General features: G+C 38.9%; 1 protein-coding gene across 1 annotated transcript; it reads left to right on the forward strand.

The window, feature by feature from the left end:
* The first annotated feature begins 9072 nt into the window (after positions 1-9072).
* On the forward strand, positions 9073-16522 carry LOC136009036 (uncharacterized). Its single transcript, XM_065669122.1, is given in 4 exon segments — positions 9073-9162; positions 11914-11995; positions 15446-15904; positions 16479-16522. Coding segments are annotated over 4 exon segments (675 nt in total).
* Positions 16523-72089: the final 55567 nt, after the last annotated feature.

A 72089-nucleotide genomic window follows, 5' to 3' on the forward strand; every position in this document is an offset into this window, starting at 1 on the left:
CAGAGTGCTAAACTTCCCCGTTACACCCCCTGAAACACTCAAGTTCACTGAGGGGTTGCTGTTCACTGACAGAACTGCCTTGCCATCCAACAAGGAGACATAGTAGAGCTTCAGAGCCTGGCTGGTACCGGGGCAGCTCCAACAGGAAGTCATCTGCTCCATCACTGGCTCTTACTGAAGCACTGGAGACCTCTGCGAAAGAAGTCCCAGAAACACTTTTTGACTGCCATTTTCAGGTACCAGAGATGGAGGCAGCACTGCCTTGCCCCTATGACAGTCACCTGGTACGTATCTCTTCCATGCAGGCCACGCAGAGGTAGCTCTCAACAGAAGTAATCTGGATGGTGTGTTTGATGCATAAGGGATGTGGCTGACCAGAGACTGCAGAGAGAGACTGCAGTAGTATCACCCGCCAGAGAATACTGCGGCATCCTAGGTCATCTATTACATCCCTGCCCCAAGGAACGATTGAGAGTATCTGTTTTTATTCTTGATCAATGTTTGTCTAATGTGTCCTCAAAATTCTCCAGCGCTGGCAATTCTCTGAGGGCAATCTAGTCCAGTGGCATTCTGTCCCTGCTGCTACAAAATAATTTTTACTTGTTTGCCGATTTTTTGCCGCTGTCATTTAAGACTCTGAATTATCATTCTCCTCCTTCTCCTATTTTACCCCTTTTTGCTGCAGCCTTTCGCCTGTCTGGAGGCTGTTTTCATGCTATTCCTCCAATTTTCTCTTTAGGCTGAATAACTCCAATTTGCTCAATTTTTATTCACAGGTCATGTTTTCTAGACTGCTGAATAATCTGGGCTCTGCTCAACTGACCCACATCTTTCTTGAAGGAGCAGAGATCTCAGCGGAGCCTGTAAGAGAGCTGAGCAGAGTCAGAAGGGTTGCTTCGTATGTTCCATAGGCAAGACTTCACAACTTGCCTTACTATGACTTTTTTCCTTTCACAGGAACATCTCAGCACAATCAGGTTAGAGACATGACAACTCCAGATGCCTTCTGCAGAACAGCTACCCAGCCAGATGCTCCTCACCCTGTACTTGTGCAGCTGGCTATTCCTGTCTGAGGGTGGTATCCTCAATGCAGGAAATCATGCCCCAGGACGCTTGCCAAAGCAAAACTGGATGCACGCTATACTCATTTGTATATCATTATCTAGAATGGGTTGTTTCACAGACACATTTAATTCTGAGCTCTGGGAGTGATCCAAAGGCTTGGTTGGCTTTGGCTTGTGTGTCAAAGTGATCTTTTTAATCTGTGTTCTAGCAGGAACTACCTTGAAGGGTGCTTTTGCAAGAGCTGGTTCTCTGTAAAATTATACTGAAAATTATTCTTTTGTACTTGGATCTGTTAATGAGTCTGCATAGCTTTACCAGTGGGATCAAAGAACATAAAATAGTCTGTAGATCCTGTCAAGTCAGCCAGAAAGTCAGGCATTTTCTTTCAGGGAAAAAAAAAAAAAAAAGGAAAAAAGAAAATAAATAGGAGTTTCCTGAAACCTCTGGCGTAAGTTTTCTTTACTTAAAAAAAAACCCAACCTGCTGTGGATATGCTGAACGACTGATTCCTGCTCCTCTGAGTAGACACAAGATCCCTTTCTGTAACATCCTACAGTTGTTCATATTTCTGTGTTTAGTGACTAAAGGGAGACAAAAAGATTATTTTGGGGAGGTTACATTGCAGTGGCTTCATTCACTGTTTGTATCTTTTGCTTTTAATAAGAAAATCGATTGCTTCAGAAGAATAGAAAGGATGCTGGTAGAAAGGTTACTACAGCAGAAAAAAATGGAAAATAACAGAATGAAAGAGATCTACTTTTTTTCCTGTCTCTTTTTGTTGTTTGGAGCTGAGCTGTTTTATCAGTAGGGGGAAAAAAAAGGTATCAGTAGCTTTTCATTCAGATATTTTCTTACCATGGCTTTGATAATGCTGGAACAGGATAATGGGAAACTCTGACCTTTGACTGAGAGCAGGATTGTAATAAAAAGCATTAAAAAACAATATTCATATGACATATTGTCTCAGCCTTTCAGCCCCGAGACAGATTTCCTCTCCTCCCTTCTCTCTCTGGTCCAAAGCCCATTTCCCAGAGCGTCGAATGCAACATGAAAGGCAGTAATGACAACTTTGCCCCTGAGCAAAGAAGCCCCAGTTGATACAGGCCATAATGAAGCACTTTGTGTAACATCACTCTGCTTCGTCTCAGGGTAGGCATAGTGTGTTAAGGACAGGGGGTCCTGGTGGTAGCCACATGCTGCTTATTTGTACTTTGGCAGGTGTAAAGAGGTAGCCATTTTGCTGTTTACATGTGTCGCTCCAGCAGGCACAACCATTGTAGCTGCAATAAGCTTTCCCCTCACTCTACAAGTAGCGAGCGTGTTTTTGTAAGAGAAGACCTTTTCTTTCTCACAGGCAGGGGTGGAGGGAAAGAGGACATTATATCCTTCCTGTTCTTCCCATGTGGACTTTTTTTTTTTGTTCCATGGGTTGTACTAAATTTGTAGTTATTTCCCATGTGAGTAATACCTGGATAATTTATGGCTTACATAGGCTCAACACTTGAAATGAAAAGCATATTGCCATAAAGATTTGAATTATCCTCCAATATTTCATGACATATATCTCATCTTCATGGGTTAGTATTGTTATATATATCATAGTTATGATTTCCATGGTATCAAAGTTCTCGTTATCAGCCAGTACTACCCAACTATAAATGCCAAATCTCTCCAGCAGCCACTGTGTCCTTTTTCAGACTTCTAGTTCTGTATTCCGTGGATATTCAGCATTTAATGGTGTTGAATAAAACAGAACTGCCATCACGCTGTCGCAGAAACCCCAGCTAGGCTGTTGATAGTATAAGTTTCATTTCACTCCTTGATTCAACAGCCATTTCTAGATGTTTCTGAGCAATGCAATAAACACAAAATGCAGTGCTCAAATTGAATATTTAAAAGTCAATCAGGCTTGAAATTTAATTTTATCTAATTGGTTTGCTACATTCACACACAAATGAATGACATTTAGAAAAACCCAACCATCCTATATAATTTCATGTTTACTCCAATCACAAGATGGATTTTTTTTTTTAACTTCTTTTAATCTCATTATAATGCTCTAGCTAATTGACTACTCCCTCTGCCACAGGTTTAATAGAGTGGTTTGGAATCCGTCTTTGTTCTACTGATACACAGTGCTACCAAAGCAATCTCAAGCCTTGTTTAGCATGCAGTGCTTGATGCCTAAAGGAAAATCATATATGCTCTTGTGGATCACATTTTTCAAGGTGGAGAAGGGGTTTGGTAATTCAGTGACATTTACAGATAAGTGTTGATTAAGGAATTACACACAACACAGTGTTAAGTTTATTGGACCTACAGTAATCCAAGGGCTGGTACTTTGTGTTCTTTAATTTTTATTTTTTTTTGCAGTTTCTTTGTTAATCAATTATATACACACACTAAGAAATACATCAGTCCCATTTATAGCTAGTGGGTAGCATTACGGCAGGTTTCCAAGATTCTCCTCTGAAAAAGGAGTTATGCCATAAGCTAAGTCAGTGATGCAGCCTTGTGCAAAAAAATGGATACACTGTTTGTCACCTCAACACAAACAAAAAATTGAGAAGGGTCTTTGAAAAGCACAAGGAAAATTATAAAGGAGTGGCAGATAACATATCCAGCAAGTTTGCCAAGAAAACTTGACTATGAGATACCACTGTGATACACAAGGTTGAATATAAAGGCACAAGCGAATGACATAGATGAAGAGCTCCTATTACATCTCTTATAACACCGAATTCCAGACGACCTTCAGCAGTGGAAACCTGAAATCCCAAGAGGATGCTGCAGAATTCACTGCCACAGTACAAGTGTGCACATACAAATGCACAGGGCAGGGCCACTGGGGAGCATGTCTATGTGAATGCCTCCATGAATGGGAGGTCAGAGTGGTCAGACACAGTGCTTTGCTGTCCTCATCACATCCTATTTGGAGCTACCAAGGGTGTTCTGTACAGCACCACTCTGACCTGCACAGCCACATCGAAGGTCAACCAACATCATGGTGTCTTTTAATGAGGAGTAATGCACTCCTATCGATAATAAGATTATACATAGCTACATTAGTTAAAGCTTTAAAAGGTGCACAAAAAGGTATATAGGTGTAGTGTCCTTCTCTAACAGCTGGAGAAGATATTTATAGGAAGACATTTATTTGGAGAGGACATTTATAGGGCCACAACTGCCCACTGGAAAAGGCTAAGCCAGGGGTTTCTTGCTTCTTCCCCACAACAACTGTCATCAGTCACTTCTGCAAATAGGGCACTAAACAATGCAAATGGCAGTTTGGATCCCACGTTATTTATTCTATCCCTTAAAGCACTACCAATCTTTGTGGATGTCTTACATGATACCATTCTAATTTAAGGCAAGATCTCACTTTAGTGAGTATCTGCTTTTCATTTCTCATACGTAAACCTGAGAACCCGGCAGCATGGAATTATTTTACTTTTATTTGGGCATTATTTTTCTTGATTCCCCTTTCCTTCATGCTAACAGCTATACAAAAGAGATTAACCCCTGCTGAAAACCTACCTAGGGCACAAATGTTGCTGCTGAACATAAATATTACTTTTTGTCATATATCATCAGAGGAGATGTTTAGTTTACCCTCAAACTTAGTAAGAGCTATTATGTCACCTTGATGTGTGAAGCTTTATGCTTTTAACTCCCAATATAATGAGGTGAAAACACAGCCCTCTGTTCCTTGAAGCTTTGCCAGTTTGTCTTTTTGTATGAAGATGGACAGTGCCTCTTTCTTTAAGAAATAACTTATGGGTAGCAAAGTGATTGAGTAAGAATACAGCTATGCACAAAATACAGAGTATCTGAAAATAGAGAGTGTTTATAAAATCTGTACAGCATTTGTACTCAGAACCTTAATATTCATTTCAGTAGTGACTAACTCGTGCCTCGTTGGCTTGTGATGAACCAGGACACAGACAATCTGAACAGCATTTCAAATGTTTCTTGCGTTGTCTCCACCTTCAGCAAAATTTATGCTTTCATTTTTGTAAAATGGAAGGTTTTTAAACCATTAAAATGCCAAGACAACTCTCGTGGAGGGAAGAGAGGCGGTGGTGTTTGACGGAGTCAGCAGGCAGTCGGGAGCAATACTTTCTGGAGAACTGTGAACAAGTTCATTTGTCTCAGAAGAACATTGGCTCTGACACATGATGATGACAATTTAAATATCACCATTAACTGTTCCAGGCTAAGTAATTTGAACAGAAGCATGCAACTTTGCCTTCAACCTAGTGTTGATGTCTATAACAAAAATGAGAGATGGCAAATACGTCATCTTTTCCATTTCCTGAAAGCCCAGCCTAAAGTGGTTTCCTAATGTACTTACCCTCGAGTATTACCGCACTAGTTTTAGTTCAAAGCCTTCTCTTCCACAGGTTTTCCCACCAGCACAACTCCTGAAAATAATAAAAATATAAATTAAAATAAAAAGGGGAAAAAAAAAAAAGCAAAAGCTATATCTGCTGGAGGACTTCAAAGTTATGCCAGGGCAGCGGCAGCACTTTTGAGTTCCACAGGTGCAGGCTGCACCTTCCCCTTTTAGGACAGATCCAGCCCACCCAGGATGGGGCTTTGGGACTGGAGAAGCTGCGGTTAAGGAAAGGAAAGAGGAACAGTGTGTCCTTAAACACAGATGGCTCATGTCTGGGTGCTTTGTGTGATTACCCTAAGCATAAATAGCATAGAAGAAAAGACTGGCCAGACCCCCAAGGCAGCAATGTGCATAGAACACTGCGCTTGCAAACCTCCCCTGGTTGCTGTAACATGTCCTGCCTTTCTACAGCATGGTGTGTATCAAATATCCAGTCGAGGTACAGCAGCATTCTATGTACTTTGAAATGCAGTCCAGAGTCAGTCTCTCAGAAACCTGATATGCTTTTAAACTCCCCGGGTCACCCATTAGTAAACTCAAGAGATATAAGTAATGACTTTCCTTAATCAATTAGCTTGTCTGGAGAATGTTTAAGTCTACACCTGCACTATATGTTGAACCCATGATCTACTGGCTTGTTTAAAATTGTCTTTTAGTTGTTTTAAAAAAAAAAAGCTTTTTCTGTGTTTGACTGCCAAATCCTGGGGGTAAAATGGCTTTCTTGACACTGCTTCTGTGTTGTCTCACATCTGTGTGTCTGGCTCTTTAACACCTAATAAAGTAAAAACCTTGCCTCAGCCTCTTATGTGTAATTCTAAATGTCAGTTGATTATGGCTCTGGCTGTTTGAGCATCTGCACTTTGGTGGATATTGCTCTTTGGCTTATTGACTTCATACTTTGAGTGTAGCCTGCATGAGCAGAAGCACAGTTTTCAGACAGTAACATTCTCTACAGCCTCTGAAGAATAAAGACCCACGCTTGATTTGGACATGGATAATTTATAAGGAAAGTTAATCCTGAGAAAGTGTAAGAGCAGCTTATGATTTCAGTCGAACTCCCCTAGGGCATGCCATGCATTTTTGAGTAATTTTTCACTAATGCTTGTCAGTAAAAGGTCCAGATCCTGAAGCAATTGCTGTGAGGTAAATTAATATGAATGTAGCCATTACATTAGAAGCTTCTTCCCTGACTTTTTGTGGGTGCTATTTTGGGCCCTGTGTCCATTTTCTTGGGGAGAAACATGGAGGGACCCCCACTTTTTCCCATTTGAAAGAACCAGTCTTGGCTCATCTGGAAAAATCAAAGTTGTTCAGTGGTACAAATTTCCGCTGTGCTCGTAGGCTGGAAAGAGTTCTCCCAAAGCAGTGCCAATGGGATGGCCTTCCAGCAAAAGCAAGGACCACACTGAGGGAAAGCAGCCCCTATCTCTTGATGCTGTCAACATAATTCAGGACCACATGCAACTGCTTCTTTTGGAAAGAGCAACGTCAAAAGTAGCCTGACTATTCTGCAGTGTGACACAAGACACCACATGGATTGCAAACTCTAACTAAGCTTCTATCATATGGTTTGAGAAAATTAGCTACATATCTTACACATAATAAGAAACGAAGCAGAAACTCAAACTCTTTGTTACCTTTTATCCTTAGGTTCTAAGGATGAAAACCTTTTTTTGCCAGTTTCCTTAATTTACACTAGTATGCCTGTCTACAGGGAAAGACAGGAATTAATTATTGGATTAATTACTTAATTTGGGGTTAAATTTGTTTAAGAGTGTCTAGATATACCACCGATAAACAAAATGGAAGACTGAATTATTCATCAGGAAATGACTGAGGAATAAAATAAACTAAGAACACATCATAAAGACATCAGAAGAGACAATGGTTAAAATGGAAGGCTCTATGAGCTGTTGTAATTGCTATATCTTTTCTGAGCTGAGTCAAAAAAACCCAGATATTGTTTGCTTGAGTGATTTAATCTGACTAGGTTTAGGATGAGAATGGACATTTAGATCCTATGAGTGTTTCCATCCTATAGATGTGAGTGCTCTTCATCAGAGACCAGTCAACTGTAATGATGACTCTGCATGTTGAAGACTCTTCCTTCTCTGTCAACTAGACTACCCTTTACAGTTCACTCTGTATAATGTGAAAACACAGTTATTTCTCCTAGGCACTGACTTGTAAAGGGCATAATTACCTGTGTTTAACTTGATGATAGATCCTGTTTGCTCAAAGATTTATTTTTCAGGTATGATCTCAGGTTAGTAAAATTATGATACATTAAGCAATATATTTGCTGTGTATATGTTGCTTAGCTTATTTTTTTTTAATAAAGTCCATAAAAATTATACAGAATATGTTTATTCCATTAAGCAGTAGCACAGCCCATGAACTTTGAAGGCACAAATATCCTTAGGTTAGAAATCTTCAAGATATTGGATTCTGCTTCCAAATTAGTACCAAGGTCCTTCACAGAATGTTAGTGTCACTCATGGCATAGCTACGACTCAGCCATTTGATGGATTATGGATATGGGAAACTAATTTAGTGCTTTGTGACAGCGCCCTCAAAGTGTAATATATTATTTGTTTTTTTTTCTTCTTTAACACAAAAAAATTGGAAGCAATCAGACTCAATAATTCTGATATACAAACAATCTGAGTAAAAGCACTGAGCAGAAAAAAAAAAGGCATATGAAAAAATCATAGGCCTGAGTTTAAAATTATAGAGACATTTGAAAATTAGCAAAACCAAAATACCATTTTGTTATTAGAAAGAATGAAGAAAACCTATCCACATAGTATAACTAACTCTTGGGGTACCATCTGAGATGTCTTGAAGGCCATTTGGAATAAATATATGGGTATTTCAAGAGCTCCTAAGATTTACAGTGAACTCTAGGATGCACTCCTGAGTGACCTGTACTGTGCATTGCTATTATTTGGCATGTCGCATATCTGCCAACATACTTATCAAAGTTGTGGCATGGCCCTTGCTGTTACCTTCCAACCCCTACATGGTACAATGAAAATTTTCCAGTAACAGTAATCTTGTGATCACAGTGAATGCTGGATGGGTCAATAGCAAAAATGAGCATTCTGTGTGCATCCTGAATGCTGCTGCAATTCCCCTCTAGCTTCATTGCATCATGGTCTTCACCATAGAAAACAGTGAACTTGTGTTAACCAGTCACCCTGTGGGTTTCTGGCATGAAAACTTTCTGAAGTCTGACAGATTCATAAGGAAAAGCTATGCATATGATGTCTGAAAGCACAGAGGTTTCACACAGTTTTAAGAAGAATGGTTTTAGAAGGGCGAGGTAGGCACTTAGGACTGTAACAAGAATGACACTGCCAGCTGAAGTAAGTTTTGTTAGACAAGAGGACTCCCCGAACAGCTAGTATCCTCCTGTGGTGTCGCAGAAGATTGTTCTTGCTGTTACTTCATGAGAAAGTTATATTTTAGAGTTACAGAATGAGAAAGGAAGCAAAAACTGAAGAGGCACTTTAAGAAACCAGTCTATCCAGATCCCTGCTGAGTTCCTTCTTAGATTGTTCTCTGCTTTTCTAGCTTTGAGAGATGGTTTGGAGTGAAAGTGAATGATGAGGGATAAAGGGTCTGACAAATACAGAGTAAAGGAGATGATTGATGATAGCAAAACCAATAGGAGATACCAGAAAGTTCAGATTCAGGTTTGAATTTTGGCCTTGTTAAATGTATTGAAGCACTACATTATTACCTTCATACTGTACTGAAATCCTAGTATGTTTCTCCATTACCCCATTTTCCTTCTTTCTCCACTTCAGCCTCTTATTTTTGCACCTTTTTGCTCTAGTGTAAACTACTAGCTTCACAAACTACAATTCAAATAATTTCATGACGCACATTGTGACTGAAGATACCTTACTAAATTGCAAGAGATCTGCTTTATCCTAACTTCAGATTGAGCAGACAGCGGTTAACAACACAGAGGAGTTTCGGAGCTTTCTACTCAGTCTTTGCATCTCAGTCATTTGATTGACTCAATCCTCTCCAATATACAATTTGCATTGTACACTATATGTAGTGCAACAGGGAACTGATAATTATAGATGATGATAATAAGTTCCTGGAATGAATTTTTACAGTACCAGCCTTGCTGCAATTCTGTTTTGGCTCAAGTAAGTCTCAGTGCTGTAGGAAAAGGTGTTCCTTACCAGTTGGAAAAAAATGAAGAGGTGATGCAGCTATCTGCTATCTGTGTGAATGACTTTAGATTCAGACAGTAGATTGTCACACCCTCAGGACAAGTTCCATAACATTTCACACTTTACACCTAGTCCTTCGTTTTCATCATTGCATGTTCAAAGGCAACGTGTTCAGAGGGATAGTTAAGAATAGAAACATTGTCAACATAAAACAAAAAGCAGTGTCAACATCCAAAAGAGGTAAAAAAAGAATCCACAACTGCAAAACAAACCTACTTGAAAGTATGTGTTTAATTTTTTCCTCTATCTGCAATAGTCCAGAAGGATGATAATGTAGGAAAGGAATTTCAGTATTTGATATGAAGAAGCATATGAAGCCAGATGTGAGTACTATGGCTGAGTAGTTTGTATTATCCCCAGTCAAATCCTCCATGAAGACATTACTCCCAGTGAAGTCTTAGATATAGACTTATTCTTTGGATTTGGCCATAATTCAAAGCACTCTTGTGCTCTCATGTACACACACTTAGTTTGTATGATCAATGGCTTTTTTGCATGTCTGATGTTGTCCCATTGATTCATTTCTTAGCTCACATGCATATTGTATCACGCTGGCTCATCATGCTGTGCAGAGAATAATGGTGGAAAGCAACATAACAGATGTAACACAATGCAGTAACCAAAAAAAGACAAGTAATTTTCTGATCAATAAGCAAATCCATTTGGTGAGATAGAAGGGATCAGTTTGGAGACATGATTTATTTTTCCTTTACACAATGCATGAAGGCCCTTAAAATTATGAGTCTCATATATTTGACTTACCAGAACTCTCCTGTGTGTAGGTCATGTAGCACGGCTGAGTGATGGTTGATGGCTTTCCACAGTGCTCTCTGTAGGCATGTTCTGCAGAATGCAAGAGGTTAAGAGGCCTGTAAACGTGGTAGGTTTCTAGATGCTAGAAGTGTCCCCTTTTTCTCTTTTTACTGCAGAGACTAGTTTTCCATCTACAGAGGACCTGGCCCCATCAATATGGTCCTGCCTCTCTGATGTCAGTCTGCACTTAGGGAGCCCTGGACTGCAAGACAGAGTGAACACATCAGATATAGCTCCCTCACACCTTTTTGGCCAAAAGCAAAATAAATCTGGGAAGTGTAACATGCAGGCATTAGCCACAGCTACTCAACTAAAATCTAGTACTTACAAGCAAAACATTAGGATCAAAAGAGCCAAACAAAAGAGCCCTGCCCACCTTAACCTCCTTTCTTGTTCCCCTTTTATGGGCTTGGCCATATCACCATCTGTATGCATATGTCTTGTCTCTACGAGACAACAGTTTCCATCAGCCTGCACAGCCAGAGGATCTCTCCTCTGCCTGTAGTGCCTGTGTGCTTTTCCATGCAATACCTGGGATTGTCCCTGATTGTCCTTGGCCTTGGTAATATCACCAGTCCCCGTACACTGACCAGTACTTCTAAGGCACTCCTGTGCTTGAGAAATGGTTTCATAGGCAGCAGGCAAATAGTTTTCAATATACATCAAGGGAAAGCAGCTTACTACATGTGTCAATGACACTTGTGCTTACTTTCTGCAATGAGTGAAGGGGTGTGTATAATAGGAAAAAGCCTCCTTCCTCCTCTCTCTTTGCTCTACAGGAGCCTGAGTTCATCCTGTCCCTTCCTCCAAAGATTTATTGACATTCATTACATTAAAAGAGGGGTGGGTTCTCTAAGGTGTTTTTGATGAGCTTCAGAGATTATACCTGATGCGAGAAGTGATCAACACCAGAGATGAGGAACTCACCCCAAGTTTTCACTCATGTTTGCTGTCAGAGTATTACCAGGAGCTCTGAGAACCCCGTGTTAGCGCATCACTGGTTTTATGTCTGTCAGGTGGGAGCCTTGGTCTGATTATTTGTCTGGGAGACTTTAAATTCCTCATTTCAAATTTCAAAAGGATGGCCAGCAATCTGTTTCAGCACCTTTGTTCTTTCTTCTTCACAGCCACATGTTAAAACTGGGATGTTTTACTATCAGCTATTAGTACTTGGCATAAGATTCTCCAAGCCTTTCCTCTTCCGCTCTCTTTTGCTTTGTCTGAGATTGTATAGCTGACATAAACCAAGATAGTTCAGTGCCTCAAAAGAAAGCCAGACATCACTGTCATGAGACACAGCTTGACTACATATTAGCAAATACTCAAGCAGTTTGCAAATCTCTTAGGTCTGATCCTCTTTAAATTTTCTGATGGTTTAACAAGTCAAGATTTAAAAAGAGAAATGAGCAATTAAAAAAAAAAAAAAAAAAAAAGAGAGAACAAAACCTGCCATCATAAAAATCTGGTAATGACTTATCCTAAGGGGTGGATGCTAACTATTGCCCTTAGGATCCTACACACAGGCTTTCATCTCTTCTCTCCCGAAAGCTGCTGTGACCCTTCCTGGTATCCAGATGTTCCCTCCATTTTTCTTTGGTAGCTCATCACTCTCTGAGGCATTTGTCTTTCAAGAGGCATTTTTTCAATGTTGCCCCCTGTTTACAGTTGATTTTTAATTTTTTTTACTTTGTCAAGAAAAAAGAAGTCATAAAAAGTGTAGTTAAGAAAAATGTACTTTCCCTATTGAAAAAAAATCCAGGTTACATTTTAATAATTTCAGAATCCTAAAGGGATAATGGAAATAGTCAGTATCGAAATAACACAGGGGGAAAGGTGCTATTAAATCTTCTGTTGAAAGTCTCACTGAGTAGAGAATTTATCAGAAATAGTGGTAAGTATGTGAACAATTATGGCTATGCAGTTAATGTAATTGTGAAAGGTAAGGTTTAACATGGAATGGACAAGAGAAGAGCTGTAAAGGTGACCCTTATTGTTTCACTGTATTATTGGTTAAGTCAGAGCTCCTCCAATTCCTCTGTAGGCTTAGAGCTGGCAAGACAGGGACTTGTTTCTATGCACCCAATGATTGCAAGCTGGTTTAGAGAGAGAATCTTTCCTTCACAGTCTCCTTTTCTCACTTGTACCCACACTCTTGAATCAAGCTTGCAAGCCCTCTTCCTGTTTTGAAACCCACAGCTGCAGCATCTCTTACTCTTCATGCTTCTGATGCCTCCTTGCTTGCTTGACTTTGACTGCCTACCTAACCATTCTCTTCCCTCCAAGACCTCTCCAGAGAAGGTGGTTCCACTGCTATTCCTTCTTGAACATACCTAGTTATCCCCACTTCCTGGAGAGCAAGGGAGAAAAACCAATCAATGTTTTCGGCTTTTGTACCTTGCCTCAAACATTGAAGTGTTATAGATGTGAATATCGCCCACTGGGAATCTCAGGGAATACTGCACTCTGGAGGCACCTTCTTAAAGGTGGGGAAAAATGCCATATAGAGGAGCTACTGTTGCTGTTTTCAGTATTAAGAAACTGATCCCCCCCCCCCCAAAAAAAAAAACAACCAAAACAAACAAACAAACAAAAAAAAGCTAACAAAACCCACCAAAAATTGCTGATGTTATTAGTCAGAGTCTGCCCATTAGAAATCCCTTGTTTACAGCAAGGAGGCTTGGTGACACTCCTAGTCATGCCTATAGAGCTGGAGCTGTCACTACCCAATTTCGGCTCCAGGAAATCTGGCAAGTGCAGCCTGATCTCAACATTAGACCTATATTAGGCTTTTTAGTTAATTACATATTAATGGCTACTTCAAAGTTAAAGTTTAGAACTGGTAAGTTCTGGCATTGGTTACACAAACTCTGTTTTCTCAGAGAAAACATTTGCAGAGAGGACAGAAGCATCGATACTTGCGTGTTATTTTGCATCCATACATCTCCACCATCTTTCTCTTTGAAGAACTTATTGTTCTTACTGGGGCTTTTAACAAGATGCTGTTAAAAGTATAACAAGTCCTGTGGCTTCACCTCCCTTGTGGAAAACTGGAGTACAAGGGCATAGCGAAGGCACATGTTGAGGCAGTGAGCTAGCTACTGCCAGAAATGCTTTGCAATCCACGACCTTCACTTTTGGGCTTTTCACAGACATCAGGTGGTGGTTAGAGCAATTAATTATCTAGTTTACTTCCTTCCTCATCACCTGTTTTTACAAGTATGGCTCAAGTGCCATAGATATTTTAATGGAAACATACCACACCACTGTAACCTCTTTTATTTCTTCAGCTGCCCCTGGTTGTTGCCCTGCCTATTCCTGTGCCCTGTACCCTCAGTGTCAGTAAATAAAAGAGGACAGATGTGGTTTTTCTTCACAAAGGCCGCACGCATGGTCATTTCAGACTGTTTACACAACAGAAGCCTCTGGAAAGAGAATAATCATATAAGCATAGAATAGTTTATTTTTGACAGGACCTTAAAGCTCATCTAGTTCTAAACCCCCTGCCATAGGCAAGGACACCTTCCACTAGACCTGGTTGTTCAAAGCCCATTCAACTTGGCAATGAACACTGTGAGGGATGGGGCAGCCACAGGTTCTCTGGGAAACCTGTGCCAGTGTCTCACAATAAAGAATTTCTTCAAAACACCTAATACAAATCTCCCTCTTTAAGTTTAAAGCCATTCCACTTGTTCTATTACTACATGTCCTTGTAAAAAGTCCCTCTCCAGTTTTTTTGCAGGATCCCTTTAGGTAGCGGAAGACTGCTAATATACTTTAAGGAGCCAGAACTTTGCTCAGATGAGACTTATCCTGCACCTTGCCATATCATTAAGTGACATCTGTTACCTGCTTAGGACAGGGCCCTTTGCAAAATCATGAAGTATTTGAAAGAAGTTGTTTCTAGCACACAAGGATAACAAGTGCAGTAGTCCTAGAGCAGCAGTGTAATCATGACTAGTCTTTCCTGGTACACAGGTTCTTTAACTATTCACAAAGTACTGAAAAAAGCAGGTTGCATATAAAAAACAGATTGCACTCATTTTCTCCTTGCTGGAGGTGCAAGCCACAATCCCCTTGTCCGTGGGGTGAGAAATCTACAACGGCCATGATGATATGCTCAGGCTTATGAAAGGTGTACTGCAAGCCTCACTGACAGGAGGGATGAAATGGTACTGTTCAAAGCAACTGGTGTTTGGAGGCAGGAAAGATCCATGGGAAGAGAGGGAAAGAAATGCAGCCATACTGATGAGGTTATAGTACAGTAACCAGCAGCTGGATCATGCAAATATGCTGAAAGAAGCTGAATACCTGAGGCAGGGCATGGATAGCAAATCCATATCACAATCCCATGTGACTATCTGGGGTGATAAACCTAACCAGTCAAAATGGCATGGCTTAAAACAGAGAGCAGAAATCTTTTTCATAGCGAAGGTTTGCAGCTGTGTCACTCTTCCCCTTGCTGGCGTTTCCAGTGGTAAGTGCATGTAAAGTGGCAGCGGGGCTGTTCAGTCCAATTTTAAATGAATGCTGTAAATTGGGATTTTGACAGCTTATTAAAAATTTAAGTATAATTCCAAACACTTGGGTTACTTGATTTTATAGTTAACATTTTTTTATTGGAATAGTAACACATGCTGTCTGTCAGCAAGCTAGCCACAATAGCCCTAGGCTGATTTAACAAAAATAGTAGTCTGTATCTGTCAGGCCTGTGCCATGTTGTACACGGGCACTTCTTTAACCTGATAATTCACACAGCTGAATATGTCTAAGAATCAGCTGATGTGTTCTTGCATTCTGAAGCAAACTCTGTTCTCTTCCCCAGTGTGGCATAATCGAAGCAGCTACTGGCAACAGGCTTTGAAAAGAGTTCAAAGGTTGTATCAGAAGAGCACTGAGGAGTCACAACTTACCAAAGTTAGACAGGAACATCAGGAAAAAAAAAAAAAAAAAAGAAAAGAAAAAGAAAAAGAAAACGAAAAAGAGAAAGAAAAGGAAAAAGAAAAACAGAAAGAGAAAGAGAAAGAGAAAAAGGAAAAAAGGAAAAAGAGAAAAAGGAAAAAGAAAAAAGAAAAAAGAAAAAAGAAAAAAGAAAAAAGAAAAAAGAAAAAAGAAAAAAGAAAAAGAAAGAAAAGGAAAAATGAAAAGAAAAAAGAAAAAGAAAAAGAAAAAGGAAAAGAAAGAAAGGAAAAGAAAAAGAAAGAAAAAAGGAAAAATAAAAAAGAAAGAAAAAGGAAAAGAAAAAAGAAACAGAAGGAAAAAAGATAAAAAGAAAAAGAAAAAAAGAAAGGAAAAGGAAAAAGGAAAAGGAAAAGGAAAAGGAAAAAGAAAAAAGGAAAAAGAAAAAGAATAAGAAAAAGAGAGAAAAGGGAGGTTGGTTCATTTTAAAATGGAAAGACAAGTGATTTTTTTGTTTAAGGGAAGAAGGACCAAGGAAACAATGTTCTTCAACATATATCACTGACCCCAGTTGCAAGAGAGACCTAAATATGACCAAGGTCATGAATTATTTGGTATTTGACAGCTGGCACAAATGTAAACTTGACTGGGTTTGTTTTCTCCATTTATAAAAAGGGAAGTAAAGCCCCAAATGCAGTTTTTCTTGGCAATTGCAGTTATGTGCATACAAGCACCCGTACAAAATCTGCATAAAATGCAAATCTTTTTACTGAAAATATAGTTATTGAAAATTATTTATAGTTTTGTTTCAGTATAGACTAAAAGCTGAAACATTTTAATGAAACAGTCATGCCACTTCAGAGAGCCTAATCGATTTGGAGACCAACAAGAGACCCACATACAAGCTCCTATGTTGACTGACTTACAGTGGCAACTTGTGCCTTCTTTTTCCTAAACTGATATCTCAACCAAACAGGCAGGGAATCAAGCTCTCTGGAAACTAGTTTCTACAAGAGGAAATAACTTCATCTGGTAAGACTGGCAACTAGAAGAAGAGAAGCAGCAAGAGTTCAGATGCAGAAAAAGACGGGCTTAGCATGTGACATCAAAGTGCTTACTCTTCTGCAGTAACGGACCATGCAATACTTTCCACACAAGTGAAAAAGCAATTTTGCTAACTCCATTTACTACATATAATTTTGTTATTTGGGCAAGCTGGCATTTTCTGTCCCTCCCAGTTAAAAATTGCCCAAATCATATATACGTGTGTACAGTATTAGAATATTTAATAATGTTCATATGTCTCTACATATTTCAGCACATGCACATGACTTCCAATTTTACAGTAGGACTGAGGTGGACTGGGGGATCTTCTTTGGAAAAGAGAAAGAGCAGAACTAAGTAGCATTCACTTTGTGAGTACTTCCATTTTTTTCAATTTGAGGCCTCTTTTAATCTATCATATTGGATGTTCGCAGTACTTATATTTGCGAGTATTATAAGGGCATCACAGAGAAGGATTAATATATACTCTTTTTTTCTATTTGCAACAGTAATGAATTGTGACACAGTTACAGAGTTATTGTAGTTTAAACATGGGAAATGACATGGAATATTCCCATTTCACTGCCAAAGTGATTGCTTAATACTCTTATTTTCCTTACAGAATGGAGATCCACAACGATGCTAATGTCTGCATTTCAACTAAGAGAATACATGAAAATACAAAGCATGAGGCTATGGAATACAGCCTCTTTTTAGAAAGCTGAGGTGATGGTTCAATTTGTCATTGCATTGAATGTAGCTGACCATTTAGGAAAATAGATCCTCTGTCTACATTGGTCACATTCTGAAATGAATCCTTTCACTGTGTCACACTGTTAATAAGATTTATGCATCCTGTGAAAAGCAAGGCGTTCCCATCAGAACAAATAAAATTTAATGTAATGCAAGTTATATTTTTTGCCCATATTTGTGGTAATAAGATTCTACTCCAGAATTTCATCCTTTGCATGGGACTTTCATTTTCAGTTTCAACCCAAATTTATTCCTAAGCAGTCTGTATTTACTTACTCTTGTGCCACGACTACATGTCTTTGCTTAGCTCTCATTTTGCTAGCCCAAAACAAGCTAAGAGGGTTTAGCTTTCTAACCATTGCTCTATTCATTCTGTCAGATCTTTTTCTGTATCTATTTCTTTTATTTTAGTACATCTGTCCTCATTGTGGAGATCCAAATTGTACATGATGTCTCATGTGGAGTCTTCCCATATTGTCTAGAAAGCCAGTAACAATACTCGGGTAAATGCTCTCAATTCAACACTTGTTTTTGTAAGAAAAAGTTGGTTTTCTTCTCAATAGCCTTATCTTACTGAGCCTAAGGTGCTGGGCCTTTGTTGCCTCTCATTTAAGTCAGATTGAAGAGTCAGCAAGGCTATTATTACTGCACAACAATACAGATGGCTATAATTGCAAATGGATTTACTGGATTAAAAAAAAAAAAAAAAAGAGGTACGAAACTTTATCTACAGGATAGGACAGAAGAAAAATAGTGGGCATCAAATGTTTCTTACATTCCTTTAGGGAATTGCTGAGTATTTTACTTATTGCTACATCACATAGAAGTTATGTATGTCATTAAAAAATTTTAGAAAACAAACTAGGTTAAAATACAAGTGCAAGCATGAGATGTACAGATACTGACAGTACGCTTAAGGGTTTGGTGCAATAACATCTGCCATCCACAATGAACACTTTCAGCCTTTCAAATGCTGCGCAAAGAGTATGTATATTCATTTTCACTTCCCTTTATTGAGTCATTTCACCTCTCTGCTGTCACTGTCAAAGCATTGAGAAACACTACATTGACAACGCAAGACAATATCCACAATGTTGTTCAAAAGTATTAAGGCTTTTGCTATTTTTCTAGAGATGGTAGAAATACCTGTTTATCTCAGGACAGAGCGACCTTCAGATCCAACAGCTGAAAATGTACTGGGACTGCCATGATAACTCACATAACTGAGTTTGGGATAGCCAAAGACCCTGACGTCCAGGAATGAAATACTGCCTTCACTGAGCACAGAATCAGGCATCGATCTCCCTGTGACTGATTTTAACAGTGATTTTAGAAATGTCTGTCATGGCTCATGAGCCTAATTGGTGTAAACATTTTTATGAATGTCAAATTTTAAAATGCCATTTTTACCCCAAGTACATTCTTTGCTTCTATACTGATTTTACATACAGGTTTTTACAACACAGTGTAGGCCATACTACACTTTGATTTTTATGCACACAGCTCTGATACAGGGATCCTCAATAGCTGGAGTTATTGCTAGGATGTGGAATAGCATTAACGAGCTCCAGTTTTGTACCTGCATAGTTATACTATTGACAATACTGAGCTCTGCAACAGTAATTTCAAATTGTTACCTGGGAAAAACAAACAAACAAACAAACAAAACTTTTATGTGATTAAGACTTCTGATTGAGTACCCAGAATTTCTGCAGTGCATATACAGCAGTTTGGAGAAATCAGACTTAAATCAGCTCTTCTACTGCATCTCCATTTCCTTCCACTACTCTCATAGAGGTCCAACAAAACCAGCTGCAAGTCAAGTACTCATATGGGAGAGCAATGTGACTTCTTCTTCTTCTGGTCTTCACCATGTGTTTTGCTATCAAACAATGCCAAAGCTGGAATATAAATGAGGCTAGAAAATATCTATATAAAATATACATATACATATATACATACACACACATGCTGCATACATTCGCCAGGTACATATAACGTACTGAACTGCTAAACATCTCTCTGCATGAGCTTCACAGGAACAGAAACCCTGTTATGAATGACTTCTCTCCATTTTTTTTTTCATACACTTGGGCTATTGTACCATCTTCTCCCCCAGCAGTGCTTCCTTTCTTTTAACCTTTTACTCTCTCTGCTTCAGCCCTTCTATGAATGGCAATGAAATAAAAGGAGAGAAAAATCAAGAGAAGAGTAATTAACAAGAAGATGACTGCTCCAGCTCCTCAGAGGTATCCTTACAAAGTGACTCTCTGAGGTCATCACTGCAAGAGAACATACCAGTGTCAGGGATAATGACCAAAACTGAGGAAAAAAAGAACCCAACAAACAAAACTAAACAGATAAGCTAGAGACAGCCTCGGGTTTTTTTGAGCTCCATTTTATTAAAAGAAATTAACAACAGTGAAATTAAGACATTACACAATTCAGGCTGACATCTTGTTTTTAAGCCATAGCTGTTTAAGTGGACTATGTGTTTATAACTTCAGCTCCTTGAAATCTTATGTCATGTGTATTTGGACAGTTTCAGATTATAACTGGGAGAAAAGTCTGTTAATACTCAGTTATTCAATACAGTATTGCCAAATTACCTGGAGAGATGCTGTAGATTGATAGACTGATGAATGTTAAATAGCTACTCAGCTTATCCATTTCATCTAGTTGTACCTTGAGCAGTACAAGAGCTAATGCAGACTAGTGAATTTCAAATGTATGCCCCAAGCATGCACATATATTACACAGTAAAACCCAATAGTAAAACTATTCCTTAGGCATTATTAAGAGGATTTGGATAATCACAGGAAAAGCCCTTGGTGCTGAAATGATATTCTTTTTGTTGACAACATTACCTAATGGGACTATGTGAAGCTCAAAAGAAAACACACTGGCTGACATGAATATTAGAGTAGAAAAAACAACAACTTCAGTGAGGCCTCCCTGCAAGTTAATAATTTGTTTTACTTTATTCCCTCTTGCTTGTCTCAAGGAATATTTTCAAATGAAAATCACATGCTCATGCCTTCTAGCTGGAGTGAAGTACTAAGATAGCAGGTTTGAATGTGTGTTGTGGGGATTAGAAGAACTCCTGCCAGGAAGCCATGCCTGGTAAACACTTCACACAGGGGCCACTGGGAGGCCCTGCTCTGAGAACACTTTACTAGGTCATTTCTTCATCACAAAATCTATCAGTGGCAATTCCCATGTCCTTTGATGCTGGAAGCTTTCCTATTGTGGCCCTTGCCCAATAAGGTGAAATTGTTTTGCATTTTTTTAATTGAATTGCATAAAACTACTGAATATTGCATTTCTAGTTCCAGCATCTCTTGATGCGATTGCTCCTGCCTGCTTAGGAAAGACAAACCACATTAGGTAAGAAGAAGTTGCAGCCAAATAACAGCAGTTACTTAGTAAATGGGAAGATTAAAAAAGAGGTATCTCACGGGGGGTTGTCCCTTGGCTGTCCAACATGTCCTTCTACCCGTCATCCCTGTGCTTCTCCTTATGTGCAGTCCAAACCCTTCTTCTTCCATGCAATAAAGTGGAAGGAAAAGAAGATTGTGCTGCTTTTTCCCCTAGTCTTGGTTTCTGCCTTTGGCCAGTCAGGACACAGAGAAAAGCCTGCATGGCAGAAGTCACTTTCAAGGGACATTTTACTGGTGCCAGCCTGCTGTGCCACGAGCACTTATTGGTTACAGACTACAAACTTTTATTTCCCTGCTTGCTGGCCACATGGTACCAAAACTCTATGCTGGCTACAGAAGGCAGGTGCCTGCTGCTATATGACCAAAGGAAAAAGGTTATGAGACTTCTTGGGCTATTATATGGCTGTTTTCCTAAGCAATCTTTGGCTGCTGGAGCTCTGTACTCTCTCATATCAAGTGTCATGTGGTGGGGACAGAGGTAGGGGGTTGATTCCTTATTTCTATGGTTTGTAAAAAGGTAAATGTTTATCTCAGTTTTGGCACTGAGAGGAAGAGCAGAAAGGGTTTTAAAGGCACTCTGCATGTAAATGCTCATGAAACAAAACTGTTATTCTCATGCAGCAGGCGGTAAGCAGCAGAAACAGAGACATAACTTAGCAATGCAAAATGAGCTCCAGGCATCTTGTAATTACACCTTTTTTTCCCTTTAAAATTCATCACAACACTGAATTGCATGTGGTCAATTTGACCTGTTCTTGGTGGTATTCACAGTGGTAGGAAGTCTTTGTGACTCACACTTTCCATCAGAAGGACATTTAGATTATTTGGGTATGAAGAAAAAAAAATCACAACATTTTTGCACCCATTTTATGACCCCAAAGGTTTTTCATGATTTGTGTTGAATTTATCATGTTTTTAAATTATTTATCCAAAATATATTTTCATCATATAGTTTCCAACCTAAATTTATTTAGTTCCATTATATGTGACCTATCTTTCTTCCTTTCTTTTAAGACATGTTACATTATGGATCTGTGGAAGCATGTGATTCAGAGAAGCAATGAAACATGACAAATGTTTGAAATTCAAAGATACTGGCAGTTCCCTGGGGCAGGTACTTCAGTATTGTGACAGCCAGGACCCTGTGTAATGAAAACTGTGGCTCTAGATGGCTCAGATTCAGCTTCTCAGAGTTTTTGTCAACTGGCTTTTCATGCAGCATCTAAAAGCATGTGCTCCATACCTGGTGCTCCTGTGGGAAGGGTGGAAAGACAGAGGCAATTCTAAATCCAAAAACCAAGAATGCAGGCAACAGGAATGGGCATCCTTCCTGACTCTACCTGAGGTGAGTATAGCTGAGCACCTGCAGAAACAAGCCATGCTTCCACCACCAGGAAGGTGAGCAGTGGCACTGGCCTTCAGGTTCTTCTCTGGTCCATCAACACCAGGTCCCAGTCAGTGCACAATGAAGACAGGTTCTGCACACACCTATGACTAATGCCCAGAGAACAGCATTAGCCAAGAGGCCCTGTGATAATACAGCCACCAAGTGGTGCAGCTCTATCAATAGAGATACACTGCCAGGACTCAAGAGCCACAGGCCAGTCCTTAAGGCTAACCTCAGCGTGGTACTATGCCCAGACAAGCATGTCCTGGGAAGAAGCTTATTAGCCATGCACCGTCCTAGTGGCTGCATGGCTTCCTGATCCCAGCTGGGCTGTGACCACCAGTTGGAAGCAGCAAAAAAGCATCCCTGGTCCCCAGCAAGTCATCATGTTCTCACTACCTGCCATCTTTGGGAATTTGGTGCATGTTGTGCTTTGGTCAAAATCAGGGATCTGAATCTTGCACCCTTCCTCAAATTGAGTAATATGTATTCTTCATTCACATGAGCTAAGTGTGCAGGCCCCATGCAGTAAATAAATGTTTAGAATTCAGACAAAAAGGTTTTGATGAAAAGTGGATGTAAGATAACTGCAGATGCCTATAAAAAGCTTTTCTATTTATAAACCACCTTGTAGTTAACAATACAAACAATATTAAAAAATGGGGAAAAGAAAAGTTTAGTTCTCATCACTAGTTCTACTGCTTGCAATTAAGTGTAATCCATAAATACCACACAATTGTCCATTCCTACTGTGTTACGTTTCAATTGTTAGAACAAGAAAAGGTATTACTTTTCTGCCACGCATTAAATTTAATAATAGTCACCATGTTGAAAAGAATAATTGGAAAAACCTTTCCTTGGGTTATCAGAGGGTGAGAGTTAATATCTCAAGTTAATCCCGTTATGATTATTGTATATGACTCTAGATTGGATTAATTCATAGATAGTACAGTTATTACTAAATAAGACTTCAGGCAACCATACATGAATTTCTGTAAATTGTGATCAGGCCTCAGCGCAGTGGTCGCCAGGTAATAGATTAATGAGCTGCCAGTATTAAATTCATTTATTTCTCCTTATCATTCACAGAGCAGGTGGTCTCTAACTCCACCAGTCTGCACAAACAGCTCTGAAAGACTGGTAGCTTTTTGCAGAGAAATGGAAAGAGCAGCAGCAGATTTCATTTATCAGGAATAACATTCTGTTTGTGACCTTTCATCTCCAGCAACTCAGCAGACTCAATCTGCTGGTGCTATTGACCCTGCGCATTTTGTGCAGACTGGGGTGAAATGATGATAAATATACTGAAATAGGATAGACTTGCTGTAACTTGAAATTAAGCAAGGCCTTAAAAAAATCTTCAAAGGATTAAATATGTGTGCATGCATGCATGCATTTGTTCAAAGAAAGCATGTAGTGATTGATTGGACTGTGTTCTGCAGATATGCACATATATTGGTTTCAGTGGAACTGCAAGATGTGTAAATCAGTTCAGTTTCTCTTACCCTTCTACAAAGTCAAATCAGTCCTGGCTGCCTCTGTCACACTAACAGTGTAAATTCAGATACAATTAAAATATGTGTATTAATTTGGTAAACTTATTTTTTTATATATATAAATATATATATAAGTTTGACAATTTTTACATATATATATATATAAAAGTAAAACTAAAAATGCTGGAAAGGTTTCACAGTTATTTAAAAATAAGAAGGATAGCCCTTAGTCTAATCAGGATATATTGTCCCTTCTTTCCCTCACTTTTCTCTGTACTAGAGCCAATAAAATATTCGTCTTGGAAAAAGCAAAAAGGGTGGGAAAGAGTTCCATTTTGACCTTTAACTGAACAGCTTGTCTGATTGAATCTCCATATGCTGAAAAAATGAAGGCAAAAGAGCAGGAGAGTTTCCTTTCACTAGGCAGGGCTTCAGTGGGGCTACATTTCCTATCATCTCACTTGTTTACACAGTGCATTTATAAGAATTACTGCAGCTCCCCATCCACTAGTGCAGTATTCCCATTACAAGCTAAAAAGGTACAGAGGACTTGATTGAGGAGGAATAGTGATCAGGAAACAAACTGAAATGTCCATCCATTTTCTACTAGCAGGCAGCTTTTCCGCAGGGTAAGATAAAGAAGAGTAACACAAGATTTGTTGAAGGAGTTTTGTAATGCTTCTCATCTTGTTGTACTATGTCAGTAAGTATTGTCAAGGAGTGCTTTCACCAAGAAGTTAAATTACAGTCATCATGAAGAACAAGGCCATGCTACTGTCATCAGGACTACTGATGGCATAATACAATGCTGCATGCAATGAAAATTTGAAAGACAGGATAGATCTGCCATCAAAGGATGCTTTTTCTTGTATGGATAACATTTTTCCTCTCACTTTTCTTATAAAAAGAATTTTTATTTGAAAACAAAACAACAAACCCCAAGCATAGCAAGTAAAGGAATTATTAAAGTAGCCCATAAGAAAATTTATCCTGAAAACACTTGTCATTTGGGGGGGGGGGGGGTGTAACTTGAAGGTATGAATTATGGTGGATATCTCCAAGAAAAGTAGCAGCCAAATCTTTGCTCAAGGAACTATGTATGTTTAGGTTTCTCAGCCCTAGATGTGTGCTAAACACACCTCTATTTTCATTGCTGAAAAACTGCCGCTCTGAACAGTACTTGGTAGGATTTCAGAAATGCTGTACTTGAGCAGAGCGGCATTTAGGAGGCAGGTATAATGTAAAACCATTTCGTTAAAAGCAGGTTACATCAGGACCCAAACAGATAGTTTATCCTGCAATGACTGAAAATCGATACGTATGATCTGTTTTGCCATCTGCTTCTACAAACAATGTGGCTCAACCAGACCTTGAAACTGTGCCCCAAATAGTATTCGGACACCCACACTCCTCAGATAAGTGCGAAATCAGCTGATGTTCATTCCTAATCCTCAGTCAATAACACTGTAAAGAAGTCTACTTTTACAATTTTTTTAATAGAAAATTTCTTCTTTTATGCACTGTCATGGATGAGCATTCATTAATGCTTACCTCACTCCATTTATATATAATTGAAATTATATGTAACTTTAAATGGTATTAAAAAATAGAAGGAAGTGCTGCTGCTTTAAGAAAGTTACTTACAGTAGACAATAAATCCATTTTCAGCCTTCTGGCATACTCATGTCCTTTCTTCCTGAAAACATGAATATTATGCTTTCATAGGACAAATCACCTGATTGTTTCCCCAATGAATCAGAAAGTAGATGTTTCTCTTGTGCCAAAAAAAAAAAAAAAAAAAAAAAGAGCACTTGAAATGGCACACATCAGACATAATTATTTCTTCTTGACTTTTTTTCTCCCTTTTTCCTCATTATTCCATCAGGTTAATATTCCTCACGTGAAATTTTGAAGAAATTGAAGAAAAATAAAACTGGTGAGGTTAACTTGGTTTTATCTGACTCGCTACATATTATGCATAATAGGTATGTATAAATAATTATATATAATATATATAAAAATACATGTTTAAAAACAAAACCAGTTTTCCCATCAGTTTTTTTTTTTTTTATTTTCTTTCCATGGGCAGCATTGACCTTTGTCCCCTGCTTCTAAAAAAACTCTTTGCTCCAAAAAATATGTTAACCATCCAGTGTTTTGTTTGCACTCTATTCAGGAACTTGCATAAATATTCAAGATATACAGAGAAAGAAGGGAGCAAAATGCCTGATATTCTACTTTACATTACTGGGATTCCTGGCAGGTCTGAAAAAAAACCTTAGTCAAGCTTGGTTCACACATTATGGACAACTGTTGGCAAACCACGTGAATCCTGGAGGCTGGATCTTTTCTTCTTTCATTTGCCCTCTTTCAGTATATGGGTTTTCCTTATTGTATACCACCTCCCTAAGCAGTGTTCTGCCCTTCAGCTACCCTTACTCCATAGGCTTTCCCTGACTGCTTGTTATAACTCCCCAGCCAACTACTCTTTCCTAGCCCTTATATATGAAAGGGCAATATATGTAAAATGCTTTCAGTTTGCCAGCTTAACAGTGCTATGCAAGTGAGAACACTTACTCCATTATTTATCAGATTAATGAATATTTAGATAAATAAGACTTTCTCCAGGCAGCCAGCTTCGGTGTGTGCAAGAATGCTAATTGCTAGGTGGGTGAGATAAAGACTAGGTACTTTGAGCATCCAAGCAGGTACCAAGGAGGAACACCAACCTCTGAGCTGATGACCTTCACATCTCACTGCTGATGGAGACCCACAAGTCGCAGCACATAGCAAACTACCTATACCTATACAAATCACTTGAGGTTTCTCTTGGTTTTCTGAAGAAACAATGCTTACACAGTCACACTCTCTGTTTTTACCAAGCATGTAATAGCTGCTTTGGCATTTACTTTTGGTAATGGACTGTCACATTTCACACGCTACTAGCTATCAGCCAGGACTCAGGCCAAAAGTCCTGCAAAATGGGGATAGCTTAGAGGTTTAATTTCATGTAATATAACTCATTCCTAGGCACTGCAAGTGCAGAAACAGAAGAAACTGTACATGTCAGGGAAGAAATCCACTGAAGTTTGCAGGAATGTCTTCATTATCTTTAAAGACCCTTCGTATCAGTTCTTGGAGTTGTACAGCAAGTTTCTCATTGTTTTCCCATTTACATTACACCCTAGTCCAAATGAGTACCAAAGCTGAGATCTTCAAATGACACAAAGATATTGAGGAACATAAATGTCCCTGAAAGTTGATGTCATTTTCCTAATGGTCTCAAGCTACTTCTAAAAATGCCTGTTCAACTTCTGTGAGATTGTTTTTTTCTTAATTGCATGCCCTTGCTTTTTGTTCTCTTTTCGGCTGTAAATCAAAAGAAGCCAATTTTCTACTCTTGCAGCTTGCAGCAAACTTATTCAGCCTAAACTATATGCAAAATTTAACCACAATTCAGCATGGAATTTAAATACTATTATAAAAATAATAGGGAGCAATAATCTATCACTAACATTAAAAAGCATTAGCTTTATCAGACTTTGAATATAGAAAATCTTCCAGGATTAGTTAATACTAATACACTTTTTTTACACTCAGCCAGAAGTACTTGATCCCCTCTCTAGACACTTTTTCTCAGAAAGCAATAGACAATTTGTAATACTTACTGAATTTAAAAGTTAATTGCCATCTAACTGAAGTAGCTTATTATACAAGTACTGGGACTATGCCTGTCTGCCAATCAAATACACTAAAGCATTCCATTTAAGCAATTTAAATTAAAATATCATATTATAAAGTTGTTTTGATTGTGATTGCATATTGAGATTTTAAATAATTTTGACTTAATTTCAAGGGAGATGGATTCATTTTGTATATTATCAAATTGTAATCATTTTCTGTGTGATTAACATTTAATTTATGTCTACACTCTTAGTACTTTCCTTCCCTATAGCCGCAGTTGTATTATTCTTTCTTAAAAAGCTAAGTGTTCTGTGCAATGCACTGTGGAGATGAAGCAGCAATAAGCACAATGAAAAAAAAAAACTACATCTGGAGCTCTACAAGCAACTCCCAGTAGGATGCAACTATCACATTTCATTGTAAAGCCAAAAAGACATCTCTATAATGGTAAGAAGATTTTGTCATAGAGGCAGTTAAAAATATAAATGTGTGTTTTACAGTGTGATATGGTCACTTTCTAACCAAAAACAAGATGACCAAACAGCAGCTCTAGATTAACCTTCAGCCCAAATTTTAGGTTCAGAAGACAGTAATACAGACACAATGAACGTAGCATTATACTCACTGCAGCGCAGACAGGTGCTTTCTCCTGTATCCTTCTTCAATGTCCACGTCAGGACTCATATATGCATTTTGAGAAGTGATGAGATAGATAGATAGTTCACAGTCCACTGCAAATGCATTATTCATGAGTGGAAGTGGGCATTTATTTTCACTTTGGTAGCTGGTATATTTGTTTTTTTGGAGGGGAAGGTATGAAAAGTAGTTGAATTATCAAAGAAGTGAATGCTCTAGGTTGACTTTGGTGAAGAGTCTAGCCAAATTCAATAAAGCAGGAAAAACAAATGTCAGGAGCCGAAAGACAAAGCATTCTGACATTTTTTAAATTAACTATCCTTTCTGATTTTTCAGCTAAGTTCACCAGGGGACAGATTTTCTAGTCCTTAAGCAGCATTTGGGGTGAATTACCTGGAAATAGTCCAGTTCAAATAACTTGTATTGCTTAAGGAAGGATGTGAGAAAATATATGTCTCCGAATACGCTTTTAAAGTTAAGGAGTACTCTAAATTCCCTGAGCTGTTAGCAACCTGGTGAAGAGCAAACATGGGCTAAGAATTTAGCTATTGACTTACACTGAATTTCATCCAGGCTAATATTTTATAATGTACACAATCACAGTTGTGGTCAGTACCACTTTAAACTGAAGTGTCCTAGGTGATTGCACAACTCCCCATATCTTTTCTGAAGGAAATGCAGTTAGCAGCAATCTGACTGAGCTCATCGGAAACAAGTACCAAGCAGGAATTTACATCCTGTCTTTGTCTGGGGACTTGATCTTGAGTTTACAGATTTGTTTTCCCTGCTAGGGTTTATAAATGAACCCATGGATGTTTTGTCAACATGCACCATGTATTATTGTTTTTTTCCATTGTCATCTCTCTGCTTTGGAAGGAGCTACTAGTTCTTTTGAGTATTCAAGTAATGTGCTGTAAACCAAAATATACACACAAAATAGAAAAAGAAAAAAGAAAATCTATGAGGCAACGGCACCGATGTCTTCAGACAGCAGCTGAAGACATTCAGAAATTGGTCTTTGTAATGATGCAGTAAAAGCAGAAACAATACAATCCATAGGGGCCATTTCATTGGGTTTTTTTTTTTGGGGGGGGGGGGAGGAGACGATTGGTTGTTATGTTTGCTTGGGGGTTTTTAATGAAGGAAATAATGTCATCAACAAGCAAGTCATAGAAGAGCTAGTTTTCAGGATATTATTTAACAAGATTTTAGAGGTTTTAATATCAAAGTCAGGAATATCAAGGAATTTCCTGGTAAGTTTACCCAGAATAAAAGGAGGTTGGCTTGCCGTGAAATTCGATACTTTATCTGAGCCTTTCTTAAGTGCACAGGGTTAAACTAACTGTCACTTACATAGTTTTGAACATATTTGTTCTCTCAGAGAAAGGACTGCAAAGGCAGTCATGGGTCCTCTCCCAGTTAAGGGGGGAAACACTCCAGAAGAGGCTTCAACAGACAGTGCTGGAGCATGTACTGTAAGTAATTCATCAGACATCTCAATGCCAGCTTCTCTGTTTAATTGCCCGACCAGCTGATGCACGTCTGTAACTCTAATCCCAGCAGAGGTGTAATACTTCTGCTCAGGGCACAGACAGAGGTAAAGAGGAGATAATGACACTGAGAACTTGTCCTGTTCCTTAACTGTGTATGGATAATACCATGTTACACTGGGTGTTGGTCTAGGGAGTTTAAATTATTTTGCTACAGCTTTGTTTTCTTATTTCCATAGTGAAAATGTAGCAGAATGCTGCAATATACAAAGTTGAAAATATTTAGATGTTTTCTTTTTGCAGTGTATAGAGCATACAGATAAGCTCACTTAGCTTTAAATTAAGAAGTACTGAAACTAGAAAAATTGCACCTGGACCTCTTTGAATCTTCCAAAGAAAGCAGCCTTGAATTTCAGCCATGGATAAATGTTGCCCTCACCAGTTTTGCAGATCTGCATCTGCCAAATCTGCTAGATACTCATCAGATCAACATTTACACCCTCCTCCCTTCTCTGTATAAGTTCAGTTTCTTCAGATGTTTCTTTATCATATCTTGATACTTATATCTTAAGTATAAAATCCTTCAGAATATTGTGTAAATTCTAACAATGAAGAAGGAAATAGAAACTGCTTAATTCCATTACAGAAACAGTCAGTCTGCTTCCCTTAGTCCAGGCTGCAGAACCTCAAATTAAAAAAAAAAAAAAAAAAAAAGAGGAAATCTGAAGAAATCTATTTTAACAGGTAACTTTAAACAAAAGTTCTATCTTACCAACCTCAGACTTTGATTTGACCTAAAAAGGCAAACCCCAAGGATTAGATTTTTCAGCCTTCTCTAATTTCAAAAAAATTTTACTTAAAAAACCCTGTTGACCAGTCCTAACCAACTAACAATTTTCTTTATCTTTTTAATTGACTTCGGGGCACTTCCCAATGAAATTTCAATTGCTTAAATGACTATGCATTGAAAACAAGAGGTTAGTTTAACTTATTTCCACGAACAAGCTTCACCCAAGGCTTCTGATGTGTAAATGTAGACAATTCAGCCAACGTGGTCTGGGAGAAGGAAAATCCACCACCTCCACACTGCATAAAAAAACCAATAAAGTACAAAAAAGAATTGGTTGCACAGAGCCAAATCCTGAGGGACTTGAAGCATCCACAGTGTCACTAAATTGGCTGAAGATGCTGCATTTAGCAGCTCTGAAAATTTGTATCTAACAGAAAATCTACCAGTTTTCATGTTGCATTTATTTAATCACATGAAATACTTTCATATTCTGTGCTCCACAGTTTTGCTGTCTCTGTTACAATAAGGATTCTAGTCCAGTACAAGGTCTTCTAAATGGCTCCATATTCAAAATGGATGGAAGAACCCACAGATCATTTGGGTTTTGTGTAACACCTAGCATTTGTTATATCTACAGAAATTGCAGCCCTGAAACATCTTAAAAAATATCAAATGGGGGAAAAAAACGAACTAATAATCTTCACTCCTCCACCTCTTTCACATTAACACATGAATTACTGAAGAGCTCCTTACAAGGTGGTAATACTTAGGCTTTGCATCCTGCAAGGCTGTTATACATAACAGAGTTTAGTGTTTCACATGACAAGATTATGTCTTGATTTCCATGTCCTTTATAAGGCTGTCTGAATTACTCAACAAACAGGACACCTCAAGGTATGATAGTAGAAACGTAGGAGGTCACCTGTTTCACTTCAGGGACCACCTAAAGGTGCCTGAAGAACTTACAGTTAGACGGACTTTTGGAAAAGAGCTGAGAGTACAGATACCTAGGCCAGTACATCAGGCTGTTAAGCAGAAAAAGTTCTACATCTTCTTCCATTAAAGACAACAGAAAAATCCTACAGCACTATTCCATGCAGGCAATTTCTGAGAAGGTGGTATTACATTATCAGCCATTCTTGAACAGTGATGTTGATCTTATAGTTGTGTATTACTCTTACTGCTTTACCACTTTCATCTTTGACATTTATTCTCTTTTTTAAGAGAGCAGTTTGCTACCACCATTTATGTATAGTCAGAGATTAAAACCTTATGTAAAGGATTTGGGTCAAAATTAATGCTTTCTTCCTATCTTTGTGTCTTCCTGACGTACTGTGAGGAGAGTTGCCTGAAGAACATATCCTCCACATAAAATATTTTTTCAATCCCAAACCCCAAATCTTTTGAAATTAATATATACTTTTTTCCCTCTAGTTACACATGCTAAATTTTCCAGAAATCCCTCTAATACAAATATTTGTCTGCGTACACACACCCCCTTGTTATCTTGGCAAGGAAGCAAAGACTTTTAAGCAACAGATTCAGATAAGAGCTAAAAATCCATAAAAGACTGAAAAGCTATCTTGCTGTTGTGTTCCTTTTTCCTCCTTAAAACATTGCTATTCAAGTGAAGTGTGAAAAGATCTTTGGGAAATTAAGCCCTTCCTACAATGGCTGCACAGGATCAGAATGGGTTAGCAGTGTCATCAGCATGTATCTCAATCCTGCCGTTTCATCCTTGTGTGACAAGCTCATTACGTGTGACTTTCCTAACCTACTGCCAGCAAAGTTAGCTGAAGTAGCAAGAATGAACATAACACACCCTTCATAAATGAGGAGGGAAGGCAAAGAGCCCCTTTTCAGGCAGGCCAAAGAAGAGAGATCAGATGATCGCCGTCAGCCTCTGCAGACCAGGCTCAAGAGCAGTGAAAGGTCTCCTGTTGACAAGCTCCCTCACACAACCAATGCTGCAAAAAGCAGAAAAGAAGCTGAGGTCCAATAAGCTGACTGTAATTAACTGCATTATGTGAAAGGACTGAGGAATGCAGGGGGAGAAGGAGGGAAAATGAAACCTGTAGTCTGTCTCCTGGGTGAAGGTCAGCACGCTGGGGTCTATCTGGTGGTAGGTGCACACACACAGCCTCTGGAAGGAAGGCAGCTCAGAAAGCCTGCCCTGCGCCTGGCTTACTGCCCATGGAGACTGTGACATTTTCTGTCTTGAGTATCTCCTAAACATAACTTTCAGGATATGCCCCAGCTGGTGAGCCAGCAATTAGAGTAAGGGCTAATCGCCATGGTGGTGGCCCTAAGCTAGAGACATACGTGACTGGGTTAGGCAGAGGACCTGTTGATCCGACAGGAATCAAGGTCAGCCTGAAAGGCAGTGAGGATAAACACAGGTGCAAGGAAAAACATCAGGTGTCTAGGTGAGGCAGGCATGCACACTTGCCCTCGCCTCCCCACCTCCGGCCGTGCCACCTGCACTGGCATTGCCCAGCTTCTCCCTTGTTTCCCCAAAGGGGAGGGGAAAATATATCAGGTTTCCCTATTTTCAAAACACTGCTATAACAATGAGCTGCTGCTGCACCTGCTTCCTTAGAGCCGAGCGAGTGGCCGCAGCTCACCTCCCGCTGTAAAGGCGAGCCTGGCCTGCGATGATTAACTCCAGAACACAATGGTCAACATCTGAGCCGCCTGTGTGCCAAGGAGCGTGTTTTCCTTGTTTATCTTGCACAGCGAGTTTTGTAGCACCGCTTTTCTACAAAGGCCATGCCTACCCCGGATTCCCAGACGGTGAGTCAGCCGTGGTCCCTGGTGAACCTGAGGAGCCACGTGATGGTGGGTGAGGAAACTTTACCCCGTGGAGGGGTCAGCGGGCTTGATGTCCGGATTCTCATAAACAAACCTGTTTCCTACTGCCACGCTCTAGTCTCAGCCAGCAAGTAAACAACTCGCAGAGGCTGGCATTCAGTGAGCCATGCTTCTCCTGCTCCCTGCCTATCTTTCCAGCCTGAGGCAGCACAGCAGCAAAGCATCTGCTCTTTGCCAATGCTTGGCATTTTATCCTTGTGGTATAGAAGCATGATTACCTTATTTTCTATCAAGGCTGAGTAATCTGTGTACATTACAGAGCTGTCATCTTAATTCATAAGCCACCCAAGCTTGCAGTCTGAAGTACAGGGTGTGGATGTGCTTTCTCCAGCAAAACCAGACATCAAGAAGAGGCCTTTAAGGTCATGAGCAGCCAGTTGGAAATTAGAGCAGCCCTGAGGCTAAGGGAATTCAGAAGCAGTAGAAAGTTTCAGATAAGTAAGGAAAAACTCCAACGTGCAGAGGGTGTGTCACAAGGGCATTCACATCCCACAGCATTTGCCACCTCAATAAACAGCTTGCTAGAAGTGAAAAGTATGGAGGTGATGATATTTTGCACCACCTTCCCACTTTTGTAGCAAATAGCAATGACATATGCAATTAGGTTTTGTTATAACATTATGGATAATACTGTGTAAGGGTATCACATCCTGCTATGAAGTGGGGAGTAGTTGTCATGAAGAGGGAATTTATTATCACTGCTAAAGATGGTCACGAAGTGCCTAGAATTATCTTTGTAAGATACAAGGTAGATCAGAAAGTGCAAGTAGTCTTTTCTTTTTCTCTGTTTATGCTGTAGAAGAATTTTGCTCTATCCTTTAGCCTGGGTATGTTATCTTCATAGCCCTGTTATGTTATGAATCAGCGCTACTTGGACTCAATGTGCTTCTACCTTTGTACTCTGACACCTTGTTTATCTTTTCAGAGCTTGGCCTGTGTTGTGAGTTGGGGTGAGTGAAGTGGTGGTGGTAGTGTGGTGTGAATAGGCCCCAGGATGGGTTTTTATGCATGGTTAGAGGGCTTGGGAGAAGGATAATGAAAAGCAGTCAACCTCCCCTGGGCACTGCATACTCCAACCACTCAGTTTGTCTGACCCTGTCTTACCACCTCCTCTCCCAAGCTATCCAGACTTTGTGCTGTCCTCCACACCAGAACAACACTGGTTGCTTTGTGGGTCTGGCCACAGTTTGAATTTCACTGAAATTGAGGTGGCAGGAGAAATGTTCCTCGTTTAAGTTCTATGGACCTTGAAGCATGTGCAGTTTAGAGAGGATCTTTGGGAATCAAGTGAGTGTGCTGTTTAAACTACTGTTTGTTGATTAACCCTCCTTGCAATTCTGCATTAGTTTTATTATTGCTCTTTATGAAAGATCTAATTATAATGAAAGCTTTTTCTTTAAACTGAGTGAAATTTTGTTTGGTTCCTTCCCACAAAGCACCGCTTTCCACCATCTCCTCTCACAGGCAGAGTTAGTGTGGACCTTGGTGAAAGGTGTGAGCTGCAGGCTGGGAATGCCCGAGATTTTCTGCACAATGCCCACAAACTTTCTGAGTCTGATTAGGTCATAGCTTGTTTTTAACAAATGTCAAAATGGAAAAAATCAAACCATCAGTCTGCGTGCTGAGCCCTTCTTTGCAAAACAGAGGACCTTTACGAAGAGGCCAGCATTCACAGGACAGTATCATAGGCGCCCAGCTGCCGGTATGATTGGTGTTACAGATTACCACAAGGTTTCCCCCTGAGAAAATCATGCTGAAAATCATGATTTCCATCTCCCAGGTTCATTCAAACCAGAAGTTTTTCATCTTATAAACTGAACATATGGTTTAATTTGAAGTCATGGTATGGATCCTAGCTTGCTCAATGGCCATTTTTAGAAAACATTGGTAACATATGTGGGATACTAGAGTTTTGTTTTGGTTAGAGGTTTTATGGAGGGTTGTTTTTTTCTTGACAAGCACAGCAACACAAGCTGGGTGAATTAGAGCACCTCAGTCATGTTATCATTTATATTGTCATGGACTGTCAAAATGATTGGTGTTCAGAAAGGATGTGATGAAATGTTTATGTGGAAAACTAATCATTGTTTTGTGTCTTTAATTGACACTTTGCATGGTATATCCTATGCTGTTTTGTGGGGGAAGGTTATTTTGCTTTTAGCTGTCTAGCTCTTACAGCTGGTCTGATCCTGCTCCTGCTGAAATCTTTGGGCATTTTACCACCCTTGTGAGCAGGCCTGGAGCCAATATGTCTACGAATACAATAACAGAAGCCCCAAGTCTATGATGAGGTCTGAGCAGGAGGAATTCCATCTCCATATATGAGACCTTGTCAGCTGCAAAACATGTCAGCATTAAGCCAGATTTTGTGCAGAACAGCTAAATAAGAGCAAAGCTGCTTTAATTTTGAGGTACTGTTTTAATTCTGCAGTGTCAGCTGCTGTTTATCAGCGTCTGGAAAGCACAACTGGGCTGTTGGTACAGTTCACCCTGCTAAACAGTGGCATCAGGATCTAGCTCTGCTTCCTTTCCTTGGAAAAAAAACAAGTTTTTACACTGTCCTCTATCGATGCAAAGGTTAAGGGCCAGCAGACCTCTGGGCCTATACTGAACTCAAGGAAAATATAAAGGAGGTATATTTTTATTCATAATAAAAACTGTGGCTACATTTTTTCCCACATGCCAATCTGACTCTGAATTGGGTATGTTCCATTTTAAAGAAAGACAAGGGGTGTTTTGAAAATAGCTAATGACATTTACCCTAGACAGAGAGCCCTCATACTCCTTGAAAAGGCAAACCATTTTCCCAGTGTTGGTCCTTCAACCTTCTCACCGGCTTAACCATGCCAGCAAATTCACTCAGCCCTTGGAAGGTGAATTTCCTTTACAACACTTAGCTGGAGAGGACGATGTTTTCTCTATAGACTTTTTCACAGAAGGCTGTTAAGGCATTTCCTGGGGTGTAAGAAAACAGGAGGTGTAACTCTAGCATAAAGGAACAATAACAACCACACACAGCTTCTGCCTTCTTTCACAGAGTGGAGGGAGAAAAGTGTGCTTGACTTCACATAGCTTCTCCCTCTTGGCTTTCCCTCAGCAGCAGAGAAGGCTGAATTTAAAATGGAGGTTAAGAGATGCCCTGAAGCATATTTAGGCCTTGTTACTTGTCCCTGTGAAGACCTAACATAAGATGTAAAAGGCAGTGGACATCCTATTGACCTCTCTCTTCCCAATCTCATCCTACATTAAGAGGATACAAATTCAGAAGCATGTCATTTTATACCTGGAAAAGAAATTATGCCTTTATCAAGCACAGAGACATCAGACTATCCAGAGAGTTAATGTCCAGGATTAGTGGAAGCATTACCTAAAATAATAGTTTTCAAAAACCCACTTATCAAAGGATAGGTGCCTGCAGCTGAGGCATTGACAGAGATTAGACTCCAACACTGATGCATCCTGCTGTGAGAGATCAGTGGGACAACAATCATGAAAGTGACAGAGCTAGCAGTGAGGATGAGCCATGTCACAGACAAGTTCCTGCAGGCTGTTTTCTCCAGCCAGACTGAAGCCTTAGCCAAAGCAGCCTTCTTTGGCAGAACAAGAGTCAAGTCAGTGTACATCATAAATTCAGAAGTATTCCTTCATAAAAGCTTCCTTATCTAAATGAAGGTTATTTTTTCATAGGTATGGTTTGTCACTAGCCATCTTGGTAGTGAGTAGTTCTTTATGTCCACGAAGTTTTGATATTATTTTTCATATCTGGGCTGTAGATTTTTGTATGTATGTGTATAGAAATTATGCTAAAGAGCCTAGACTGATATTCAGCACCCAAGAAACAGGAAAAGTAGTGTTCTGACTACAGCCTGCCCCCTACCCTACCTCTTCAGAGGATCATGTAGGTCAGAACCCTCCCTCCAGCACTGGACACAGAGAGGTACATAGAAAAGATAAGAAGAAACTGAGCACATATGATGCTCCCCATGATTACTCATCTCATCTGCCAAACATTTTAGACTCAGATTTGTACTAAGGTGTTACTAAGGTAAGTTTCTTTGTGTTTGATAAGCCTCAATAGATATATGCTGCACAAACTTATCTATTCTTCCCTCCCCTTTAAACTTGGCTCTCAGTTGCATGTCTGCAGTGTGGTGTGGGCCACCTCCTTTTCCTTTATTCCCAGAGTCCTTTATTGTCACTTCTTGTAGTGAATATCTTCATGTTACAAGACTATCAACGAGCAGAAAGTAGAGTGGAAGGAACTAAGTTTTGACTTTTCGGTATGCTCTGAAGAAACTCCCCAGCTGAAGAACGATGTAGAGTGCAGTACATAGCCTTTATCTAGAAATAGTGACACAGGATACATATCAGCTATACACAAAAATCAGATGACAAAGAGCTTAGAGCTGCCAAAAATTCAGTAGCTAAAATTCACTTACTAGAAACTTCTCACCAAATGGTAGCACACTGAAGCTCCTAAAGGAAGTGTAATTCTATGTCTCTCCAAGAGCACACCTCTCTGCTCACTGGATTTGGCAATTGCAAAGAAAAGCTTTGAGTCTGGAGATAGTTCTAACACTGGAGAGATTCGCACAGCATTTAGGAAAATCATGAGAAGCTGTGAATCATTCTGTAATGTGTTCGTATGTTCATGGGTAATAGTGTTCCTTGATTTGAGTACCTAAGCCTCGAAAAACAAAGATGATTATCATCTTCCCTGATGATGCTGAAGTCACAAAAAGATAAACTTCCAGAGTGCTCTTCTGTCAAAGCACTCTACTAAGCATGTACCAAGGATAAAGTCCCCAGTATGCTGTGGCATGGGTCTGAGGTGTTCTGAAAAGAAAGTGTTTAGGTGGCTGTGCAAATACCTATTGCTCAGAACTTTTCATAAGAGTGAATTTATACAGGAACTGCATTTCCTTTTCAACAAACAAAATGGTCAGCAAAGACAGGAGCTGAAATTCCACTTCATTCAGAGTAACACACAATTTGCCTATTGTGTGACAATCTTTCCTGTATTTATGATTCAATTAGGGAGATAATGTCAATGAAATTGAAAGTTGTGACTGGATAATAAACAGCTGCTGAAACATAAATGCTGAAGAGAAGACATATTTTCAGAGAAAAAAAACTCTATTTTTTAAATAATAAAACCCCATTATGGGTATTATTGTTAGACAAACTCAGATGTGATAAATTATTTTCTTCTATCCATAACAAGTGAAAAGAAGATATTTGCTTATATACTTCATTGTATTTGATTGAAAACCTACATTCTTGTTAGCCAAAAGATGAAGCAAGTCAGTGAGGACTTTGTATTACAGCTCCCCAGATACTTCTACAATCACACTGCTACATCTCCTTTTGTATTTTCTTAAACATCAGTTGTGTAGATCAATGTCTTGAACTATCTGAACAGGGGATCATTTAAATCTACAGAAACATTCAGTTCAGGATCTGGCCAAGACTTTTGCTGGCTGAGTTTGTATGGTATACTTGCTACAGAAATTGCCTTAAAGGAAAAGTAAGGTTAAACACCAAGCACTGGGTGTCAAAGTTCCAACATTTAAAATAATAAAAAAATTAAATAGGTCTGGAAAACTTAATTCAGAGCCCTTATGTGTATGCTTTACACCACAAATCTCTGTCTTGTTTTCTTGTATAACAACTTGACCTCACATTGTCATTTGTCATTTCTCTCCCTCTTCTTATCTGTCTTGTCTTTTGTTATTTTATCCTAGACTATTTTATCATTTCACCTTTGCTTCCTTTCTTTCTTCCTCACCCTTTAGTGTTCACTGCAGCAAAAACAAAGAGTCTCCAGGGTCTCAGTTCTCATGTCTAGGTGCTTCGACAGCCAACCAGCGAAGCGTCAGATCCACATTAGGTTCTGCCTTCCTTTCTCATGTGTAGGCAGTCACTTTGTTGCTATAAAAAAAAAAAAAAAAAAAAAGAAGTAAATCTAGCCATCAGTTAGGAACTTTAAAGGACTGCAAGATGCTTAGTGTTTTATGCAGGTGAATCAGACAGCTAGACTTTAACAAGTCTTGGGAAAGCAATGTTTTTGGTTTGGGTTGTGGGTTGTTTTTTTTTTTTTATGGCAGGGCAAAGGCAAAGAAATCACAGTCATTACTGTATTTGCAAGTGCATACACACATGCAAACATGCTAGCTAGCAGCACGCACAATTTCAGAGCTGATCTGCAGGACAGTCTTCTAGAGTGGCTGCTTTCCTAGATGCATTAATAATGGATCTTTTACCATTGCCCTCACACGTACTACTTGTTGTGTAGCAGGTAACTGGTTGCCTGTGGACATTATCTGTTGTGAAAGCAATCTTGAAGGCAGTATGAACAAATTTTGTGCTGCCTACACTCACCAGGAGTTGACCATAAAGTTGAAGAACATCTTGGATCCACGCTTGTCAGGCCGCATGAAATAAGCCCTACTGAAGGCAGGGGAAGTGGTTGTTTTCAGGCCACTGATGTTCAGTTTGTGGGACTGATACGCATTACGTATCAGGAGCCCATGACCTCATAATCATAGGCAAAGATGAAATGATATCCCCAGTGGCCATATGCAAATCCATAGTCATTGCATATGACCCTTATTCATAGGCAAAGATGGAATGATATCCACAGTGACTGCACTAAGTTCCCCTGAGTGCACCCTGGGTATATTTGTCTCAAGGATAGACACAACACAGTTAGGTATTCTGTTCCTCTGGGCAGCTGCAGTTGGCATGGAGCTATCACAACCAACAGGCAGACATAGCAAAGCAAGTGATGGGCTGTGTCACACCTCGCACAGCAATGAACTTTCCAGTGCAGAAATTCCTATGCCCAGAAGCTGTACAACCAAATACATGTGTTATCTCTCTTTGAGGGGGTACTTGCTTCTTATGAAATGCCACAAATCCACACCTGTAAGTTAGTGGCTCTGTAGTAGCCATTAGCTGCTTGCTTGTTAGGCAAAGCCGTGACTGCCATGACAAAGGGAAACTTGGCAGCAATTTTTCAGATTTCTGTCCCACTTTCTGGCAACACTCAAGTTGGCACGATCTGGAAGATCATTTGGTTGTCCTTGTCCATCAGGATTCCTCCTGTTCTTTTAACTTTCTTGATCTCATTGGTAACATCTCATTTTAGGGGAGTGTGAGCAACATGAATTCATATTTTGTTATATAGTGGATCTGCAAAGTGCTAGATGACCCTTATTAAGATGGTCATCAAAGGCATCAAAGGGTAGATGACATTCGAAAGCCAGACAATCTCGCATGCCATATAGATGCAGCCAGAGAGCATCTGAGAGATGCTGCATGGGTCTGAAGCATTGACACTGATGGAAGCTTGGGACTCCATGGCCGGGACAGCACTTGAGAGGGCTCTCATAATCAGGAGAAGCTTGGGGCTCAAGAATTTAACAGGAAGAGCTGAGCACAGCTGTTAGCCTCCACTAGCTAAGGAGAGACACACAATTTGCAAGTATGTTGAGGGTCACCTACTGTAATAGCTGTGCATGGAGTTTCACTAACAGAAACTAGTGGAAATATTGCCCAAATTTGACACTTCACACAGATAGTTACTAAAGTATTTGCAGGCATACCACAAGGTGAAATGTAGATGTTCAGTTTTCTTCTCAGCCAGCCAGTTAAATAGAAGCACTACGTGCCTGATGGCAATTACAGACTCACTGAAAGGCAAAAAGAAAGACTGCGGCTGTTTGCATTCTTTCATTTGTGTTAGATTTGCTTGGTCTCTTTGGGAATGGTTATTATTTGTTCTTTGTGAATATTTCAATTAGAATGCAGATTGCAGAACAAATTTTTTGCCACTAAACCCCAATAATAATAATAATAATAATAATAATAGGAAGAAGTAGTAGTATTATGAAGGTTTTAACACATCTTGGAAAAGTGCGCTGGAGTGTTGCTCAGCATCCAGCAGGGCTTATGTACAGACTGATAAACCTTCCTTAAAAAAATCTTAAATACATAAAAAAGTAAATCCATGCAAAGGGATGTACAGCTTGTTGCGTTTGTCAGTTTTGCATAAGAAATCAACTATAATACAAATGTTAATTTGTGGCTATATCCAGGGGTTCCCAAATGCTGTGCACAGGGCACAGAAGGTAAATTCAGATTTAAAAAATCTGCTGTACTTTCCCCCATCAATAGGGGTTACATGGGTTTTGTCTACCCAATACTTTTGTCTACATACTTTGACCATCTTTAATGACCATACAACTTCATATGCAAATAATATACTTTAGACATCTATGAAAATATTGAGAATCTTCTGAAAAGAAAAATATTGTATCATTTACTAAAGAACACCAAAAGGAAGTTGCAGTCTCTGTCAGAGTTTGAAAATTATTAATGAAAAAACCCATGTCTTTGGAGACTGCAAGCACCCTCGGCAGTAAAGAGGCTTGATGATTTTGACTTTATTCAGTGCAATGAAAGCAAATGATTTCTATGGGGAATATTCTTAATTCAGTGCTGTAGATTCTATTACCAAAACCAATAGTGTTTTTTAATGCAATGAAGTCAAGATATTCATAAGACTTAATTTTTTTCATAGAGTTTTCCGCAAAGAAACAACACAATGGGAAATGCATAATTCATTTTATTTACTTGTAAAAGTATAAAGGAATTTATGTTGTAAAGTAACCTGTGTAATATTAGATCAAATTCAGTGTCATCAAAAGATGGTGTGAATTAGAGACATAAGTTTCAAGAAAGGAAAACACTGAAACAGTACAGAAAAAAACCCTTTTGAGGTCTGGTATAAAAGAAAGCAGAAGATTTGATGATGTGGTTTAGGTTTTAGGTGAAATATTTTCTGTCAATGAAAATAGTGAATTAATTTTCAGAAATGTATAAAGTGATGTTAGTACTTATCCACTTCAATCTGTCAAATTAGTTCTATAATTACAACAAATTTTGAAGGGGGCATTGTATTTTAAAATTGACAGAATGTGATCATCTTGATTCTTTTATAGTATAGATGCATATAATGAATTTATTAAATGTGCAATTGTTTATTAATAATGTAGTGGGTTAACTGCTCCATGAATAACAGAATAAACGAATCCAGAAGAGAATTCTGGAGATCATCTAGTCTACCCTGCTTCTCCAAGCAGGGCTGTCTTCAAAGTCAGAGCTGGTTGCTTAGCTCTTTGCTCAGCTGAGCTTTGAAATTCTCCAAGAATGGAGCTTCCACAGCTTCTATGGTAAAACCTGTCTTTTTAAAGAAATATAGGAGATTTATGTCTGAATTCCGTCCATAAATCCTGGCACCTACAGCTGTATAAGTCATGAAATTCTTGCACCTTGGTCAGTACGTTGACTGTATTTTCCAGTATTTTCAGCATTTTAATGATGTGTGTGTGAAAGACACATCAACAGGCAAATAATATAATCCACTTAGGATGCATTCAGTGTGTACAGAGACGTAATGCTGAATTCAATTCTGTAATGTCAAATATGTTTATTATTGCCTGAAAGCATTTATAATTATTAATTTAATAACTATACTGAGCAGTACCTCCTGTGGACAAAGTACATTATTTTAAGTTCTTTCCCTTTTATTGAAATAGGAAATAAAGATTTATTTCAATAAACAATTTACCCTAAAATGTTAATTTTCAATCTTTCTTTTTCTTTTTTTTTTTTTTCTCCCTTAAAGAAGGTGGAAAATCCTGCCTTTCACCCAGAAATGGAAAGAATGAATAAATGCTATGTCTGCTACAGATTCCAAGTCCCTCAGTTGACTAAACATTCCTTAAACTCACTTACCTCACTTTGTCTCACTAAGTAAGTGGTCGAGAGGAATCTAGGGTATTATTTGAGAAGCAATATTTTTTGATATTTGAAAGATTATCAGTGTTACTGAAAAATTGTGTGCCTTAATGTAGACACAGATCTAGAAGAGGTGATGAGGAAAGACAAATCAAATGGTTGAAAGTTTTGCAGGCACTGATAAGAAGCTAAAGGCTATGGAGTGGTGCCATGAATTTTCATTTTATTGGAGGAGATATTGCACTAGCTAGTGTTCCTCCTGCTGAAAATATCAAGTGCATAGAAGGTGATGAGTTTGCTTTTTAGTATCCACCCTAAATTCAATCAGCAAGATTAAAATCGACTGCAGTGTGCATGCAAAGCATGTATCTCCTACAATGAGGCAATGTGCTCTGAGTGCTCTTTCATCTGCTGCAGTAGACCAAGGTTACACTGCTCACCATTCAAAAATGAATTTGACTTGGTGGTGGGCTTGGTTTTTCTGATATTTTTTTTTTCTTTTTGGTTGGTTGATTTTTATTTATTTATTTTATCTAATTTTAAAGCTGCTCTGTTACTGTGAAACTCTAAGAGTCTTCCTGTCTCTGGGATAGCCAGAATATGTGATGTTATCCATTGTGACAATGTTATTAATTCACTGTAACAATAAACCATGACTATCTGTAACACACATGCTGCACACTGAAATTCATATGATTACATTAGTTAATAATGGGGGATTTTATTTGCCTTTCTTTGTTGTTTTTTAAACATGATTCTTCATGAAAGTTTAAAGTGTCTCCCACTCAGTAACAAGTCATAACTCCTTGTAGGTGCCTGTTTTCTTATCATACATGGCATAAAGAATGGCCTGCCCTTTCTTCTTCTCCTATATTTTTTGTAATGACTGTAATTACTACTTGAAATCTGTATTCACCTTCTTTTGATAAAGCACATAAGCCTACAAAATCTCTTAAAAATGAAGCAATGTCCATACTCATGAAACAATCCAAGATGGTGTTTCATTGTTGACAACAGCATGGTCCATTCTGCTGAATAGAGATTTGGGTTGTACATCTCTACGCATTTAGAAAAACATTGACCCAACCACAACATTTGCTTCAGTTTCTTGAAGGATATCTTTTTCTTTATTCTCACTTCAGTGGCTACACTATCCAACCTGGCCTGCAAAAAAGGGAGGAAGTTCATTTGTAGTCATGCTACAAAAGTGAATTTGAAAGAAGTAGCCTCACAATTGCTCTGAATTGCTCTCCATTAATTTCAGGTAAGGGTTCCAGATTTCCATCTGAGATTTCTTTGGAAAGAATAGGTCCCAAGAGCTCTACATTTTTCTTGCTTGTTTACAAAACATGCAACCTACTAAGGCTTGTGCTATGGAAACAACATCTTCATGCTTATCAAACACATCGGACTTACTGGACAGAAGATTCACACTTAACGTTTAGCACAGTGCAAACCTTCAAACATTTGTCAACTGAAAAATGCATCAGTCATCCACTTTCATTTAAAGGATCCACAGGCATATACTCTGGGTACAGGGGTTATTCTTGTTAGCAGAAGTTTGTTATTCTTTCTGTTGTGGTTTGGTGGTTTGTTTTTGTTGGTTTTGTTGTTCTTTGTTTTGGTTTGACTTTTTTTTCTTTTCCCCATTGAGAATACATTAGAATTTTCCACTAAAAGGAGCAATTTTTCATATATTCCCCACAAAAGACTTCCACAGGGAAACCAAAGGTTTAGAAGAAAATTACCTGGGTAACCTTCACTATTCTGCCAAATGTCTTTATTGTGCACACAAACAGTAAATGCAACTATGCACTCCAGCAATTGCATAATACAGTATTGATTATTACAATTCCACAAACAAGGGAAAACTATATGCTGAATTATAGTCTTCACTGTAAATTTCAGGAAAATTTATAGTCCTTTTTCTATAGTTTATCCAAAACAGCTGATCCTGACTATACCATGATAAAGACTCAGGCACTAAAAATATTTTAACTGCAGTTTATACTCCAATTTAACAAATCAATAATATCTTCAACCATCCCATGGATTAATTATGCCACAGCTGCTTCTCTTTATAAGGGTTTGAAAGATAGCACACTAAGAATGCTGCCAGGCAGCTGCTCTATCCTCACTTCTTGGGTTTGGAGGAGGAAGGAATGGAGGTGTTCCTTAGTAAAAAACACTATTGAATTTAAGTAGAGTTTTACATTTCTGTCACTAATATAATCCCTTTTATGAACTCTCTAGAAATAAGGCCCCAAAATCAGGGAGGAGGGGGAAATGAGTGTCTTTTCTCCACAGTGCAGCTGCTCCTCAGGCTGCTGTTTGTAGAGAATAGCCTCTGTCACTCCATATCCACTGTGTTGTGCGAACTGCAAGCAGGGATGCATGTATGAAGCCGGGTAAAGTACAGGGCAAACCAATACCTCTCAACTATGCCATAACTAGGATGACTTATTTCTCTGGTGAAAAAATGCATATATATGTACATAAGTTTAGCTGGAGCTGGAATAAAAATGCACGGGGAGGGAGAAGGCATATTCCTTTTTTTATTATCTTCTGCTACGGGAAAGATATTTCCTTCACTCTTTAGCACTTAAGTATGAGTGGACTTGCAATTTATCTTTTGAAGCCTCTTTTTTGCTACAGAGATATTTCTTGAATTTACTCTGGTATTAAAGTTCAATTGACAATTTTTCGCTATGTTAGATCAGGCATATTCAGATCTTTGATCTTCAGGCAAATCATGATCAAGTGCAGGACCTCTGCCTATTCGCCACCTTATTTGTGTCTGTTAAGTTGTGATTGTTTGTATCTGCATATCATAAAGCTGGCATGCCATGTGTTTTCACTTGCTCAGCATATCCTCTCCTGGTACTTAAATTTAGATTCAGTAACAATTTCTTCTGCAACTTGTACTGGTGACAGGGTAGACAGTTCTGTGGTGATATTCTCTCTGATGTGCTGAACACCGCACAAGACGGAGAAGAAGTCATTAATGTATTAAACTTAACAAGATGACAATTAATGGAGGGCATGGCACTCTGGATGTGTTTCAAGTGTGCCTTTAAATTATGAACATAAATTCTTTTGCGATCTGAACTGTTGTCTATTTAAATTTCCTAATTGAGATTGAGAGCTACTAATTATATTGACCTGATCTCAAGCCACTTGTGCCAAGGATTGATTTTGTGAAGGGATGAGCATTCTGTACCTAATGTCTGCAACTGCTTCTTATGCACATGCCTAACTTCAGACCACATGAATAATTCCCATTTAACACAAAGATCATTCTTGTTCACTCAAGTTGAACATGTACTCAGCTGCTTTGCTGGAGCATGCGCCCCTTCCAGTAGTTTATCACCCGCAACAATTTAATTATCTTATCCAATATCTTGTTGTTTGGCTTCAAGGTAAGTCATTTAGACCAAAGGCTTCCTTCTAAATCTCTCTTCCTTTTCTATCTGTTTAACTAAAGCTCCATTTTTCAAATTGCTGCAACTGCTGCTATGCCAAACACTGTGTTTTGGATTAGCCTGGCATTACTGAAAGTTGACTTCTTTTCATCAATTTAGGAGAAACCTAAAGAATCCATGCTGAAAACTAAGTAGGTGCTTTGCATCAGGTTTAAGTTAGAGGCATATATGCAAGCAACCTTTTTGACTTTCTCTATTTTCACACATTCGTTGAACTGTGTCTGTCCGGATGTGGGGTAGCACAAGGAGAAAGGAATCACAGGCCCACTGTGCCTGTGTGTTTTCTTTTAAGTAGAGGGCATGGATAATATGATAAATTTAAACCTAAATTTATTTCGCTGAAATTTAAGGTTGTCAGATTATTTTGAGTTTGTCATGATCATTAATTTACATCTGCCCATTGCCATGATAAGCTGAAAAAGCCCAAATGTTTTCAAACAGTAGCTGCCAGGTCATGCAGCTCATAAAATACTTCTGAGACTCATTCATGCAAAGTCCACGTAAGTTTCTTGTGTACTTGTATACACATCTTGCTTAGATTAATGCATCGTGTATCATGCATCAGTAATAACATCACAGAGTAACAGGTGGCCAAACATAGCACAAGCCTAGCTGTAGGAGTCTGACTTAGTGAAATCTAGTTTACCTGAAGTCTAGTTTATGAACGCTCTTGCAAGACTGCTAATACAGTTCTGCACCTAGAAATGCATCAGTGGCTGTCTGCTTCCTACAGTGAGGAGAAATATAGGCCACAGTGTGGAAAATTAGCTCAGGAAAGTTCTTTGCAACAAAAATGCATCCTTTCTTAAGAGTATTTAGCATCCTCTGCCAACCCAAAACCACAGATGCAGAATGACAAATAAGTCTCCATCTCTAAAGCCATAATGAAGAGCTAGATTAACAAGGCAATAAAAAAGCCTGTAATAAATCAAGTGCTTGGCTTTCCCAGGGAACATAAAGATTTTAATTCAGTTTCAGCCCATTCCATCCTGTACACTATAATGCTCCCAATGGCTGGCAGTTTCTTGGTCCCATGGGCTGTCCTGCTCTCCCTGTGGGAGGTCTGGTGAGGATGGTGCCCAACCATGGCATGAAATACGCAACCTCCATCCTCTCTACTCATCCACACTGATGCAGCCAGGAGCCCAGAAAGCTTATTTAATACCTCCCTGTTTGTGTTTAATTTCTTTCTGTTTCTACAGAAACAGAATAACAACATCATCCTTGCAAAGATAAGAAAGCATCAGGCTGAAGCGTGACCTTTACTTCCATACAGTCATTTTATTGTGGCTATCTATGAATGAGTAGTAGGATCCTGAAGAGCAGCAGATACAGAGCTCATATTCTTATGTTATTGAAAAACTGTTTACTATATATTCAGTAGACTAAGTCTCTTGTTGGAAAATATCTCAGCAGAAAGGTGTATGAGTATGCACACACATGTGTGTGCATAGATATATGCAGTATACATGTGCGTCAAACCTGTGAAAAGTGATGTTTTAACAGTGTGCTTGCTGGAGTAAAGGGTATACACACAGTTCCGAAGCAGATGCAAGACATCCATATGCTGTGCTTTTTTAACACTTAAACCAGATTTACTGTGAAAATATGTGCAGTATGTGATGGTGATTTTTAGCTCATGTTTTTGTCTGTACTGGATCTTGTGAAGCTCAGTAGCATTTACTGGGTTGATACAGTTTCTATTCTCAAGTCCTGTTACCATTTTCTGTTACAGTTTTTGAATCATTTATTTTTATCCAGCCTTGTAAAAACAATTTTGAATAACCAGCACATTATAATGAAACACCCATTAGAAAACATTTGACAAGAAATATTTGTCCTGTATCCTTTGATGAGTTTTCATGCTAAGCTAAGGGAACATTCTGGATATTCCTTTACCTCTAGACTGCCCAAAGGCTACATGCAGATGCATGCATCTATCTGTCTATCTTATCTGCTTACCTAATTATGTATCTTCTGTTTGCTTACTGAAACATTTTTCCTGGACAGTTTATTTTCACCGCAGAAATTTGCCACACTTGAAACAAAGGTTGAATTTGCTGTTATCCAAACTTTCCCCTAAAAGGGCAGACTTTGGGAAGTTTTTTATATGCTCACATCCTTGGTACTTCATATTTGCAGGAAAAAAAAAAAAAAGTGAGTGAAAAATGAACAAGTCATGGATTTTCAGTGCTCTAATGACTTATACTAATGTATTCCTTCATCTAAATACAGATTTCTATTTAAAATTCAGTATGCAGGGGTATTATGAATTCTAGTTTAATAGATTCCAAATAATTGCCCTTTAGAAATGATGAATAGCTGTTTAAAGCCACTGATAAGAATATACTATTTCTCCCCTAACAATGGGCCTTCCACATTAACTGTATCATATACGCCTGAAATTAGTTTATTAATTTTTTTTATTGATATGCAAACTACAAGCTGATGGCAGATGGCAAATAACCCCTCACTCTAACACCAAACCCTCCAAAAAAGGCCTTGTCTCTGTTACTGTTCTTGTAGGAGGACAAAAAAGAGAGATAAGAAGATAGCTTTTATATTGAAGGCAGGCCACTGAAATGCAGATGATGCCATCCTCTCTTGTACTCAGTTTTCAGATTTTCTGGCATAAAAAGAATAAGATATAAGGTTGAATTAATGACCAGATTTTGCACAACTGCAATTCGAGATGCTTTCTCTGTGCTGTTCATGCTATCTCTGACTGCCCTTTCAAACAACTATTCTAGACTTGTCCTTTCATTTAAAAGATGAGCATCCAGAAATACTGAAATTAAAAATACATTATTCATATATTCAACATAGGAATGACCTGACAAAAGTTTCACTTAGCAGAGCTGATGGTTTCTTCATAACACATGAAACCCTTTGAAAACACCAAGCAAAATAGATTAAATGAATCTACAGTTGAATTTACAGTTATGCATACAACATGATATTGGAACTTTCTGAGGTTGTATGTGTTTTGCGTGCTAAACAGACCTGCTGCACTTATATGCAGCACTTGGGAAAATATATGCAAAATGGGAATTTTATTAGAAAGCTAACACTAACAGCTTTTTCTTTGAAAACTGTGTGTATATGAGGTATTATGTCAATTATTTAAGGATACATACAAAGATATTGGACACTGACACCAGTGGGTTTGGCAAATAAGGTGGTAAAGTTACAAAAAAGTGAGATATATATATATATAATATATAAGATAATGGCATGTAAGTGATATATATATATAGGTTTTCACTACATAATAGTTGGGTTCTACTAAGCTTTTAAATTATAAGCAGAAATAAAACACTTGCTGAGTGAAAAGTACATATATATATATAAAGTTAAAATGCTTTTGGAAACAGTATTTCCTGTTATTTGTATATTGTGCAATGTAACATCCTTATGCTAGTGGTCTCTTGTTCTCCCTGTCTATATGTGACTACATGTAATTGTATTTGACTGCAGAGACTGCATCTCAGCTAAATATTTGCTGATGGGAAAGTATTTGCCAGTGTCCCTCTCTGCTAAAGTTAACAGCAAAACCAAAACTTCTTCATTCTTTCCTGGAGTTAGAAAGTTACTGTTGTAACTTGAATTGTTTTACTTTTCCTATTTTTGTCTTTCTTACCTACAAGCAACTTAGATTTGCTTTCCTATTAATTTTCCCTTGGCAAAGTTAGCAACACCACAAAAGGTCCTAAAAGTGGGTTAAAGCAGTTTTATGTCTTAAGCACAGTTGTGTCTATAATGCTTGGCTCTGCTCCCTGTAGCCTTTTTTTTTTTTTTTCTTTTTTTTTTCTGTAGGAACAGGGCAGTTACCCCCATCTCAGGGCCTTTTCTTCCTCCCTGTGGGGTAGGCTGCCTTCTCCACACACCACTGGTACCCAGAAAAGAATGGTTCTTCTGTTTGTCTGGCTGCCTGCATATTGCATCCATTGCTCCATTCAGCTTGCCTTTTCAGGTCTGCTAGCTGCTGTACAACTTAGCTTTTGTGCTCTACTGCCAGGGGTTTTCTGAAGCCAGACGCTTTTTGAAAAGAGGGTATATTTGCATAAACAATACCATGTGAGGAGGTCTGCTGGAAACAAAATCAAAATTCAGCTGAGCAAATCTTCCTGAACAACTCATTTCTTGCAACCAACACCTCCTATCGTTACCATCTGTGTACTAAATTACGGCCGAAAATGTGTGCAGCTCTTTCTTTTCATTTGCTCTTGTGTACAGATTCCTCCTATCAGCTGAAGTGTATTTTGTTTTCAAATTTAGGTGAACACAGACACTTAAACAGAATTTGGTATAAGGAATGAAAAAAATATGGTTGTGTTAAACAAGGAACAGAAGGCCAGCTTCACATCAGTTAGCTTGCAACCCAGATTGGATTTGTACTGAACACTCATCAAAATGCATATCAGAAATAAGATCTACCCATCAGCTTGCTGAGATTTCAGGTCAGTGATTGCAGGGCAGCTTTATCAGAGCAGAGCAGGGATAGTAAGACTTACTACTGTAGCTGATAGCCAAAGGAGTCATTCTGTGTGCTTAAAACAAATCTCTAGTGACTTAAAATATTGGATACACTGAGTGCATGTGTATGTGCATGCACATAAACACAAACATAAAGAGGTCATATGTATGTATACATGAGTGAATTCATGTACATTTCTACGCACAAGCAAACACACACACTTGATCTGTCCTACGTACTCTGTGTGCATTCACACTACCTTACACATGGGGATAAAAATAATTAGGCTGACCCTGCAGAAAGGCAGGAAATCAAACCAAAATTAACCACATGGAAAAAAGGAAGAATACACTTTCATGAGCCACTGCTCAAATCCACTTATTTGCATCTTTTATTTGAATATCTAACTAGGTAATACATCTCTCACTATTCCATTAAATTACAATCTTAATTCTGTTTTCTTGCAGATGCTTTGTTTATAATTAATAACAATATTCAAAATATTGTCTTCCCTACTGCATTAGGTCTGTATATACAGCATTATCTGTTTTACACTGCCTGTTAAAGCACCCTCCTCTGTCAGAAAAATGGTGTCTATGGATACATTTAACATACAAAAATACCACGAATGAGGGGTTCTTCTACCCCACTGCATTGATCACAGCCAGCTTTTCAAGCCCTAGTGTCAAGTGGGTTGGAAGAAGCCAGATTGCCTCCAAGTGTTAACTCCATCCATGGGTTAAAATAACACACACAGGGGATTTGGGGGGGGACTCCTTTATTGATCTGTTTTCTTCCCGCACAAAACACAGCTCAGGGGAGCAGAAGCTCTCATATCACATCGTTTCACTCACAGACAAGGGTCCTATCAAACAGCTTCCGTGGCACCATCCAAGTGGCTGAAGTGGTCCCTGTCCATGAGTTAGACTTCATTTCTGTCATGAGCCTCCAGTCAAGGGTCAGTCTCACCCTGATGATGTACCAGAACAGACAGGTAGCAGAAAACTGAAAGGAAATATTTTCACTCTTTTGTGTAATTTCCAAGTCCTCTATAAGATGTGGAACTTTATTATTTTTATCTGAAATGTGAAGTGACCCATTTTATATGTCACTTGAAAATGAAGGTCAGTGAAGGTCCTGTTGAGGAACTGGGCTTAGTAACAATTTTTCAACCAGATTTTAGTTTGGAGAAATCATCCCTTTAAGGTATTTGCCATTTATTACGCCAAAAAAAATTGTTGCACAAGTAACACCCATAAAACACATCCATTATGGTATGCTAGAGATAGGAATGCCCACTATAAAACATATACAAATATGGCTTTATTATTCTAATTCATTGCCGATAATAATTCTTTAATTATTATATGAAAGTTACAGCCAGCACCCCTTATTCAAACCACGCTTGGTATTAGTTTACAATATAAGTGACTGTATCAAGCAAAAGAGAAAACAATAATAAAAAAAAATGGAATTTGGTGCTTGACCAGTAAAATCTGAAGTACCTGCTGCAACAATGACATTAAATTTTAAGCACCAGAGAGCGTGTTTGTCATCCAGCAGTTCCTGGTTTTGTAGTAAAGGTGTCTTTCCCAAGTTCAGTTTTCTAGGCGCATCCTTTAGCCCTGAAAGGCCAAGCAAGGTTCTCTATCTCCGCAAAACCTTGACATGACCATAATTGCTGCCTCACTAAACTCACTCTGTTCCCAGCAAGGTATATAGCTGGCAAGCTACACATTCATCTCTCTGAAGCAATTCCTCACTTTACACCTGGGACAAACAGGGAAATACAGGAAAAACATCTCAACATTAAGCAGTTTTACCTCTCTAGTCCAAAACATTGTATGTACTCCCTTCTTTTAAGACCAGTTAGCTCCATGGTGCCTGGGTTGAGACTTTAAAATGACCCACAAAGGAAGGCTATTTCTAAAAGAAAGCTCAGGAGTATGGCTGTCAGAAAGTAGAATTTGCACTTTAGAGATCAGCAATTACGTATCCTGTAGTTAATAAGCTCTACATGTGTTAGCATAAACATCAGTCTGTATGTTAATCTCTTAGATTTTCTGAGGATTTCCTCTATATTACTCTCCCCACCCTGGAGGAAAAAAAAAAAAAAAAGGAAAGAAAGGAAATTTGCGGAATAAATGGCAGTGTTTATGTAGGAGAGACATTGCCTGATTAGCATTAACTGTGTGTTCATTATAGTGCAAAAAAATAACAAAATGGAGAGGAGGGCTGGAAGTAGGAGGGAAGGAAAAGTGAAGTCCATGTTGTCTGCAGAATGTATTTTTCGTGGAGTATGCAAAATGCTATGCATGGGGGCTTGCATGATTGGATTTTGTAATCCTCATAACCTGGAAATCTTGGAAAAAAATAGATGGAGGAGAACTGAAGAGCTAATGGCCTCAGTCTTGATGATTCCAGGATAAATCCTTTCAATAAACATGAAACTGCAGCAGAGCAGAAACTCTTAAGTCCTACTTCTGATTTAAAGATGTTTACCTCTGCATCTATTACATTTCTCAGGTTTTATTCTCCTATCTTTTCAATTTTATGTCTCTGGCTACCCATACAGTTAATTGGTTTTCACATTTATTCTTCAATGATGAAGCATGCATGTACATTCATAACACATTAATATATGCAGACAGTTGGGACATACATATAGTTTTGCTTTGCAGTGGCTTCCAACAAGACTTAATGGAAAATTACTGTCATCCCATAGTCTTTTTGTTCATGTTTGAAAAATGCTGTTGTCTGTACAGGAGATTCATATTTGTGAGACATGCAGATGTAGAGGTAACGAAGGGAAATGCCATTTAGAGAAAACTTACAAATAGGTTTTGTTGGTAATAGTGGTGACAAAGGAATTGTTTAAGAAAATTAAACAAACTGCACTGGTTTCACAACATCAGGACTCCTCCAGTAGCTAATCCGTCAGAACTGAGATTTGACAAGGCTTGGTTTGTAATAAATGTTTGATTAATTTGTACATTTCTGCAATATAACAACAAGAATTTGGAAGTTCAAGATTTAATATCCAGGCTTCCCTTGATATACACAGGGGGGGAGAATACATTTAGATCTCTCATTTATTTTCCAATTAAGTGTTCTTTATCCATGCATTAATATTACAGAAGAAGAATAATTAAAACAGATAAGCAATTTATAAAAATCTTCACATTTCATGCTAATTACCATAATGTAATGTTACATTTCTATTAGCAGCTTTTGTTCCCTCCCCCCACTTTTCTTCTTGCAACCCTGGGGCCTTAGCTAGTCAGCATGTTATAAATCTTTGTTAAAATACGACATGAAGCTAAGAAGCTTGCAACAAAGCAAATTGGACAGTGATGGAGCTCTCCTCTCTTTACCTTCATTTCCCAACAGCCAGCCTGTCATCAAACGTGAAAACAATGATGATTTTTCACAGCTTCTCACTGTGAAGGCTAAGGTGCTCCCAAGATGGAGGGTTGTATGGGCTTTGAAGGATCATAACCAGGCCATAAGAAAGGCAGAGGAGAGCAACTTGATCCTGGGACCCTGTTAGAGACATAAATCATGGGCCCAGGAAGGAACTGTAGAGTCGACATAACTGGTACCACCATATCATGCAATTATATTCACAAACAATTAAGTCCAGTCTAAAAATGAGTTGGCTTGTTTATTCCCACCATCCTTATATAAGATTATTATTATTTAAAAATAACTATTCTAAGGGAAATTTATAATGATGTTAATGTTCAAACCATAAAGTTAGAGAGCAGAAGTAATGCCATGTGATATTTCACGAGCTTTCCCATACTTCTCTTCCAGCCATCAGCAGAACTAAGCGCAGAGTCAAGCTAAACAGTGTGGCCGTTGTGAGCAGTTTGGAGTAAGAAATAAAAAAGGGTGCAAACTGCTTATCTTGTGAACAGCTTACATTGATAAATAGGTTTCCTTTGCTGAAACATGAGACTTCATATCAGTAAAATGGTGTATATGCTCATGTGTTTAAAGGAATGGAATAAACTTGTCCAGCGAATTATGTAGAACAATACGGTCAGCTCCATTGGTAGTAGTACAAATGGCCAGCATGTTAGCACATGCACACACAGAGGCGTGCACATGTGCATACCCCCTTCTACTCTGGTGCCGCATGGCAAAGCCAAGTGCTCAATTGTGCTTTTAGTCGCATCCCTCAGCAGCCTCTTCCATTCAGCATTTAAGCAGTAATTTGTGTCATAATACAGATAATGTACCTCCATATGTTTCAAAAATACACTCATCTATGCTTTCAGAAATAATAATGTAGTTTAGGTTTCATTTTGTTTTTATCCCTGAAATAGACTTTGATATAAGGCAGTGGAAATTGCTCTGGTGCCAAGTCCTAAAGCCTTTCTTTAAAGAGAAGAGTATGTATGTGGATCTCCTCAGCTGCTACCAGTCTATTGATCCAAAGCTACAACAGTTATATTACTTAATTTATCTTTATTTATTGTAACATTGATAGTATTCAAACTGCGTTAGATAACGCCATAGATAAGATACTTGTTTAAAACCTCTTACTGAGATCCTATTGGGACTGGCATGTAATTGAAAACACTTGATGGAATATTTCAAGGCATGTTGCCAGAGAATGAACAAGAGAATCACATTTGATTTTAAAATGCCATAAAAAAATCACTTAAAATGATCATAGCTGTGGTTTAGTGTAGAAGAAGATGAGTATTATAATTTACATAGACTTTCTTTCTGAAATTATTTTCTGTCTTTGTTACATTTGACAGCTAACCCACTGTCTTTTCAGAAATGCCTGACATTCCTTCTAAGTAAGTAGAGAGGGGCGACAAGGAATACGTCTTTTAAAGACTGCTGAATGTACTGGGTGTGTTTTCAGCCTCGAGGCCAATTCTCCAGTTGGTTCGCCCTCTCAGGAAGAAATATCAGTGCTTACAAGTTCTGCCTTGACCTGTTCTATGATAGTAAAAGGCCAAACTGTAATACTCTTAGTTAGGGCTTAGTTTGCACTGTCCTTATGTCTGTTAGCCCGCAATAATATTTAAATCTTGGAGGGCTCAAAACTGTTGAATTCTCAGGTTTCTGATGGCAATACTGCAAAATCTAGCCAAGAAACATTTCAAGCTGGAGGTCTTATCATGAATTTTGTGTGTGCTTGCACAGCCCCAGATGAAAGGAGATGTCCTTCATCTACTATAAGTAAACTGAGGAATAGAGAGTTTAAGTGGGCTTTTTTGCAATCACTCAACAGACTATGTAGAAAGCTAGGAATCAGCAGCCAGCCTGCCAGTCTCTGTCACCTTATAGACTACAGAAGGAGATACCCCTCTGCCAGCTGACATCCATACACATTCATACTGAAACTCTCCCTCCAGCACTTTTGCACAAGAAAACTCTTTTGTGTAAGGGAAAAAAATTCTACCAAGAATGTAATAGTCAAGAAAAGGCATTTTCAACTGACTCAAAAAAAAATATTCTAACTTAAATGAATAAGAGGAAGGAAACTGATTTCAGATGTGAATTTTCAAGACACCACTGTCTGTATACAGAGACAAGCACACAATATTTTACTGATTCAGGCTCAGCCAACCTCATATTACAAGTCACTCTTCATATAACTGAAGAATTACATAATACAGGGAAATGCATAAATGTTTAGTTGGACCTCTGCAACTTTAGGAGCCTTGAACACTCAAGCCATTCTACCCTAATTTTGTAGAATAACATTTTTTAATTGCTACTGACATTTTAGCTCTAATTAATGCCAAAAGTATTCAAGCTGCAACGACTTGTGTCACCCAGCTTTATTGCATTCTAACATCAGAAAAGTATCCACCTGAGGAACAGGCCCTTTTTGTGGTGTAGCTTTAAAAATTAATGCTAAACCCAAATAAAAAGCTTATATTCAAAATTCCTCCAAGCACTGTGTCTTGACAAGCAGATCCTATCTAAAATGTGTTTGAGTCCTGTTTGTAACTAACTCAAAGGAATCCCTTCATATCAGTCAGCCCGTATCTTAAAGGGTATAGCTCATCCCTTAACTATGGTTCTGATCCTGGACCTGGATTTACGTAAGCACACATAATCACCATATGTTGATGTATATTTGCCCACAGGTTCAAGAACCACATTAGTACATAGGCCCTTCATAAAAGTGCAGCAATGACAGTAAAATAGAGTAAATATTCTGAGAACAAACTCAACCTTTCCACTTGTCACTATATAGAAGTCTGTGCTGCCATCACCTAATATTCCCTGCTCAAAGATGATAAGGTTCAGTGGAACTGTTCCTGCTTCTTTTCTATTCTTTTGAGTTCATTGAAATGATGACCCTCAATATGGAAATTTCATGTGGGGAGGAAGCCACAGTCACCAAAATCGTGATTGCTTATGAGCTTGATTTATGTTTTGCAAAGATCGGCTCCAAGCATTTCCTTATTCTGAGTTCCCGTATAACAGAGTTAAGCCAAATGTGGAAAAAGCCTGTGATGAGCAGAAATTACTCTACCAGATTAGAGAGTAGAAATCAATTTACGGAGATTTCAGCCTATGGAAAAGAAGTTGAATGCATGAACTACCTGAATTCATGGTTTTGCTAGTGGTGGGGAATGAGGGATTTGCCAGGTGTTAAGCAGCACTGTCCAATTTATTCAGCATCAAATCATGGTCTTCATAGCTAATAAAAGCAAACTAGTGTCAGTCACACCATCAGTAATAATTAGTGCCTCTTTCAGAATATGTCCAAACCTCTCAAATAAAACAACTGTCTAGATAATATCTGCTTCTTGCAAATCCCATGCACATTCTCGCCAAATGCTCCTGCCATTGGCTTCTAAGGCAAAGCGATGAAGATTGAACAGCACACAGCATATGCTTACAGCTGGGACATGTCAAAAGCAAGTTTTGAAACAGGCATAGCACAGAGATGCCTAAAGCATCATTGATAAATACCTTCCTTATGGCTGTGATTTAAAGCCCATGTTTACAGTGTTTGACCTCAACTGCCATTAATAAAGTCACAGGTACCACTGACCTATTTCTGTTTAGAGTGACAAGCTGGAGTGAATGTTGCCTTGGAGGACACTTCGTATATCCTCTGGTATCTGAGGTGAGGAACACAGGCAGGATACAAAAAATGAGTAATCAGTGTGATGAATGTGCCATGCAATTTCACATACCCATCATGGGGGAAGGGGTTTGCAAGGGTGTATGTGTGATGTTGCTTGCCAATAGACACAGATTGTTTAACAGTCACCTCCAGGCAGTAAAACTGGTTGCCAGTTCAAGTGCCAGGTAATTTTATAGGATAATTATTAGCCTTACAGAAGTTATTAGAGACCAGCTACTGGGAGACTTGTGAAGTGTGAATTACCGCTATCCTTCTGACCAGGAAGGATAGCTAATCCCCTCAAACATTTTATGCTGAGCTGAAGATTATCCCCCTTTTTAGGTATTAGAAAAATCTTATGAAAGGATCAAATTACATGTAATTTCTATGGTTGTGAGAGAGCATTTACAAGATTTCTCTTCCATTTTTCCACCATCCCCCACCCCTCTTCATACTCACCCTTCTTTCCAACAATATGTTAGGAAAATACAGTTCTGTCTCAGCCATCTCTGATGCTGCCATCTTCTTACTACACCACAAGCAGTGAAGTAGTGATGTGAATCTCATTATATCTTCCATGGAAAACGTTTCTAAAGATGATAGTAAAGCTAACACCATGTGCTAAGGCAGTCAGCATAGCTCTTTCAAGGTCCAACAGTCTCCCCTCCTCCTTCACACCCAAAGTAAAATTTGTTGTGCTGAGGATATAGACACTTTTTTCACCCCTTCTTATCAAGCCACTGGTGATGTGTTACTTTCCTCTTCTTCCTATTACTTTCACCCAGTATTGTCCCTAATGTTGAGCTTTCAGTACATGTCCCAGATGCCACTATTGAACATTACAAGGCTACATCCTCGGAAGGAAAGTGTGAGCAACCAAGCTCTTCTGCATCTACCAGGGCCAACTTGCTTAAGGAAAGCATCATGTGTACATAGTACTGAGAAGACATGGAGGTCAAATGGGGGGGGCTGGGGGGTGGGTGGAAGAAATTAAGAAAAGCTGTAGCCCCATTTTTGGAGGGTCTTTTCACTCTCCTTGAAAAGGGAAATTATAGAGTATCACCACAGTGTGCCCTCTTGCATATGGTATTCCTCAACATTGATGTGTCAGCCCTGCCCTAACATGCAACTATGTGTTTGCACATCCTTTCACCTTGGGTGTCTGGCACAGTCATCTCTGAGGAGTATGCAAAACTTCACTATTTCTGCAACAATTGCAGAAACGTAGTCTCAGTACCCCCAGATATACTAATGTCTGTGTTCCAAGCCTCAGCTGATGATGCTCCCACCCATTAAGCTCCTGCCACCTACCTGCATCCATACATACTGGTATTAGCTGTGCAGGTGGAGAGGTTTCCTATGAGTTGCTGCCATTTCCAGTCCATAACTGGTGTCTACCGCTAGGGAAAGCAGCAATTTCAAGAGTCTGTCCTTTGTTCGTTACCCCTCTTGCACTGCTTCCTCTCCTCCCATCCATGTGTCCTTTGAAATAGCACATCTCTATTGGCATGCTTTGAAGAGATGTTCCCTTGATTATCTTGCTCTTTCTTCTCCTATCTCCAGAGCTTTCTGTCTTTTTCTATCCCTGAGAGAAAAAAATGTACTGTGCTGTGGTCTTCCTTTTCAGGGAACTGTTGCATGTTACTGCACACAGGCTTGCATTCCTCATACCGTTGGTTCCCTCTCTACCCACCTTAATTTTTCACACAAGATCAGGAAATATCTTCTTCAAGGACCACATAAAGGCAAAAATTTGCTATTTCTATTACACCAAAGAGGGTAAATCTATGTGACAGGTTGCGGAAAATGAACTACTCATATTCCCACCACAGAGCAACTCCTGTTTTACACAGCCACCACTAATAGAGTCCTCCCAGAACTGCAAGGCAAGCAGGAGTCCAGCAAACACTCAGTCATTTCCCTAATATCTCATGGGGATTTTTTTTTTTTTTGTCTTACTTTGATTTGGACTTTTCTGAATGTGGCAGTAGATTAGATGTGAATTTTTTATTTCTTAACACTTTCTCACTTTTTGCCTAAGCACACTCTACTTGCATGTTACTTTCTGCCAGTACCTTAGTTATTTCAGAAACTAAGAGACAGGAACATTTATACCAATGTATTCTCTTTTCAGAGCATCTGGTATCTTTGCTTTATTCCCTAATTTATCTTAAAGCTCCTAAAACACTGACTGCTTTTCACCTTTCACACTCAATATTATAAAGAAAAAAGAAGCCTTTTGTTACCTGTTTGCCCTTTTTTATAAAGGTCCTGGTGATATAATTTGCAAAATGAGAATGCTGGGACAGCATCATTTAAGAATGGCTTTTAAAGTTCTCTTTCATACTGATTGGCGTACTTAATATGTTGAACTTCTTGAGGCTTCTACCAGTCAAATGTGAAAATTAACACAGATTTGTAAATTATTGGTATTTGTTTAGACAGAAGAGGAAATAAACTGTTGTGGTCTCTGTATATATATATAGACTAATAAGGAATTTATGCATGTATCTATAGATTCAGCTTAATTACAGTCCAGAGGCCATTGCACATCCAAAGCAATATTATTCATTTCCTAAAGCATAAGCTGACATGTCGGAGTTCTTTTCTTTGGTTACTTTACTGGATGTTTTTCAGTAATCCAGAGCACTGCTTGAGTAAATAATTTCTTCCTTTTGTTTTATTGTACCCATTTTGTCCATCTGATTATTTTTTTTTCTTTGGCTTGTTCAGTCTCTGAAGTGAAGTTTTGTGTGCTCATACAGCGCTTAGTACACTGCCACTGTGAGTTCAAGTAAAACCTCTAATTTCTAAATAAATACCACCTAAAGGAAGAATTTGAGCCATCAGGTTTTGTTGCACAAAGACTTCCTGGATGGTTGATAAAATGTATGAGACTTGCCCTGTCTTTAATCTTGGAGGACACAACCATGTGTTTGCATTGGTAGGAAAAAGTCAAAACCTAGCTTTATTGTTCTGGCTTAGGGTGAAGGAGTAGGGAAGGTCAGTCTAGACAGGAAAAATTGGTAAGAACAATTGTTTCACAGGTCTGTGCCTCTGAAGTTACTCTGCCAACACGCTGATAGTCTCCTATTAGAGAGACTATTTTACCATTAAAAATGCCACCTTTAAGCGTAAACCATAACACACCTGCAGCAAAAACATCTTTCAGTTACATAGTTCTGAAGAGCACTTATGTTCTGCTTGTTAGCATGTAAAATTGATCCTAACTTTAAAAATTAATCTTGACCATAGTTTTCTCTCTTCCTTATATATTTAAGTGAGCAGTCACATCACCACCCTCCCCTCCTTCCTCACCCTCTGCCTTTATTTTGCCAGACAAAAAATTCATGCTTTTTTTCCTCGTAGTACAACAGTTTGTCCTAATACAGTGCAGCAGCACAGATGTTCTTCATATAGGAAGATACTCACCTGGCTTACGAGTTCTCTTTTGATTATTCCATAATAAAGTTTCTTTTTCTTTGCCAGTCCCAGCCATCATTTCTTAAAAATCATACACACATTATTGTATTTTTTTACAAGAATCAAGTCTTAAGAGCACCTGTAAACTTGGTAAGATTATCTGATATTCCCTTGATGCCCAGATATTTTATCTGCTGTTTGAATGTGTTATGCGTTGCAGAGCCCCACGAAACTGTCTACTTCTCTTCCACTCCAAGAAAAAGGTTTAAAATCGCCACAGTTGGCACAGCAGTGTCCATTGGGCAATAGTGCAACTAAATTGGTGAGGATGAAGCCAGCATATTACTCTGAATCAGTGGGGTGAGTAGAGGTTTGAGAACATGAAAAAGTAAAATAAAAAATTTTCAAGGTCCTTTTCTTTTGTATGGAGAGGATTCTAATTGAACGACTGTCCTCATCTGAGGACCCGGAGAGCAAAGTCCCAAATTCTGCCTTCTATCAAACTGCTTGGGTCAGTGGGCACTTTATGAGTAAGAAGGGAGTCTCAGAGTATTTAGGATCTAGGCCTATTAAGTATTCCACTCCTTACACATATTGGCTCATGAAGGTCTTAAGTTTTGTTCTCACTAAGTATTACATTACAGTCTGACTCCTTTTGTATGTAGTGTTCAGGAAGAGATGTTTCAGTGGAATAGAAATATTCCTATATATATTTACTTCAAGGAAATGCAACCATTTTTGCTTCCTCAGTTTCCTTGATTTGATTTCCTGAGATGTAAATCTGCTCTGGAGTCCCTGCCATATTTTTTTTGTTTCTTTCTTTTTTTGCCTTTTTCCTTTCTTTTTCAGTCTTCATTTATTGCTACAGCCCAGGCTCAGGTTCATCAATTTTCAGCCTGAATGAATTTAAAAAAAACTATTAACTTCCTCCTATTGTGTGTATCTAAATATGGTAGTGCCTTTTTCTTATGAAAAGCTTTGCCAAGGGGCTGTTAATTTAACCTTGTGTCATCATGTCTTTCATGGAAATCCATGATGTGGCAAGGTCTTTACCATCTGCTTCCATCAGGAGGGTTATCTCCGTGTCTAGACATTGTAGTGATAGGCTTTTTAGGGTTGCTGATTGATAGACAGGGCTTTGGAGAGCTTGCATTTAATCCTCTTCAGATGTGGATGGATGTTTTCTGGCAGTCTGGGATGAAGTTCAGCATTGTATCTTAAACAAATTTTTCCTAGAGTTAAAATGGGACAACTTTGGTTAACAGTAAACTCTAACAGGTCTGAGGAATTAGATGGGGGATTAAATAATATCTGAATCAGAGAGAGATCAGATATATATTCTGATAGATATATGTCAGATATCTGATACATATTAGATATATATCAGTTTTATATCAGATATAAACTATATGATTTTGATATATGTTTGTCTTCTTTTGTTTTTTAACACAAATCAAAATTCTTCAAGCATTGCTTCATACACTTTTAATGATGATGGCTTCCTTCAAGGAAAGCTCTTACAAAAAAACATGAAAGAGCAGAATAGAAAGGGAGAGTGTGCCTATATGCACACAAAATGTTCATAATTGATGTTTGAAAATATATAGATTGTAAAAAAAATATTTAAAAATCTTGCTAGCTGCTCACCATTTGTTTATTTCTGCACAATTCTGCTCTTGGAATAGGAGAATAAGGCAAATATACATACTCCTGCCCCCTGTTGTATTCTGGTTCTTGTGTGAGAGCACAATGCAGCAATGTTTGGGTCTCAAACAGCAGAAAACAGTGTCTGTTCTGAAAACCTGCCTTCGTGGAAACTTTTAAAACTGCCAGACATTCCTGTGCTATGAGGTGTATGTCCTCCAGCAGCTCTCCTGGTGTTCCTGCAGTCACCAGCACATAGAATGCTGTCCCCCCCCCCCCAAGATGATCAGTGCCCGCATGATCAAGTGGTTTCAAAGATTCTGAAAGTGCTTTTACCTGACAGGAGTTTGCTATTGAGTTGCTGGTTCTGCATCTGTGACCTTCTCTGACTGCTCTGAGTACAGCTTTCAACATCTTCCCCTACCTCAGCTTCCCCACTTGCGATCCTCCCTGGGCAGACTCACACTGTTCTTGCCCCGGTGCCTACTCTTGCTTCAGCTCCTCTGCCAGCTTGCAACTGAATGTGGTTACTTTGAATACTACATCTGAGAGGTGATATGCACAACTTCCCTCCAGAAGAACTAGTTCATTGAGGGTTGCTCCTCAGCGAACAAGTCTAGGACTGATCTTGTTTTTATTATTTACCAATACAAAACTGGTACTGTGAATGAATGAATGAAAATTAGCCATTAGGTAACACTACCAGTACAGAAGACAGAAGGAAGGAAGACTACTTCAACTTGTGCAATGCATTTGACACTCTCCAGCATGACATCTTGTCTCTAAATTGGAGAGACATCAATTTGATGCACCACTCAATGGATAAGGAATTAGCTGGATGGTTGCATGCAAAGAGTTGTGATCAATGTGTAGTGCAGTCGACACGCTAGAGGGAAGGGATGTCATCCAGAGGGACATGGACAGGATGGAGAGATGGGCTTATATGAACCTCAGGAAGCTCAACAAGGCCAAGTGCAAGGTCCTACACCTGGGTCAGGGCAATTCCAATCACAAACACAGGCTGGGTGGAGACTGGTTTGAGAGCAGCCTTGAGGAAAAGATTTAAGTGTGTTGGTTGATGAAAAGCTCAACATGAGCTGGCAGTCCGCATTTGCAGCCCAGAAAGCCAACTGTGTTTGGGCTGCATCACCAGCAGTGTCATCAGCCGGTTGAGGGAGGTGATTCCACCCCTATTCTCCTCTCTTGTGACACTCCACCTGGAGTACTGTGTTCAACTGTGGAAGGCAATTCTGGACAGCATTGGAAAAGGAATTTAAAATCCTGCTCCAGAGGCGAGTCCTACATATTGGCTAAGACATGTTTGTTAGTGCATACTTCAGCCTCTGCATAGCAGGAAACCCTATATGTAGGGCTGAAGGACAGCTTAATTTGCTGCCTCTTCAGTAATTTGCTTCTTGATAGAGACTGTTACAATGCAATGTACATTTGACACAATAGACTGGATTAAGTTCACCAACACACCCAACAGAAGCTGCTGACCAGACTTTGAGCTTATCAAGAGTGCTGTGTGCCAGTTTCGCATGCACACATGCCATATAATTTATAGCCAGGCCTGTAAACCACCTGAGCCTTTTTCAATGCAAGATGGTTCTGCAAGGATGATGTCTTTTGTCCACTGAAAGTCAAACTAGCAAATTACCATTGTTAAACCAAGCATGGGTTCAGGTGCACACTTCTGCACAGAAGAGTGCAATTCAATTCTTCCAACAGAAGTTTTACACCACCTTTCTTGAAATGGCTTTATTGAAAGTCTAGTTGAATATTTTCCTCTGAAGCACAGTATAGTGAGCATTGCTGTAACTTGTCCTGGCTGCCAAGAGTGTCAAGATGCCGTATCTGCAGGTGAAGATACATAGCTGAGGGATATATGGGATACGCTCTTTGATGTCTGGCAGTCTTGCATGGAGGAAGAGTGGATGCCCAGCTTTTGCAACACCACAGAAAGCTGATGCTGGAGTGAGCAGCTCTGGGACAGGCTGATCTATACTTTTCCCTTCAGCTGGGATTTAGAAGTCAGAACAATTGAAAGGAAAGGGCTTTTTACTTGTGTTTTGCAGCCAGTCGGAAGAATGCCTACTTTCTGGTCTGAGACACTGTATGGATCAGCGTCTGGTTTTCATAACTGTCACTTGTTATTGTTACCTCACAGAGAATAGCAAGCAAGCTAGGAAAAAAAAAAAAAAAAAAGACCAAAACCCAACACAGCCATGTTTATTTCAGAAGTCCTTATTTGGCAGATGAAAAACTAGAAATTGTGAGAACAATCTGCTGTGGAAAAATGTACTTAGCTGTAACTCAGAAAAAAAACCCAAATTGTTGGTTTGTAATATGATCAGAAATAAAGGAAAGCAAATAGTATGAATACAAGTATCCATCACATCTGGCTTGTGAAAGAAGAGCTTATATATCAGCTCCTGTGTGGGTTATAGCTCAGTTTTCAAAGCTTCTACTGCAACAAGTGTAGGAATCTGTTAAAAACATAACTGCTCTTAACCAACAGGCATATCATAATTCCTCAGACTGTAATTTATCAGCTATTTAAATAGAAAGAGATTGATCATGATAAGCCTCATAAATCCCACCCTGCTGTCAATAGTCCATAGTTGTTTAACATACTGAAGAAGAGTTTGTGTTGCCCAAAACACCGGGGTGCTATGATTTACTGGCTGGGATTGATTATGTTTCTGGTAGTACAGATGGCTGATGTTTTGGTCCCAGAAATTTCTAAATATGATGGAATAAATTCTCAGCTGCAACATCAGGGTATGAGGGTCCTTCTCACTGGGGAGAAGACAGCATGCCCCCCATGTGGGCATTCTTATGGGTACATGGCTTTTGTATTTGTGACCATACACTACACACAGCTCTTCTCTTCCAATGCTTTCAGACTATATTCTTCTAAAGAAAGCTTCCATTTATCAGTTAAAACCAGCCAATGCAATCGCAATTACCACTGGCATGGCAAGCACAATTGGTTAAATGGTGAAAGGAAGAAGAGAGTTGGATCCAGCCACTGCTTAACACGTCTTGCTAAAGATTAAGTTTAACTAGTCCAGCATGGAAGCAGTAGGATGTGAGGAGACTTGCTTCTCTGTCAGATGAGCGTAAAGGTCAGGAACACATTTACATTACCTTGCATGTAGAAGGGGAGAAAAAGAGCAGGAGCAGAACCAGGAGTTATTGCAAATTCTACTTGTCATGAGTGCTGAAGTGAGGTGCAACCTTCAAGAAGGAATGGCAGGTAACTAATGTTACTAATTTCTGAAGCAAAATGTGCTCACATATTTTTCCCAAACTGCTCTGTCAATTCAGTTTCAGCAGGTGGGGATCTTTGCCATGTTCATATAGGGGAGACAAGGGAAAGATCTCCATTCCATACACAGAGAGAATAATTGCATGATCCCACAAATCAGGAAACAAACTTTCCCAAACCGCTTGATCTTTTGCACCCACATCAATGGCTTAGATTGCCTGCAGTCTTGAGATGGCTACTGACAAAGCTGATGTCTGCACACACTCCTGAGCTTGACTGTATTGGGCAACAGCTCTCTTGTGAAAATAGCTGACACAGGTCACAGCTGCAGTAGGATATATTGTCATCTGGGTAATGTGGGCCATGTTTCTGAGATGCCATCAAGGTTAAGGTTGTTTGACAGAGATATTAGGAGCTATAAAAGGCTTCCTGGACACTCTGAACACATTGCTCTGGCTTGCTTTTGCCTTCTTTCTTATGCTTTTTTTTTAATTAACAGACTTTTGTTATTATTTTTTGTCATGTCATATATGCAGTTGTCCTAGACCAAGTGAAGATTTTTAATTATTTGGAGGTTTGGGTGGTGATTTGGAGCCAAGTCCAATTCTTTCAGGTAGAGTAGGGACCATATAGAGAAAAGTTTCCTTTCCTGTTAAATACTTTGAGGAGGGTTAAAGATTGTGCACATTTTGCTTAAAGATATCATTCACTGACAGCAGAGAATATGCAAGACTAACAAAGGTAAAATCATACATCTTTTCTCTGACCTCAGCCTACTGCAGACCTCCTCTACTCTGGGGATATTTTCTTACAAATGTACTTATTTTACAGCTGGAATATAGGTTTTCTCCCCCGTACTGAAAATGGAGAAGCTCCTGATAGCTTGTAGCATAGACTCTATCTTGGAGTAGATCTTTCCCTGATCACTCACTGGATATAGAACAGCTCACAAAGCTGAGAGGTCTTGCAAACAGCACCTTCCCGTTACCTCTATTCACGAGACAGGAATTCTCATGTGATGACAGTTAAATGAGTGAGAAGTCTCACTGAATCACACTGCGAAATTTTCTCCTTGCTGGAGTGAGATAGTGTGCTGTAAAAAGCTGTTTAAAAGTGAACAAGTCTCAGCTGAAAAAAGTGAGAGCTGACAGGTTTGGTCCTGCACATTACATTCCTTTGTAAACCAGAGAGATGCTTTCTGAGAAGATTTTCCATGCTCCATTAAAAAAAAAATAATCTTTTATATTGCATATATTCTGTAGGCAGGGACTGCTTAACTGTAACAGTGGATGGGATTCATAAGGAAAGCTACACTTCTAAAGACAGAAGGAAAAAAAGCTTCGTACATTTAAAGGATTACATTTCAGACTGTGGAAAGATAAGAAAGTAAGTTTCACTAAGTGTTACTAACACAGAAAGCTACCATCAGAATCTTGAGCCCTACTAGGGACAACTTACTAGAGTCACAGGAGTGGGTTGCAGGGCTCCAGGGTTATCCTGCTGTCCACAAAGGTTAGACGATGAACTGAGGTGAAACATTCAGACTAATATTTTGCAAACCTATCTTTTTATCCCACTTTGTCATCACCCACAACAACTCATGCCTTGCACACTGGAGAGAGGCATTGTTGTGGGGGAGGGTGGGATGCAGTTGCAGAAGTAATGAATTTAAGTTATAGTGGGAGATTTTGGTTAGTCTTCTGGGAAAATCATTCTGGAAGCCTCAAATTCTGTGCGGCAGAAGCCAGTATTTTACCACAAGAGTGAAAACCAATCTTTCAAATCTAACAAATCTGAGGCATTTTGTCTGCATACTTGTAGCCTAAGCTTTTTTTTTTTTTTATTACTGGGGAAAAATAAAAGCTAACAATTAAAAATAAAAGCTGTAACTAGAACACATATAATTTTCTTTTTATAAAAAAGTTCGTATGTCAGGAGCATACTAGCGGATACATTATCTTTTACTTCTATTTGTTGCTGACTTGAGTCTGGATGCTGATGCCTTTACTCACAACGAGTCAACTCTTACTCTGTAAGGAAATCTATCATCAACTGAAACAGATTTGCAAGAGTGAAGTACTACTGAGTACTTCTTAGGGGTGTCAGCAGCTGGCCCTGGAAGACATGTTAATTTAAAATATACTTTTGAAAACAGAGCAATGCTTAGGCATTGCTGCTTTTGATTGTTAAATTGCTATGACAAACTTTGCCAACTGGCCCAGGCACCCACACAACAGAACTACAAATGTTTGCTTCCAGCACAGAGTGGTTACAGAATAAGCTTTATATGCTTGCATGTACACACACACACAATTCAGCTTTTTGAAGTAGGATCAACTTGAGCAAAAGACTGTCCAAAAGCTTTTACCATTGAGCTGAAAAAAAAGGCTTGGGTAACATGGTTCTTATTGGTGTTCTCTACAAAACAGCATACCTGTCTACACAACCATGGCTGTGTGACTCATCTAGGAATAATAAAACATCCAGCTACTCTCCGGGTAAATGGGTCACTGGTGAGGAAGCTGGCAAGCTGATGTGAAGAGTGTTCAGCAGCAACCAGCTTTTTGAGAGACCAGGTAGTTAATGGAAAACCTACAAAAAATGAAAGCATTTCCTTATTAACCCATCTCTGGTACTTGCCCTGCAAACGCACTCTCCAGCTAAATTTGCTACCTGGTGCCCCTCATGAAATCAATGGCATGTACAGCAAATCATAATGATGAGAGGCAGGACACAATGAATGGTTCTCTCAGCTCCTCCATATTCCTATATCTGTGCCAATAAACACAGAGTTGCATCTGTTAGGGTATATCAAATGGCTGCACTTTACTTTCTATACCTTTTTGCCAACAGAACAGCAGGAAATGTAAATTCAGAGGTATCAGAAATTCAGGAAAACAAATGATCTGCTTCTGAGGAAGAACAAGACCACCAGAGACCAAGAACATCAAATCAAATGCAGAGACTTGTTCCAGGGACAGGAGTCAAATTAAATGTTAATTAAAAAAAAAAAAAAAAACAAACACCAAAACCCCAAACATAAGTGCCATTAATATTTGTGTTTGAAGATACAACTGTAATAGATTCTCTGACTAATTTGCTAGAAGAAAGTGAGTGCTAGGAGTGAAGAGCTATCATTCAGAAGAGGTTTACTAAACTCATCAGAAACCTTTGTTTGCTTCTCTATCTTATTTGTCTATGTTCAGGTTTCATGTCTGAGAGTCACAGGACCACAAGATCACACACCTCTTCAGGCTGAATGGAACCTCTGGTGTCCCTAACCCAACTTTGTTCTGACAGTGGAGTTAGCTGCAGGATCAGAGCAGGTTGCTCAGGGTTTTATGCAGGTAGGCCTTGCAAACCTCCAAGGATGAAGCCTGCAAAGTCTTCCTGGACTTCTGCTCCACTGCTTGGCTGTCTTCACAGAAAAGTAGTTTCTCCTTTCATACAGTCTCTTCTTTTAAATTATGCCCATTGCTTAGTCTTCCAACCACACACTACTGTTGAGAGCATGGTTTCCATTTCCTTGAGTCTTGCTGAGGAAGGCAAATATACCAGTAAGTATATTCCAATACTAATATGATGGTAACTTTTACTATCAGATTTAGTATGAGCATATTAACAACTTTATGACAGCAGGCTTATTTTCTGGGGGTAAAATGGTATATGTAAAGTAATACAGACATAGCAAAATTGACCAATTCTGACAGAATGTAGGTACACAACCTTTCAAGAGATTAAACATTTACCAAAAATAGACCAATCCAACTAGTCGTATGTGAAATTGTAATACAAATAATTATTTTCTCAGAGATAAAGAAGTACATAGAAAATCCCAAAATATTTGACACTCGAATAGCTGCCACCAGAGTGGCAAGAGTAGCAGCCTTGGGCTGAGAAATGCATTTATTAACAAAGACTTTGAACCTTTTGGTGATAAGTATCATTCGCCCATGTTATAGATGAGACAGATAACCAAGAAACAGAACTGTAGGCTCTTGGGAGTCAGAATCAGCAACTTTTCACTTTGAAGCCCAGTAATAAATTGTTTCTTCATTAACTGTGAAGTTTTACATTAGCTCTTAGCCAGAAGCCCACATGAGAGAGGATCCTGGTTCTGCACAGATTTTGCCCCCAAAAACCTGATTCTTAAGCTCCAGTGTCAGGATGTGTTCAGGTTGGCCAGACAGAATCTGATTTGTGAATTAGAACAGAATCTGGTAAAGTAACTGGGCCTGCTAATAAGTCTGTACTTGCACTACACATAAGGAATGGTTGGTAGTTAGATTGCCTGGCTCCCACAAAATTTTGAGGGGAACAGCTGAACAGTCATTTGCACAGCTGCAACAAACTTCACTGTTGAATGATTGAATGAAGAAAGAAAACAAATATATCCACCATGAAACAAGACAATCTGAATCCAAAGTACTTTTTCAACCATATACAGAATACCTAATTGGTATTAAATTTGAGCTTGTCTAGGGAAAGCAGTACCCTTCAATTCTACCATGGCGGTCTAACCATAGAAAAAAGGAAAAACACAAGTGTCCTTATAAAGCTGAACCTGTGGGTTTGAATTAAGAAAGTGACATGATGCTTTTTTTAGATCAAAAGTTCACTCTGGTTTCTTTTTCAGATTTCCCATGCCTCTGCTCTGCCAAGCTTTGGCTGAAGGAGACAGCAGAAATACTAAAATATCTCAGATATTCCTGTTCTTGCAGTATTTCTGGCCTAACCAAACCCAGGGTACTTCTTCCCCTGACCACTGGCTGACTGAAGTCTGTTACTGCAGGGTGGTTATTTAAGAGGTGTGACTGTCAGACCCAGCCAAGTGGTGTTTACTTCCTCTGCCCGTCCTCTTTCACAAAGATTGCTGTCATCTTCCCAGGAGCATGCATGCTCAGATCAGGGCAGCACTTTATCAACCTCCCTGAACCATACATGAGGTGGCTATTTTATTGCAACACTGTGCAAAGGGTTTCCTCCCACTTCTTTTTGTACAGCCACACATTATGTAACCCCTAATGTGGGGAAGAGCTGCAGACATGGATCAAAGCTGCTAATGGAATCATGGAATAAATGAGGCTTAATAGGCTAACTACTTCAAATGTGATTAAAGTTACAAGAAACCAATCCTTCTCCTTAACCAGGCCTGGCAGTTCCAGGTTAAAAACTGATTTTGTGAGGTTAGATGCTCTTCTTCCACATTAGTCTAGTTTCTGTATTTTTCCCATGTTCCCACAGGCTGCAATTTGCAAATTTCCCGACAGAAACTTGCCAAGCCATCAAACAGACGAGCTGGCAACTTCAGGGACTGAGCAGCAGTTTTAAGTAGAAGAGAAGGAGCTGGCCAACTACTCAGCTCCTTTCCCCCTCCCAGCAAGTTTCTGCTATAGTTTTGTAGGTCCCTGCATTTTTATTCACCTTGTATAAAGTAACTGATGAAGTTTACCTCACCCCACTGCTTGCAGGCCTGTGTCTTTTATCGATTTAAATTGCAGAAGACAATAGTTTTCCCTTGTAACAGTTACTACAAGCAATCACAGCTTTCTTCATGTTCATCTTTGAAGGTATTCCACATATTAAAAATAAGAAACAAGTTGGGTTTTTTTTCATGCTAATTGAGAGTTATTGTGGTACAGAGTGACATGAATGTAAGAGAAATTAGCTACAGTAGTGATAGATTTTCAGCACTGCAAAATATGCCATGTTTTTTTATGTATTTGCAATCAGCCAGCAGTAAATAAGGGACACAAGACTAGCAACTGATGCTACTTGGAATACGATAAGATTAAATTGATAAAGAAAGAGGAAAAAAAAATTAAAATATTTAGGAGACATGCCACAACTCATTTTG

This window comes from Lathamus discolor, chromosome 2 (assembly GCF_037157495.1).
Source record: "Lathamus discolor isolate bLatDis1 chromosome 2, bLatDis1.hap1, whole genome shotgun sequence".
Classification (NCBI taxonomy): domain Eukaryota; kingdom Metazoa; phylum Chordata; class Aves; order Psittaciformes; family Psittacidae; genus Lathamus; species Lathamus discolor.